We start from the raw sequence: 72,089 nt of genomic DNA on the forward strand, positions 1-72,089 counted from the left end.
ATAAATCTATGCTCTGGATATCTGGTTAGGTGGGTTGACTTAAGGCATTTGACGTTCTGAGTTCCATACATGGAGTGTGCATCCCTTGATGCAAATTTGAAGCAAATAAGGTGCTATTCCCAGTGGGTAGAGACTACTCATGAATAGGGGTGTCAACGGGTCTGCTTTACCCGGACCCAACCCGAACCAATCCCTATAGGGTTCGGGTATAATAAATAATAAGACCGGATTAAGACCTGGGTATAGTTTGTGAAATTTTATACCAGACCCGAACCTGACTTGAGTTCCGATTAAGACCCACAAATTTTCAATGTAAAAATGATAAAAATATGATTTTACCGGGTATGGTCAGGGTCTGATTCATGTAGTTCTTATCGGACCCGGGTATGATTTTTATTATAGTGGACCCGATTAGACCTGGGTTCAGACCTTATACCATACCCCAAAATCGAGTCCAAGTCTGGTTCCACTGGGTCAGAACCAAACCGGACCCATTGACAAGCTTTACATTGAAGATGCCAAACAGGGCCGCCATCAACGTGGAAGCTCTAGGCCGAAAAGAGATATTCAAAAAGAAAAAAGAAAAAAACTAACCTCAGGTATATTTCACTGCAGTGAAAAGTTGGCTCCTGAAATGTCTTTTCATAAAACGTGGGTCTCCTGAAATATCTAACAAAGATAGCTCTCTAAATCAAAAATTTTCTTATACATTAACAGGCATTTTTTTTTTACTAAAAGTTGGGGTAAGCAGACCCTACCAATTATACAATCATACTATTGGGATTCGAACTTGCAACCTCTCAACACAATTAGGTAACATGCACTATTGTGGCGGCTGACCTCTTTGAGATTTGCCTATTTTGGAGGGGCCTCAAATTTCAAAGTAGGGTTGTCGTGTCAACTATGTCATGTTGGCGGTGTGACCTCACCTGAGACTAGGGGTGGCAATCGGGTCGGGTTGGTGGGTCAGCATACCTCAACATGAACCTGACCCATTTATTAAACGGGTCGGCTGTGGCAAACACGAACCCGACCCATTTATTAAACGGGTAACCCGACACAACACGGTTAACCCGTTTAATAAACGGGTTGGGTCAGGTAAATGGGTCGATTCATTTATGACATGAACCTGTTTAAGCCAAACCCGAACCCGGCTAAGAAGCCGGTTGGCGGGTCATGTCAGATTTTTCCACCCCTACCTGAGACATCAGCGAATGCACTTAATTCCATGCGTGCTTGATGTAGGGATGGCTGTGGACTGGGGGAAAGCGGGTCCCCGCCCTGCCCCGCCCCGTTTGGACTAGAGATGAAGGGTATGAAACGGGGATGGAGGCGGGGATGAAGGTTAAAATTCATCCCCGTCTGGGGGTGGAGGCGGGGATGGGCGTGCACTTTTCCCCTCCCCTCCCCATCCCCGCCCCGACCACTTTTCCCCGCAATATCCCCGCCCCGCCCCGCCTCATCCCCATTTGAACCGGGGATGGAGGACATGAAATGGGGATGAAGGCGGGGGTGGAGGATAAAATCTTGAGGCGGGGCGGGGGTGGAGACCTTGTCCCCTGCCCCGCCTCATCCCTAGCTTGATGCCTCATTTCTACAATGTAGGGATAGCCAACTAGTTGGGCAGGATTAGAATTATCTAGCAGGAAGCTATAATGTATTCATAGCGTTTTGGACTGATCTCCACAGACTAAATTTGTTTATCCTTTGTGATAATTAAGACTCCACGAGAGCTTGAGTGCTAAGTGTATAAGCCCTCATGGCATGCTCTATGACAAATATCGCGAGATTTATAAAAAATCTTGTCAATATATCATGAGAAATTGTCTGAAAATTCAAAACAATAATTTCTTGCTAAATTTTCAAACCGTGACAAATATCACGATATTTATATTTTTAAAAGATATTTATCATGAAAACTCATGAGTCATACTATGAAACTTTGGGAGAGGGTGATTGAGTCTAGGTTGAGGAAGGTTGTCATGATATCGGAGAATCAATTTGGTTTTATGCCTGGAAGATCAACTATGGAAGCTATACATCTTCTTAGACAACTTATTGAAAGATATAGAGAGAGGAACAAAGATTTGCATATGGTTTTTATTGATTTAGAGAAGGCATACGATAGAGTACCTAGGGACGTTCTCTGGTGGACAATGATGAAGAAAGGTGTTTCTCTCAAGTACATTAGTATAATTAAAGATATGTATGAAGGAGTAGTAACCAATGTCCGCACTTGTGGAGGGGTGACAACCAATTTTCCGATAACGGTTGGGTTACATCAAGGATCTGCTTTAAGCCCTTTCCTATTTGCGATAGTGATGGATGAGCTTACGAGATCAATTCAAGAAAATGTACCGTGGTGTATGTTGTTTGCTGATGATATTGTTTTGATTGATGAGTCTAGAGCTGGGGTTAATGCTAAGTTAGAATTATGGAGACAGACATTGGAAGCTAGAGGTTTTAAGTTGAGTAAGAGTAAGACTGAATATATGGAATGTCGGTTTAGTAAGCAACGAAGTAGTGATGGGAGTGTAGTGAAGCTTGGTGAGCAAGATATACCGGTGAATGATTATTTCAAATATTTGGGATCCATCATTCAAAAGTATGGAGAAATTGATGGAGATGTAAATCATAGGATAAAGGTTGGGTGGATGAAATGGAAAAGTGCTATTGGAGTGCTGTGCGATCGTAGAATGCCATTGCGGTTGAAGGGAAAGTTTTATAGGACGACTATTAGACCCGCTTTACTATATGGTACGGAATGTTGGGCTGCCAAGAGACATCATATTCAAAAAATGAGTGTAGCTGAGATGCGGATGCTTAGATGGATGTGTGGAAATACAATAAAAGATAAGATTCGGAACGAAGAGATACGTAAGAAGGTAGGTGTTGCACCCATTGAAAATAAGATGCGAGAGAATCGTTTACGGTGGTTTGGACATATTCGGCGAAGGCCTAATGATGCTCCAGTTAGAAGGTTGGAGAAATGGAAAAATATATTAGTTAAAAGAGGTCGGGGTAGGCCTAGGAAGACTTGGATGGAGATGATAGAAAAGGATATGAATGCTTTGAACCTCACCGAGGACATGGCGTTGGATAGAAATGATTGGAGGAAAAGGATTCATGTGGAAGACCCAAAATGAATTTCTTTTTTGGTTCATATCGCTGACCCCAATTGTTTTGGGATGAAGGCGTAGTTGTTGTTGTTGTATTTATCATGAAAACCCTCCAGTTTTTTATTTTTAAATATGTTTTATTTATATTTTCTTGTAAAAAATACTTTTTATATTTTTAATTCCCAAGATTTTGCCAAAAAATGCAAGATTTATGAAAAATTTCAAAATCTCCCCAGTTTTTTGCCCGCCGAGATTTTGACGTTTTAAACTTTTGTCACTGTGATGGCAAGTAACTTAATTAAAGTGGACGGACTCTATGTATAATTAATGGGCTCATCTAGCTAAGTTTTACAAGTTTGTCTCATTCTTTTTATTGTTTCAAATATCTTGTTCTTGGAATAATCATGAAATTATAGAAAAAATGTGGCTGTGAAATTTTACTCTATGTAAAATGTTTTTTTAAGCTTTTTAGTGAGGAAGATAAAAATTGATTACAAAATGGCCTTTTTCTTACGAGGCTATTGAAGCTAGCAGAATAATTTGGTAGCATTGTCATCTGGGTCATTGGCTGGTATGTGTCCAAACCCCAGTGGTCAGTACACTAGGAGAGGATTATTTATTCAAAACAAACTTGGTACACTGCTGGTGTAGGGTCGTGGGTTATGAGTCATGAAGAGCTGCCAAAGTAGAGAAAACAGTAATTGGAGCCTCACAATGATAATGTGGCATCAGATGTCTACTTCAATATGTTATGTCCAGTTTCTCTTATTTGTTGATCTACAAATATTTGTAGCATCTAAGTGTTTGTTTTTCAAATGCAAATGATGTTATTATCATTTAATTGCTGTCATTATTTTGCAGAGAACCATCTACAGAAGGCATGTGCAATGTTTACTGTGAATGGTAGAGGGAGCTAGCTTAATGTTGAATATATATATATATATATATATATATATATATATATATATATATATATATATATATATATATATATATATATAAACTTAATTAGTAAATATGAAAGATATTAAGAATTTAAGAAAAAAAAGTGCAACCCCTTTAATAAATAATAGAATTTTTATGTACAATAAAAAAAAATTAAAGCCTCATTTGAAGACTTAGCTGAGTGTCTAAACTTATTTTGAGCTGCCCCAGTGTACTAGCTGTCATGCTAGATGAGCAGAGGCCCCATTGGTATTAATAGCGTTTCTATACAAGCATTTCTCCACCACCAAAACAACACAAAGCAACAGTTAACACTGAAAGCACAAGGAATGGTGTTGGGATCATAGTGACAAACGTTTTTTTCGGCAAAATCTCGTTTTTCAAAAACTTGAGAGAAAATGAATTTTTTTTCATAAATCTCATATTTTTTCGGCAAAATCTTGGCAATAAAAATATTAATAAAAATTATTTAAAAATAAAAATACATGGATTTTTCATGATAAATAGCCATTTAAAACGTAAATATCGTGTTTAAATCACGGTATTTATGTTTTTTTATAAATCTCATGACATTTTGAAAATCTTGCTAGAAATTGCCGTTTTAAACTTTCAAGCAATTTCTCGCAATATTATCGAGAGATTTTCATAAATCTTGCCATATTTTTCACTATGGTTGGGATCAATGTGTCAGTATCAGTATTGTCCCTGAATCGTTTGGCCAACTATTCAGGTGTATTGGCTGATACCGATACTCAAGTGAATCGTTCTGTATTGGCCAAAAAAACAATAAAAAAATATTACCCATCAATCAAAATGTTTAACGTGTTAAAATCATTAAAATAATAAAAAATGTAATGTTTTAGTATTTTTTAATATTTATTAAAATATAACAAATTCCGGGGTGAATCATATCAATTTTCTGGCGATACAATATGTATGGCCGATACACACCGATACTGATAACATTGGTTGGGATCAGGTGCAATCACATTGCACAATTGCAGTGTGCCGCTGCACCTGATCACCATTCATCTGCTGTTGAGCCCCACTCTGACAGGTTGTACAACAGGAAATGAGGGTGATCAGCTGCAGCGGCACACTGCAATTGAGCAATGTGATTGCACATGATCCTGCCTCCAACTAATGATTATCGTTCTTGGCGTTTCCAAAAAGAAAAAAATTCTGTTTAACAAAATAATTATTAATGAAAAGTAAATAGATGATAAGGCATATGCTTCATTGTGCTAAAGTTCTCTTGTTCTCTTAGGGTAACACTACTTGATTATGTGGGACTGGATATTTTTTGCTTATTAAAAACTATGTCCAAATCAAATGCAATTAATCTCTTTGAAAAAATATGCTCCATGTTCCAAAGTTATTGTGGGGTAAGACTAAATGGTTTTTTTTTATAGGAAAGCTGGGGTTAGGCAGACCCCCACCAGTTATACTATTGGGTTTTGAACTTGCAACTTCCCAGCACAAGGTGACCTGCACTAACATTTCCCATCAAACAAGTGGAGCCCCCCTTGATAAGATAAGATATTATAGGTTTAGTGATAAATCTTGAGACTTTAAAAATATAAAACATAACAAAAATAAGAAAATATCATGTTTAGACAAAAATACATAAATAATAAAAGAAATAAGTAAAAAATGTAAAAATAAAATAAAATATAAAAATAAATAAAACCATAAAACTAATCGGTAAGATTATGATAATATCACAGTATTATCAAATTGGTGATATTTTTAAAATATCATGATATTTTACCTATATCATCATTTGCTGAATTTACAGTGATAATATCATGATATTTTGAAAATGCAATTTTTGTTTGAAAATATCATGATTTTGACTGATTTTAAATTATAATTTCAACTGTAATTGTTATTTACTTCTAAAGCAGCTTCATACACTTTGTGCTGATTAGATTGCGATGTTTGCTTGTTTATCTTGAATGTGATCTCCTTTTCTTTATAGCGGTGTTCATCATGTTCTATGAAAGAAATTAGATGTTATTGAATTTCTGATTATGATTATCCTTTTATACAAAAACTTAATACATAAATACACCAGTCGACCTTTTATCTTGGTCGATCTCTTTCCCTGATTGTAGGTAACTAATCTCATAACTGATGGAGAATCTTTCTTTAATCCTAGCTAACAACAGATAAGGAAGATTTATAAGGATTTACAAATATCATTCCAAAGCCTCATCCTCCCTTCCTCTTCTAACCCCAATCCTTCCTCTTCCTCCTCTCTGCGGATGGCTTGGCAACACCTCAGGTGCTGGGAACGACACTGGAGGAGAGAGTTAACCTCTATGCATGGGGGCAACCACCGATTGTCCATGCTAAGCCAGGCCTCAAGTCCTGGGCCAATGTGGTGAAAGGGGAGCAGAAGGAAGATTCGACTCCCATTCGATCCACAAGAGGAAATGCTAGTGATGAGAACCCGAAGATTACAATACCCTAACAGAGATACACACAGTTGCAGGCACCTCTCCGATGGTCGGTGATTGCAGGGTTCCTGAGAGGTCTGGAAGACCGGTCCATCCCATACAGAGTCATGTTCGACTCCGCAGTGGCTCCCCATTTCAGGACTCTCCTTCTTCACCTTGAAGGATGAATTATTTCTGATAACGATGAGATCCGAAGAACAATTCAGGGTTCTCACCCGCAAAGGATCGTGGAGAGTTGCAGGAAAGATGCTAGTAACAAATCGACGGAAACCAGGTTCGAGATCAAGACGACACTGCCCATCTAGATTCAACTGCCAAAATTATCCCTGGAGTTGTGGTCAGAATATGTATTTGCAGGGATCGCAGGCGCTATCGGTGGAGACTTTATAAGGGTAGATATTTATACTTATACAAGGGAGTGAAGGCAGTTTGGGAGGGTGAGAATCGACGTTTCCCTGGACTTCAAATCATCGTCGGTAGTCGAAATCGAAGTTGTTCATAATCAGGAAGTGGTTTATGAAAGCAGTATACTCTACTGCTCGACCTGTGGGTCACTATTCCATACCTGAGAACGATGCCCGACTAAGTCACCGTCATTGGAGAAGACGATGGTCGAGTCTCCTCTGGGCTGGACTCAGGTAAAAGTCTCCCGGAGAAGACGCCGCAGAACCAAGGTGTCTGGTAGCAACTCTAACAATACCTTCAGAGTACTCCAAGATACAGGAGGGGAGGACGATTGGGGAGAACCTCGACAGTCAGGAGCTCACAAGAGCAAAACCCAAGATACTCTCCTCATTGAAATGCAGACTCGAAGGGCTGAAGAGAGGTGGAGCATACCCCCCCCCCCAAAAAAAAGGGCCTACCAGCCAACGAGAGGAGTCGAACGATGGAGACGGTTCAGCGAAGGAGGTGCAGACAGACATAGAGGAGAAGGGAGATGCCCGAGTCTCGACAGAGGAGGACACTGCGTGTCCTGTGAAGGCTGTAATAGCCTCTTCCCATGCTGAGAAGGCTCGTCTTTCAGAGGTTATGCAGGAGGGAAGGACGGCTGGCCAAGGCACTGCACACCAGGCACCAATACAGGTGGACAACGACCATTCGGCTGGCTCCCTACCAGCCCAGGTACGCCCCATGTCCCCTCTTATTTCCTTTCTTGTATTGGATTCAAATCCCTGCATTGTTAATTATTCTTGAAAAATTCTCAATATGCCTCCAGTTTTTCCTGATATGGTGGACACAATGAATAAGCTGAACCCAGGATGGAACCAAGGCCTAGATCCCAGGCAGAACCAAACCGACCAGAAGAGAAGGAAAAAACTCAGTTTATACCTGGGCAAAGAGAACAAGGGTTTGGTGAGGGGGTTCAAGCCCTATTACACTAGGAAAGGGTCTCAGTGTAAAGGGAAAGTTTTGAAAGACAAGAAAGAGGATGAAGATAGGGACCCTACTAACCCAAGTCTGTGAGAATATGGTAGTTAGTGGATCCCAAGTAGATGGGTTTAGTGTAAGTGGTCAACTAGGTCAGGAAACAGGAAGTGGGAGGGTCATGCAAGAGGGCCAATAACCTAACGATACCCCCAATCAACCCCACCAATGCAGTTAATGTCTTGGATTGTTAGGGGATTTGGGTGGAAATGGGCCCACAAAGTTATTGCGAGGGTTCTCAAAGATCATAAAGTGGATGTGATCTTCATGTTAGAAACCAAAATTTCAGAAGGAATTATGCCTGTGATGCAGAAGGAATTTGCAAATATGCGTATGATTGGCAACTTTGAGACCTCAGAGAATAGGCTGAATCATTTGCATGTGAGACCCACAAATAGTATCTGTTACAATCATAGTAGAAAAAGAAGATGATCTGATCATGCTGTCAGGAGTATACGGGCTAAAAGATTTGAATCAAAGGAAGCACTTGTGGGAACTATTTGGGCAGCATCCGAGAGAGGAACCTTGGGTAGTTATGGGTGATTGGAACACTACTAGGGATATTGGGGAGCATCACGGATCTCACATGGGCCATCCAGATTGCGACAGTTTCAATGATATGATCAGCATATGTGAGCTCACAGAGGCGGTTCATGTGGGGCCCACTGCACACATGGCAAAATGGTTACAAGGTATGAGATTCCGAGCTCGGTCGGACGACCGAGCCCTTATGAATGATAACTGGGTTCGCTCATTTCCAAATTCTATGGTGCTTATTTTTCCGCGTACCATATCTGACCACAATGGCCTTTTGCTCAGCAGCCATGCAATGCAAGGGATAGGATTGCCTCCTCATTTAAATTTTTTCAGTTTTGGACTCTTAAAGAGGGTTGTGGAGATGTTATAAAATCTTGTTGGAAGAAAAGAGTTTTCAGCTCGTCTCATTTTGAAATTGGAGGTAGTCAAGCAAGGCCTCAAGGAATGGAACAGGAATTACATAGGCCACATCCAATCCAGAGTCAAATCCATTGAGGATGAGCTTGAGGTATGTCAACACAACATAGAGGAAGGATATCAGAGCCTCGTGAGTAAGGAATTGCTTCTGAGAGATGAACTCCAAACCTTAGTGCAAATGGAAGAAGACATGTAGAAATAGAAGTCTAAAAGCATATGGCTCAAGGAAGGAGGCAGAAATACGAGATTTTCCCATGCTATTGCGCACAAAAGTATTATGTTCAAGAACATATCCCTCATTACTAGAGATGATGGCACTGAAATTAGAGGGAAAGAAGGAATAAAGCAAGAGGTGGCATCCTTTTTCAGAAGGCTATTTTCTGGGAGAGATCACGTAGAAGAGGGCAGGAGATGAGTCATCCTCGAGTGTCGGAGGAGGAAGCTTGGGAGATGAGTGTTGAGGTAAGAGAAATGAAGGTTTAGAATGCAGTTTTTGAGTTAGACCCAGATAGCGTTCAGCAACGTCCGCAATCCACCTAAAGACTCAAGGCTTACCAAAGTTAAGAATAGATAACAAACTCTCTATTTAAACCTCTTGAAAAACTTCTCTCTTAGATATGGGACTAAACTTTTTCAAAACACTTTTGGTAGTAAACAAAATCATCAAGATTTAATATTTTAAAACTTTCCTAACATAGAATGCGAGGGGTTTTGGATAGGATCGTAAGCAGCAACCAAATAGCATTCTTGAAAGGTATGTTGATCCAGGACAACATTCTTCTAGCACATACGATGGTAGACTCCATGACGGTGGGGTCACAGAAATGTGTTTTGTTCAAAACATACCTTGGTGAAAGCATATGACAGTGTAGAGTGGGACTTTCTGGCTAACACCCTAAAAAGGTTTGGTTTTGATAAAAAATGGTTTGAAATCATTATACAGTGTGTGAGATCCCCCAAATTTCCTATCATCATAAATGGTGAAGCAGAAGCCATGTTTCCTAGTAGCAGGGGGATCAAGGGGGCCCTATGTCACCTTACCTCTTCTTGTTGGTTATGGAAAGACTGACCAGGTATATGAACCAGAAAGAAAGGGCAGGAATGATAACCCCAGTGAAAGTCAAGAATTTCAAATGGCATCACAACTTCTATGCAGATGATGCACTTTTTTTCATCCAGGACAAAAAGAACTCCATAAGGTGCTTTATATCATCATGAACAAATAATCGCTATGGGCCACCCCCAAGGAAGCGCCAAGCAGTATCCCACGGATGGAGGGGAGTAAGATGTGGGGTTGGGTTCCTAGCAGAGGGAGTGGAGTGGAAGGTGGGGATGGGCGAGCAACCAAATTCTGGTTTGACCTGTGGATGAGCCAGGATCCACTAATACTCCAATTGCCTCCAAGTTCTCAACAAGTTATATAAGAAGTTATCGATGTTAACCACCACCCATGTATGAAACTAGTGGTGTCAAGTACGATTATCACTGCAAATCACGAGGAAAGTAGAAGAACAAAGATGACATCCTGATAATAGTGCGAAAGAAGGATTTTCGATGAAAAGTGTGTGGAATTATATCCGAAGAGAAGGGCAAAAAAATGACATATTCAGAAGGTTGTGGCACAAAAAAGCCCCTCTTAGAACCAAGGTTGTTAAATGCGATGAGGCGAGGCGTTGAGCCTGCGCTTCGCCTCTAAGGCGTACGCCTCAGGTACTGAGGCGTACGCCTCTCACAACTGGTATGGAAGTGAAGCGGTGGGAGGGGAGGCAGGGAGCGACGGAGGAGCAGGTGGCCGGCACGTGGCGGTGGATCCACCGGCACTTGGGGTTAGCACAGCCGGCGAATCGGGCGGAGGAGGAAGACTTGGGGATGAAGGAGGGGATTTTGGAGGTTGATGAGGGGCAATTTGCGCATCACAGCACGCCTCAGTACCTTGAGCGTGCACCTCGCCTCTGAGGCGTACGCTTCAGGTACTGAGGCGTACGCCCTCTCACAACACTGCCTAGAACTGCCATTGCTTTGAGATAGGCAATTGAGGAAAAGTTATTCACGAAAATACAGCTCAAAAGGTTAGGCTATCAATTGCCAAGTGAACTATGCCAGAAGGAGGAAGAATCATAGGAACATTTGTTCCTGAAGTGTCCATGGGTGGTGCATGTATAGAAAAAGGTGAAACTTTTTTGGCAGAGAATGGAGGCCTGGAATTGGTATAAAGGAAGACTTAGGAAAGTGGGCAGGCAGAAAGTTTAAAAAGAAAATGATCCAAGATAGCTGGATCATATCATTTCATGTTATCGTATGATGTATATGGAAGGAAAGGGATGCTGCAATTTTTGGGGATAAATCCAAATCTCAACATTAAATGGTGAAGGATATACTCTACGGAGTGAGAGAACAAGCGACGAGGACCTTACTCACCCAGTGGCAACTAGATGGCAGTTCATGCACCCTCCATCGGAAGGATGGGCAGAGGCTCACATAATCAACATATATGACAACAGTTGGCATGTGGGATACTATGTTGGGCAACCACAAGGGAGAAATCTTGAAAGTGTCGATCAGATAGCCTATCTTATTCATCCCTAACAGCCCGTGTGTTTAAAGACTCCCCAACAGAAAGAATAAGAGGACATCAAGGAACCAAACACGAGCCAAAAGCCAGTGATCACATCATATGGGCGAATGCGAGACAAAAGCCGGTGAACAAAACATAAGGGCACGGCCAAGTTAGAACACAATTATTGTGTGGTTTTCCAGTAAGAATAATACATGAAAAAAACTGATAAAGAAGTAAAATTGGAGTAACTAATATGACAGGCAGTGGCAGAGTAGGCTCGTCTCCAGCGTTCCCAGTAAGCACTTTTTAGCCCCTACACTTGTTTGATTACATCGAGAATGCCCTTACCTAGCACCATAAAGATAGGCAGAAGGGTGCCCCAAAAAATTCATGGGCCTCATACTTTTTAACATAATATCCTGCAAGCCAAATGCAAAGGATTGCACCTTCGTAGTAAAGCTAGAAGTCACAAATCTTATCGGTACTGCTCCTTTTGGATGCTATCTGAAATCATAGCCTAGGTGACAATGAATGCAAATCAGGGAAGAGAGAGAAAACCCACTCACCTTTGAGGGTAAGCAAACAAGTTCTAAATTCTGATTGGTGATTTCTAATTACAATTCATTACCTTTAGGCAGTCCAAACTCTAACTCAGAGAGAGAGAGAGAGAGAGAGAGAGAGAGAGAGAGAGAGACCTCTTTCACATGGGTGTAAGCAACCTTCAAACAATTTCTAAGTTCTCATTGGTGATCTCTAATTACTATTCATCGCCTTTGTTTAGCCCTAATCCTCATATTACTCAATTAGACCTGGACCTTACAATATCTGATCAAATTCTAATTTAGCCTGTCCCTATATTACAACTCCGATCCCAGACTCCAACACCGAGTACATTATGAACCCCATCCTTCTCTTGAAGTTGAAGCAAATTCTTAGCCTTAGGTCTACATTCTCTAGATGTTATGCTATCACTTTCATAAACACCAACATCAAATATGATTGAATGAATGGAAGCAAATAAGCTTTAATCATCGTGTAGCATGAAAGCAGAGCAGACCGATCAGATTAACTGAACATACTGGCAGGTAATCAAAAGATTCAGCTTCCTGACTTTGCCATTTGGCTTTCGAGAATGACAAACTATTTGCTTAATCATTTTTCTCTTCTTTTTTCTTATATGAATGCTCAAAGAAATTACCGCATAGATAAATTACCATCCGCTCCAACATTTTATGATTCCTTTTCCCTTGTTAATCGGTCTGAAAAGAAGAAAACCAACTCAATTTCATACAGAGAAAATTTAACTCAACACGTTATTGCAGATCCTATGCAGGCAGTCACCAAATCAGTTCAAGTACAAAAAGAAAGGCGTACAATTTATACATAACTGACACTAACCTCAGATAAAAGAAAATGGGATGAGAATTTCAAGTGAAATTCTAGACATAGATGCCCAACCATAACTATAAATATAGCTCTGATAAAGGCAACAAGTAAGCTTGATGACCCACAGAGACAGCAATGGCATTAACATTCATAACATTTCTTGAGATTTCCTAACAATGCGGCTTACTTTCCTCTTGAACTCGTCCCTCCGCTCTCTCCATTCTTTCTGCAATGCAAAGACATTGTCTGTGTTAAAAAGCACATTACAACCATATTTCAGTTGAGAAGTACATTAGCATAGGATCACTAGGAAAAACAGCAATATCACAGCCACTGGTGATCAAACCCCTAATGCAAGCATGTGGTAAAGCATTGATGACTGAATAACAGGGCAGGACGCAAGGAAAATCAAAACAGTGCGCAAACACCAAAATTGTCTGTCTCAATAAATGAAGACTTTGATTTAAGCATAGCCAAGTTTTTCTATTGATGTAGCTTTGTCCATTTGAAAATTAAAATTGTGACTTACAATAAAAGGATACGGTGAAAGTTTGGAAGTTCCCGATGTGTATTTTAATTCAAACCAAGCATATTGTGTACCACAATAATCAGAACTTTGCCTCAAGACGATAAAAAGGATAAAGCTAGACAACTTTTCAGACAGAGAGATGGCAGCAGGCCCAGGAATCCACAAGAGTAGATAGACTCCACCAACACCCTTACCTCACATAAGATGCCAAGAGGTGAACCAGATCTGGTAAATAGCATAAAGAAGTCTACTTCCAAGGAAAATGCATACATAGAATGAACTATCCAGTAAATTTGGATCTCATATGTTGAAGCTTTGCTTCTTTCAGCGATGAATGTTTTAAGAAAAAACCTTCAGGCAATGGAAGGGGAACCATCCATATAAGGTACTAAGCACAGTCATAAATAGGGATGGCAGTGGGGCGGGGTGGGGCGGGGGACAAAGTCTCCACCCCCTCCCCGCCTCAAGATTAGAACCTCCATCCCCGCCTCCATCCCCGGCGGGGATGGATTTTAACCTCCACCCCTTGTAATCATCCCCGTTTCATGTCCTCCATCCCCGGTTCAAACGGGGATGAGGCGGGGAAAAGTGGCAGGGACGGGGCGGGGCGGGGATCGTGGCGGGGCGGGGAAAAGGGTACATCCATCCCCGAACGGGGATGGATTTTAACCTTCGTCCCCGCCTCCATCCCCGTTTCATGCCCTTCATCCCCGGTCCAAACAGGGCGAGGTGGGGCAGGGCCCCGCTTTCCCCCGGTCCACTGCCATCCCTAGTCATAAATCTCAATCTCGGACAAATATAGGCAAGAGAAAATCTCATGATATTTTGAAAAGCATGCTTTTCTCAGGAGAATCTTGGGAAAATATTGGTTTAGGTAAATATATAAAATATATATAAATAAAATAAAAATATCAATAATACACAAAATAGACAAAAAGTGTGTTTATCGTGTTAATATCAGGCTAAAAACGTGATATTTCGAAAATATCGCATTTTTCTTGGTATAATATCGCCCCTTGAACATATCACACATTTATCATGCTATTTTCAAAAAGTTGGTGATATTTGTGACTATGCTACTAAGGTTACTGATGACTAACAGTCTTTGTGGGATAACAACAGAATAAAGGACAAATATGCTTGGAATACCAAAAAGTGGGTGCACAAACATTGCTACAGCAGGGAACCTAGAGACTGTTGTAACATCAGTATCGTAAAGCACGACAGTAACTGGACAATGGGAAAGAACAAAAAAGAATGGCATTATTTATTTATTCCTTTTGTTGCTTGAACAACATTTACTTGAATGGAAGTATTCAGGTGGGAGATTTCCAGGATCTTTTCTGAAGTACAGGGAAAAAGATGATGAAATATCCGACTGAATCCACTTGCTTTAAACAACTAAACTTACCAAGTGTCAGAAGTATTAATAATCACTTTAAGATGGTGGACAGCACATGAAAGAAATAAGAGGGGTCCGTTGTCAAAAAAAACAAAGGGATTTGGATTAGTGTAAAGTAACAAGATGGAAATTCAATATTGAGGGGCGTACCGTCTTTAAGGCAGAGCCCACAATCAGTAAAAAAAGTTACACAAGATACAGAAACAGATGAGAATTCACCTAAGAGTCAGCAAGGAAGCTGGTGTAGGAAGCATTCCATAAGAATAAGAGAGTAAAAAGTGTTTTTTTGCAGAGGGACTAAGAAATGCTGAGAACATCTCAATCATAAAGTGGAAACAAATAATGCACTATGGTTGGAATAAGAAGAGAATGAGCAGGCACTCCTACTCTTCTTGTCTCAAGCACTGTATGGAAGAAGAGACCAGATGACACAAAAGATCCTAACTGTGGAGTGTACAGTTCCTTACTTTCCTTTTCCAAGCAATGTTTGATTACAATTAGTTTGTACGCAATGAACAATATAGATGATGGAAAAGGAACTAGTTGTAACTGTTTTTCGAGAACTGTTATTCTTAGAGTGAATGCTTCAACGATACTCTAGAACAAAATTGGTTAATAGCATGAAGTGGAGTAGGTCTAAAACGGTAACAGAATGGTGCTATTAGCTGTTTTTAGAACTGCTGTTCTTAAAGGGGGTGCAATTCAATAATACACTGGAAAAAAAGTTAGTAGTAGCATGTAGTGGAATAGGTCCAAGAACAGTAACAGAATGATCCCTTTTTTACAAGTCCATGAAAGTGTGTGGGGCCTGTGCGTGTGATGATGCTCAGGAGATAACGAAACTATTCTTTCAGTTTCAAGTAACAAGTTCTGTAATTAAAGAGACACAAGAAGCAGTGCCAACATCTTTCACAGAGCTTCATCTAGAATCATACAATTCATATGTATATCCTGGATCATTATATTCTCTCCAACTTCAAAATAATAATGCTATGTGCAAACCACCTTTTTGTACTCAGATATACAATTCAGTCATCATTTATGTCAACCAATCGCCAGTGGAGGAAAAATGGATGGGAATCCAGGAAAAGAACAATTATTTCTGAGAGTAAAAGCATCAACAGAATCCAAACAAGAAATAATGGAGAGAGAACTTGTACTTACTGCAGCTTCAATGTTTGCAGGAGATTCATCATTAGGACTTGAAAGCATGGAAATTATGCTTAGAACTATGCTTTCTACCTGCACATTCAACTTATTATCATCAATGAATAATGTAATTAATTGATTCAAGAAATATGAGCATGCAACAATAATTGTCAAGAACAATAATACATGGCATGTGATGCCAGTTACAACTAGACCAAAAAATAGTAACATGAAAAAGAAAAGCCATGAAAATGGGCCAAAAGGAATGTGGTCGGTACCAATGAATCCTAAACTAACTCCTTGAAAGGTAGATAGGCCAGCATACCTCAATTAATTAATCATAAAAAGAGAGACACGGGGACAGCAAAACCGTATAAGCCTTAACATTAGCATGTTTCATCTTATAAAATAAATGACTGCCACTTATATCAATCCAATCACCTGAAGACAAATAATCTAAACCATTTTCTTCAGCTTTCAATGGTGATGAATTAGAATGTGATTGAAAATGCATTAAATTTCACTCTCCCCCCCCCAAAGAATTTACTCTTTAATGTGGGGAGGGCATCACTAATTTCATAATGCATTTGTTTCGGACCTTCTGATTACCAGAACCAATGACCATGGTTGCATGGAAGAGTTCCTTGATCATTCAAGATCCCATACATATACTTGCACCAGTAATGGTTGCAAAAATTATGCCCTATAAATGAAACTAAAGGTGCACCAAGCATAAGCACAAGCTTCACTACATTAATGAAGATGAATCACAACATTATATCCCAAGGTACCCTACATAGATTAAATGTGCTACGTCATCAAAGGCTTAAAAATAAAGTTTCCTAACAAATGATGAACCAAATCCTACATTAACAAACTCTTGTCCTTGACATTTCAAATTCTCTTTTGCTCATAATAACAGTACATTAATTTTCAAAATTGCAAAACCATGATTTCTTATTTTCCTCATTCAAGTCAAATTCCTGAACCCATATTGCAATCAACCACCAATTTTACGTTCTTTTTCGCTGGTTCAAAAACATGATCTTACTTTAAGAATTTTCACTGACATCCAGCTGACCAAAGGAATTCTGCACATGAAGTTATTTGGGAACCTTTAGACACACTAGGACATAAATGCTCAAGCCTAGCATCACAAATTAGCAGTTCCGTACAGCTGGGAGTTGACATTCATGCACATCTATCCAAGTACACCATGTCTTGCAGTACACCTATTATTTTCAAACCCTTCAATTTTACTGATTACAAGATTCATATTCGTGTCCAATGATTACTTCCATTTGAAGAGACTGTATTCTTTCCAACCAATCAGTCGTTCTTTGGGAATAAGATACTGATGAAATCCAGCACGTCCAACAGAACCCATTACTTCCTCAACATAGGATCAAAAAGTCACTGCAATAAGCCAAAGACTGTTTCAACTTCTTTGGTAGAAACAAAGAGTATACATAAGGCTATACAAGGGCTGACTTGAAATCATGGCTATAAGAAGCTTCTACCTATATTGGGAAGCTTGCTTCCAGTGAAGCCACCTCCGTAGCTGGAAAATACACATTTCCAAAACTCAGTTCCCTATCATGGGAAGCAAGCTTTCAAGGACACTAAGATTTTCAACATGAGAATTAAATTCTCACTAAAAAATATATCTACATAATTAATGAGTTGTGGTTAACACTACCTTATTAAAATATTACCTAAGTCTAAATAATCATCTTAATTTACTTCTCTTTTTGCCTCATATGTACTCATAAGCTCCATGGCCTCCCCCGCATTGCTTCCCAATTCCCACCCCCACCCCCTCCTTTTTGGCAACTTTGCTTGAAACCCTAAAAGCAGATCTTCACACATTTTAGGGCCTCCTTGCAAACCCTTCACCACTGACTATGAAAGGCAGGTCCATTTCCCAGCAAAGTTCATGTAATTATCAACCACCAACAAACATGTGTGCCATAACTGATCAACCATGACAAAAGTTGCAAAAAAGCTCCAACAGCATCAAAATGTTCTATGGAATATATTATTCTACAGCTCCACAAGGAGGAAGAGACCTACAAAATGTAAAATCCTGACATACTAAGCATCACAAAAGAAGAGAGCAACTAACAAGAATGACAATCCAGCATGGTGCAAATTTAATTGTTCTATAAGAATTTCAATTGACACAAAAAACTTTTTGGTAATAATGATATTTAGATTTTTGTAAATCGTCTTGAATTAGGGATATTTATGTGATTTTAGGAATGCATAACGAGAGAGAGAGAGAAGATATGTCCTAATTTTGTCCCAATTTTAACAAAAAGAAAGAATCTGGATTCATCCTTCTAATTATGTCCCAAATTTAACAAACAGAAAGAATCAGCCTTCTTTCTCTTGCTTTCTCATATGTTATTTTGTCTATTTATGTGTTTGTTTCCTTTTATTACATATTAAATATCCTAAAACCCAATAAAAGTTAGAGAGGATTCATCCTTCTAATTTTGTTCCAATTTTTAAAGGAAAACAAGAATTGGGCTCTCTCTTTCTCTCTTACGTTGTATTCTAAGTCACATGGGTGCGGGTGCGGGGGTGATGCACTTTCCAAAACCTAGGGTGCGGCAGGGCAAAATATATATATATAATTTTGAAGTTTTAACAGTTAACATTGTCATAATATCATTCATCATGCATACAATATATCAACCTAAATATCAATCAAATAAGGAAAGCAATTATATAAATCAACCTAAATATCGATCAAATAAGTAAAGCAGAAAAGAACTAAATTACATACCAAAAGTAATGGATCTTAATAATTTTCTTCTTCATCATCAAATGCATCATTAGAAGGAAGATTGGGCTCAAATAAATCCATGTTTGTCATGTTGAAATCATGGTCTCCCTCGAAGTCACACTCTTCTGGGTTTACATCCCAAAATTTGGATGTTCCTTGTCTGCGTTACAAACCCAATTTGAAAATGTTAAATACAATAAAAGTATATTTAAATGAAAAATTAAAAAATAAATAATCAAATAACTAAGAGAGCAAATTAGTACATGTATTCATCATTAGTTCGCGAAAGTAGTCGAAGATTTGAATGAACATAAACTAAATCCTCTGCACACTTGCTTGTGAGTTTGTTTCTCTCCACGTTGTGGATTTGAGAATATGTGCTCCAATTTCTTTCACAATAAGATAAACTAGCAGGTTGCAATAGCAATCGTAATGCAAGACGTTGGAGAAGATGTGTTTCTGATCCAAATGTTGACCACCATGTGATAAGATCTACATTATCCTTCTCTCTCGCGAATAATGTTGATCCATATAATCTCGAAGATGAAAATTTTCCAAACTATTGTGTGACTTGATTTCGAAATGCTTCAGGAAAAAGTCTTATCATACACATATTTTTATGTCTTGATAGCTCTGGGTCTAAATTTGGATGGACACAACCAATAGCACCTGCTTGTCACTTTTTTGCATAATATTTTGTATTAAGAGAATGTGTCATGCAATGCAAAGGAGTGTTGCTCTGATCCCATCTTCTGATTAAAATTGAATGAATATGGTTAAAAAATTCTAAATTATCAAATGCAGGATTTTTTTTCTTTATGCTTGAAAACAACAACTTATATTTTTTCAATCATATTATCCCACATTTCATAAACTCTGTGAAACATGGGCTCATCCTTATCAACTTCTCTCAACATTTCCCAAATAGGTTGGGTAAATTGAAGAAAGTATACTACTTTGTCCCAAGACTCATCATCAACAATGAATTTCTTAATTTCTTGAGCCTTGACATCATCATCAGCACGATAGAATGTCCAATTTTTATCAGTCACCATGCTAACAAAAGCATTCTTCACTTTTTTAATTATCTTCAGCATCACAATGATGGATGCAAAACGTGTTTCAACGACCTTCAACAATTTCAAGTCAGAATGCCTATTAAATATAGCATTAGCACAATGGTAGTTAATAACAAAATTTCTAATGTTTTTGACATTTCTTTTTAAATCTTCAATCCATGAACATAAAGCATATGCTTATGAATTTTCTTCTTCTTTGGGGTTGCATATGCTCTTTAGGGCCAGATTTAAGCTGTGTGCTACATAGAGAGTCCAAAAAATATGAGGGTAGTCACTCTCCAAACTCAACGCTGCACTTTTACAAACTGGAGTGTTGTCTATAATAATCTGTACAAGATTCTAATCACCCACTTCTTTTATGACTTCTATAAACAACCCCTTCAAATACTCTGCATTTTTATATTCTCCAGATGCGTCAACTGTTTTCAAGAATACTGAGCCACTAAGCGAAGAAGCAATGAAATTGATCAGTGAACGCCTTTGAATATCTGTTCATCCATCAGACACAATAAAAACTTCATTTTGCTCCCATGAATATTTTTTAATCTCCAACAACCTCTCCACATTTGCACTCTCTTCTGCAAGAAGTGTGGTTCGTATTTTTTCTGAGCTTGGAGGCACATAGTCACTCAAATTACAATTTGCCAAGGATGTTACTAAATCCTTCCAATAAGAATTTCTAGCCGCATTAAATGGGAGTGAACTAGAATAAAAATATATCCCAACTTTTCTATCCAATTCTTCTCTTCCATATGTATTGAATGTTGCTTGTATCATTCCTCTACCTCTGACATCGACTTTTCTTTTTTTTTTCAGCATCTTCTTGGTGGCTTGCAAATGGCACACTAACTGCACAAGAATCGGTCATTGTCTTTCTCTTCTCATATTCTTATTGTATTTTTGTGTATTGTTTTCGCATTGCCTCATCAACTTTTCTACATCCTGAAATGCCATGTCCTGGTATCTTCAACAAATGAGCCTTCACTCGTGTGTAAAACCCAACAAAATCTCTTTCACAGAGCTTGCATTGAAATCTCTTGTTTCCACCACCTCCTTCTCCAGTTTTTGCAACTTTATCTACATGTACCCATAGTGGCCCCACCTCATCAGTCCTACTACAACTATCAGCAAAACTAGCAACAGAACTCAAATGTTGGGATGAGGATGACGCAAGTCCTTTCTCTTTATCCGTCATTTTTATCTTGAAAACACAAAAAAATACATTCACAATTCAATTCAATTATACAAATATTATCTTGATATAAAAATATATATACAACAACAACAACTACTACACCTTCATCCCAAAACAATTGGGGTCGGCGATATGAACCAAAAAAGAAAATCATTCTGGGTCTTCCACATGAATCCTTCTCCTCCAATCATTTATATCCAAAGCCATGTCCTCGGTGAGGTTCAAAGCATTCATATCCTTTCCTATCATCTCCATCCAAGTCTTCTTAGGCCTACCCCGACCTCTTTTAACTAATATATTTTCCCATTTCTCCATCCTTCTAATTGGAGCATCATTAGGCCTTCGCCGAATATGTCCCAACCACCGTAAATGATTCTCTCTCATCTTATTTTTAATGGATGCAACACCTACCTTCTTACGTATCTCCTCGTTTCGAATCTTATCTTTTATTGTATTTCCACACATTCATCTAAGCATACGCATCTCAGCTATACTCATTTTTTGAATATGATGTCTCTTGGCAGCCCAACATTCCGTACCATATAGTAAAGCGGGCCTAATTGTCGTCCTATAAAACTTTCTCTTCAACCGCAATGGCATTCTACGATCGCACAATACTCCAGTTGCACTTTTTTATTTCATCCACCCAACTTTTATCCTATGATTTACATCTCCATCAATTTCTCCATACTTTTGAATGATAGATCCCAAATATTTGAAACAGTCATCCATCGGTATTTCTTGCTCACCAAGCTTCACTACACTCCCATCACTACTTCGTTGCTTACTAAACCGACATTCCATATATTTTGTCTTACTCTTACTCAACTTAAAACCTCTTGCTTCCAATGTCTGTCTCCATAATTCTAACTTAGCATTAACCCCAGCTCTAGACTCATCAATCAAAACAATATCATCAGCAAACAACATACACCACGACACATTTTCTTGAATTGATCTCGTAAGCTCATCCATCACTGTAGCAAATAGCAAAGGGCTTAGTGCAGATCCTTGATGTAACCCAACCGTTATAGGAAAATTGGTTGTCACCCCTCCACAAGTGCGGACATTGGTTACTACTCCTTCATACATATCTTTAATTATACTAATGTACTTGAGAGAAACACCTTTCTTCATCATTGTCCACCAGAGAATGTCCCTAAGTACTCTATCGTATGCCTTCTCCAAATCAATAAAAACCATATGCAAATCTTTATTCCTCTCTCTATTTCTCTCAATAAGTTGTCTAAGAAGATGTATTATAGCTTCCATAGTCGATCTTCCAGGCATAAAACCAAATTGATTCTCCGATATCATGACAACCTTCCTCAACCTAGACTCAATCACCCTCTCCCAAAGTTTCATAGTATGACTCATGAGTTTTATACCACGATATAGAGGGACCAAAGTACTCTTCCTCCACTCATTAGGCATCTTATTTGTCCGCCAAATCTTGTTAAAAAGATTTGTCAACCATTCTAAACCTTTCTCTCCCAAGCATTTCCAAGCCTCGATAGGTATACCATCTGGGCCAACAGCCCTTCTTGATTTCATTTTCTTCAAAGCCTCTGCAATTTCTTTCTTTTGAATCTTGCGCATGAAGTCACGATTCATCTCATGAAAAGGAATGGAGAAGTCTCCAAGATCCTGAGCATGACTTCCACTAAATAGCTTATCAAAATAATCTTTCCATCTCTCCTTAATCTCCTCTTCTTTGACTAAAACCCTTTGCGTTTCATTTTTGATACATCTAACCATACCCAGATCCCTCGATTTCCTATCTCTCATCTTTGCAAGCCTATAAATATCCTTCTCGCCCTCTTTGGTATCCAACTTGTCATAAACCTTCTTATATACTTTATCCCTCGCGTTTCGAACTACTTTTTTAGCTTCCTTCTTTCCTATCATATACTTTTCCAAATTCTCGTTATCACGACTCTTAGATTTCTATAACACTCTCTTTTAACCTTAATAGCTAATTTGACATCCTCGTTCCACCATGATGTATCCTTAACTAGCGGTGCACCGCCTTTAGACTCACCCAATACCTCCTTAGCCACCTTTCTCATGCCACCTGCTATCTTATTCCACATTTATTCTGAATCCTCCTTGAGACACCAATCAACTTCCTTAACTACCTGCTCTACAAACATTCCTTGTTTAGCTCCTTTCAGTGTCCACCACTTAATTCTAGGATCTATCCTATGTCTATCCCTTTTGCGGCATTTTCTAATTCTAAGATCTAAAATTAAGACTCTATGTTGTGTAGCTACACTTTCTCCCGGTATAACCTTACAATCAATGCAACAACCCCTATCTCTCTTTCTAAGTAGGAAAAAATCTATCTGACTCGTATTAACCTCACTTTTAAATGTTACTAGGTGAGACTCCCTCTTCCTAAACCAAGTGTTTCCTAAGATCATATCATAGGACAAACCAAAATCTAAAATTCTTTCTCCACTTTCGTTTCTTTCTCCTATACCATAGCCTCCATGGATGTTCTCAAATCCATCCCTACTAATGCCTACATGTCCATTAAGGTCACCGTCGATGAAAAGCTTTTCTCCATAAGATATCCCTTGTACTACTCCATCTAAATCTTCCCAAAATTGACGCTTAATGGCATCCTCTAAACCTACTTGAGGTGCATAAACATTAATAATATTAATAATATCCGTACCTAATACTAATTTAATAAATAAAATCCTATCACCCTTCCTACGGACCTCAACTACATTATCTATAAACTCACGACTAATAACAAACCCTACTCCATTCCTATTCCTATTTATTCCTGTATACCAAATCTTATATCCCCAAGGTTCTATCACTTTTGCTTTCTCACCTACCCATTTGGTCTCTTGTAGACATAAAATATTCATCTTTCTCCTACACATAACAGCTACTAACTCTACCAACTTACCAGTTAAAGACCCTATGTTCCAAGTGGCTAACCTAATTTTATGGTCTTGAACTATCTTCTTTACCCCCACCCGTCCAACAAAGTGAGGGAACCCTTGCCTATTTGACACCACACCCGGGTGCCGGTGTGACGTGTCGCTTTTGGGCGACGACCTAGCAACCATTGCCCATTTATCACTGCCTCCGGGCCTATAGAGTACAATGCGTCGCTTAGTAGGGGAACGCCCCAACGAAATTCTCATATTGGTTTATATATATATATATATATATATATATATATATATATATATATATATATATATATATATATATATATCCCCTGCCAAAAACAGGGAGGGACTCAACCCCTCCCCTGAAATAAGAGCGAGCAGGGAAGGGGGATCGACCCCTCCCTTGCTGACCCAACAAGAGAGCGAGAGGGGGGGGGGGGGCTCGAACCCCTCCCCTGCCGAAAACAAAGGGAGCAGGGGGGGGCTCGGCCCCTCCCCTGCTGACCCAACAAGAGAGCGAGAGGGGGGGCTCGGCCCCTCCCCTGCTAATCCAACAAGAGAGCGAGAGGGGGGCTCGACCCCTCCCCTGAAATCAAAGGGAGCAGGGTGGGGGACTCGCCCCCCTCCCCTGCCAAAAACCGAGGGAGCGGAGGGGGGGCTCAGCCCCTCCCCAAACGACCCAACAAGAGACCAACAAGAGAGCGAGAGGGGCTTGGCCCCTCACCTGCCGACCCAACAAGAGAGCGAGAGGGGGGGGCTCGGCCCCCTCCCCTGAAATCAAAGGGAGCAGGGTGGGGGGGGGGGGGGGGGGGGGGGGCTCGGCCCCTCCCCCGCCGAAAACAGGGAGGGGTCGAGCCCCTCGTCGAAATCAGAGGGAGCAGGGGGGGGCTAGGCCCCTCCCCTGCCGACCCAACAAGAGAGCGAGAGGGAGCAGGGTGGGCTCAACCCCTCCCCTGCCGACCCAACATGAGAGCGAGAGGGAGCAGGGGGGCTCGGCCCCTCCATTGCCGACACAAGAAGAGAGAGAGAGGGAGCTAGAGGGTTCCTGCGACAAGGGAGAGGAGGAGGTGGCATCGGGCAGAGGCGTTGGGAGGACTCAAGCTGAGCTGCGCAGGAGAGGAGATTAGGGCAAAAAATATTTTTGCCCTAATCCGCCTTTTTCATCGGGTTTTTTTTAACGTCTGAAAAATTAGACCAAAATGACCCTAGGTGTGTTGACCGCACCCAGGGTCATGTTGGCCGCACGCGCACCCGCATCGCGTCGACGCGGGTGTGGCACCTGCTTTGCTGAGTCCCTGCTTATATTGTCTATTTATGTCTTTATTTCCTTTTTTAATTTTAGATTACACTAGAAACCCCTGGGACAAAGAAAAAAGTTAGCCTCGTAGTTCAAATTGATTTTATTTCTTTTTCCTACGATCAAGACTAAAGCTTCAAACTAGGGGAAGTTAACTTATAGATCAAGTTTGACTTGCTTAGCAAGTTTAAGAAACCTAATCAACTCAAGCCGCAAACACCAAATTCGGAAATCCAAGTAGACCCTTCAAGACATACCAACACCAAATCATAACTGCTTGAACAATTGTTATGCTAAATAATGCATGAATATAACAACAATTATTGATGCAGAGCAGGACCGAACCGGGTCTATACAGCATGAACCAGGCATGGGATCAGACCTGCACAATGGGATAGACGATCGGACCCAGGTAATGGATCCAACCTAGATCATGGTGCCGCGATGCAGGGATGGTGTGCCCCTGCGTACATATTCCCGACGAGCAAAGGGAGGCAGCACAGCGCACGCCAACAGCCCCAGCAAGTGAGAGCAATGGATCTCTCGGTCCTAGGTTCTAGGATCGAGATCCAGACCTGGTGCGCAGGCCATATAAGACTCGGCTTTAGAGTTACAGAGGAAGAGTTTTTTGGGAGATTTTTTTCCCTTCTGCATTTTCTCTGTTAGGTTCAGCTACAGCAGCCTTTCATTTTTGACCTTTTCTTCCTTTCCAGTTGCCAGTTCCATTTCCTAGTTTTATTCTTTTTTTCATTATTTATTGTAGTTCTGTATATTTTTTTTAATAAACAATATCGATGTTGGGACGTCGACCTTTCGCTGCATCAAAGTGGTATCAGAACACAACCCCTCCTCCTTGGTCGAGGGTATGGCGCAAGAAGCGAGGGACGATCCTGCGAGCAGGAAGGAGTGTGAGGGATCGGGTGCCGTCAACGAAGACCCCATGATGCGGATGATCAATATGATGACGAAGATCCAGGAAAATCTGCTATGTGTAAGCAAGGATGTAGCCGACATATCAAAGCGTTTGGATGGGATCGAAGGACGGATCATCGTTCTTGAGTCACCGGTAGAGACACACGTAACAACCATGCTGAAAACGAGTATTGGGTTGGGTGGCGATACTGCAGGCCCCACGGGTGCGATGGCGCTCGAACAAATCCACCCGAACCCCCGCCAACCTGCTGTGCAACCGGATGACACTGAGGCGGGCCTGCACAGGGATGCAGGCCGCGTGACACTCTGGCAGATGGTACCGTTCCTGAACTCTGCCACGGTTGCAACTCAAGTGGTCGGAGCCCTCCAGCCGAACCAGGGTGTCATTGAAGGGCCTCCCAACACCGGCCTGGGTGCACAGGTCTGGCCTCGAGCCACAGCCAAGGGGCTGCAGGCCAGCCATGGCCTGTAGGGCCCGAGCGTGACGCTGGGCCAGGCTGCAGGCGTGACTATGTCCGCCCGAGTCGGGGCCGACCTAGCATCCCTCCTGGAGCTCGTGCGTGGTGGCTTGGTCGCCGCCCACCAGCGAGCAGGGGCGTGTGGTCCCTTGTGGATCGGGCCAAACCCGACAGGGTCCGGCTCGGAGCCTATGGTCACAGGGTCCAGACCCGGGTTTCGGGGACCATCCTTTGGGTCCCAGGGAGCGGGTCCGAGCCTCGAGCCCCATTATCTGACCTACCCAGTTGGGTCCGGTTCGCGGGCTATCCCGAACCAGATCCAACCGAACAATTTTGAACTCCAATTCAGATCCAGTGCCGACCCAAACTTACATCGGACCTGGGCGGAGCTCCAGCTTGAATTTGAGCCGGGTCAAAACCAGACCCATCCTATTATGGATCAAGGATCGAGTTCTAACCAGGCATTCTCCCACCACAACTCGATCCATGATCCTACCTATCTCATTCTGGGTCCGACAAATAGCTTAGGTTTCAACCCGATCCAGATCCAATCGGGTGAGTCATCCCAGTATTACACAAACCATACCCACTACCCATACCAGTCCCCAAACCTGACCCAACCCACTATATTGTCCCCGATCCAGAATCATGTCCCATATCCAACCCACTACTTCCAACCCACTACTTCCAACCCAGATCCATATTACCCCATTCCCACCAACCCAGAAACAGTTCACCGACCAGTCCTCCCACCTACTATATCGGTGCCTCAACGCCGACAGCAAATGGCGCCCCACCCAAGGGCGGACCAGACCAAGGTAGTTTCAGGTTGCAGCTATGCAGATTCAGCAGGGACTGACGCAACCTGAGGGCCGACCACAGGTCACTAGAGTTCGTCAGCACCAACCTCCAGGCGAGCAGTACCATGACGAAGATGATAATGCCGTGATGGATGATGATGCCTTCTAGAACGAGTACCCTACAGGAATGGAGGAACCTCGTCAGCAGATAGCGCCTGAGCACCCCTCCACCTACGGGGTGAAGTTGGACCTTCCGGAGTTCGCGGGACGATCGATGCCGAGCAGTTCTTCGATTGGGCCTATGTCGTGCAATTCTTCTTCGACTACCACTCTGTAGCTGAGAATCGTCGTGTCTCTCTAGCGTCCACTCGACTGAGGGGCCTAACACAGACATGGTGGGTTGAGCTGCAAAGGTCAATGGAACGGCAGGAGCAAGAACGCGACTGGGTCTGAATGCCTACCACCTTTACCTGCCCGAAATTGGCACATTTCGCCTATTTTCAACGTGTCTGATCTATATGCTTACTGTGGTGACAACAAGTCGTCAGAGTCGACTTCTTCCCAACCAGGGGAGAATGATGCAGAGCAGGACCGAACCGGGTCTATACAGCATGAACCAGGCGTGGGATCGGACCTGCACAATAGGATCGACGATCGGACCCAGGTAATGGATCTGACCTCAATCATGGTGCTGCGATGCAGGGATGGTGTGCCCTTGCATACATATTCCCGGCGAGCAAAGGGAGGCAGCACAGCGTACGACAACAGCCCCAGCAAGTGGGAGCATCAGATCTCTCGGTCCTGGGTTCTGGGACCGAGATCCAGACCCGGTGCGCAGGTCATATAAGACACAGCTTTAGGATTACGGAGGAAGAGTTTTTTTGGAGATTTTTTTCCCTTCTGCGTTTTCTCTGTTAGGTTCAGCTACGGCAGCCTTTCATTTTTGGCCTTTTCTTCCTTTCCAGTTGCCAGTTCCATTTCCTAGTTTTATTCTTTTTTTCATTATTCATTGTAGTTCCGTATATTTTTTTTAATAAACAACATTGACGCTGTGATCGACCTTTCGCTGCATCAATTACTCTTCAAGTTAAATAACAAAATAATAGAACCAATTTTCATAATTCACCACTAAATGTAGGATACAATAGAAACCAATGAGAAGGATCGAGTTACTTCAGAAACCAAGTTGCAATGTTAATCAGAATATTAGTGAAAATATCTAGCTGCATACCACTTGGTGTTATAATCTCATAGTACCTCTTCTTAGAACCAGACAACAACCACAATGACCAAAGACATGCAACCACTTCTAATCAAAGCAACAAAACAGCATATTACTATCTATACCGTGTGTACAGGTGACCAGCGCTCGCTTGCAAGCTCATAACCATTTGGATCATCACCAGGAGCATGAAGAATAGATATGCAAACCCGTCCATCAGGATAAACTAATCATTCAAAAGCAAATAACAATTGTAGATGGTATTAGATGGTACGAACAAATTCACCAAGAACAAAGAAAGAAACACACTAGTGAATCAGAGCAGACTAACAACCATTTGGATGCCACATTTCCGACGTAAACCTGACTGATGGAGGACTGTTCGGATAATTGAGTGGGAAGCTCATGATTGCATTGAAATAGCCTCCATCGCTGGAACCAAAACCCCACATCAAGACCGATTGATAAGCATGAACAAATAAACAAACACCCAAGAAAAAACAAACAAGAAACAACAACTCTTCCCTGCACATTGCGAAATCCGATAGCAAAGTGCGCAATATTATCGCAAACAATATAGAGAGTGAATGAAGAACTTTCAAACTCATTGAGGGAAGAAAACAATTCAACTAAACAAACACTCCAACAATCAAAATTCCACACACCAACGGCGATATTCGAACCAACCCACATAAAAGGAAAGCTAAAAAAATCACCCAAGAGATTGTTGAACAAAGGAACAAACATAAACAGAATCAATCACAAACAGAGATTCAAAAACCAATTTCGAGAGGGATCAATAGTCGCAGATCACCCATCAAAAACCCTAAGAATAGCCCAAAAAACGAAAGTGGCGACGATCGGAGAAACCGATGATCGTCGAAAGACAGAGTTTTGAGGGGAGGGGGACTCACTAGAGCGTGTCGGGAGGGCCGATGATGGTGACGCTCCACTCGAAGATGTTGGAGTCGTCGACCAAGCCGGCGGAGAAGCCATCGACGGGGTTCCTGCAGAGATCTGGGAAACAAGGCAAAAAAAAGGATCTTTTCACCGACCATCAATAAAGAGAGAACCCCAGAACCAGGAAAAAAATGTTAGCAGCGAGATCCGTTACCTTTGAGTTGCTTTTGGAGGAGAAGGCTCGCCTGGGTAGGCGGGTTAGCCATGAGAGAGAGAGAGAGAGAGCAAACAGAGCGTTAAAGGGGCGGCCTTGGGGACTGTAAAGATTTACAGAAAGACAGAGAAAGAAAGAACGCAAACAGAGCGTTAAAGGGGCGGCCTGGGCTCTGTAGAGAGAGAGAGGCCAAAACAGAGGGCAAAGAGGCGGCCTTCGTATTATACTCTCTCTCCCTCTCTCTCTTGGGCTCTTTGCTTCTCTCTCTCTCTCTATGATTCTCTGGTGATCCATGAGTTATAAGCAACTTGGAGAGAGATAATTGTGCATGTGTGGGGAAATGCCACACGTGTGAAGGGAGAGGAAATTTTGCAGGCGAGGATCCGTTGGGAAAATGGACATTGGGAAGGGCAGTCGTTTTCAAGTAGTAGTAGTGGGAGGAGGGGAGGATTTGTATGGATAGATTTTGTGTGTGGTTTTTTTACTCAATAGCTCGGTACTTTCGTTAGTATCAAATGTTTACCACAAAGGATAAAATATTTGGTAATATTTGCCCACAAACCTTCATTACTAATAAACGTTTATCTTTTTGTAGTTAATATTTGCTAGTAACAAAGGTATGAGACTATTGAGACGGAAATCGTAAGTGTATGTTCTAGCAACTCAATCTGATTATGTAGATGTGTACAGCATAGTTTTAGTAAAGATCAAACCTTGGATCATGTTTTTTAATGTGAGAACATGATTTTTTTGAGTTATAGGGCATGCTTGAAAGCGAAAAATATGTAGGAAAATTGACGCAAAATGGAAAATCCACCCTTTCAAATGAGAGAGACTTTTGTCTGAAATAGTTTTTCTAAAAAGTACACTTTTTGATATGAAACATTCCTACCAAAAGAAAATTTATTTTTACCCTCCCCACCACCCATTTCACCATATCTCATAACCACCACCACCACCCACCATCTCATCATCATCAACACCATCCATCTCACCACTACCCTCCTCCTCCTCTCATTTTTTCACATTTTCTCACTCTATTTTTCTCATGCTACACAAATAAGCAAAAAACTTTCTTTTGAAAAAACTTCTCATATCAAAACTCCCATAGGCAAAACTTTCTCTTTCTGTGAGAGTTTTTTTTCTCTTCCAAACATGATAAAGTTTTGGTATAACGTGAGTCATTGATTTTTGAAACTCTAAAACATCATACTACACATCAGACCATCTAGAACCCATCTATGGGGGCCAATTGACACGAAACCAAACAAAAATGAAAAGGAAGATGTTTTGTATCCAATAGTTAGGGTATGTTTTTAGTACAAATGTTTGTAGGTACAAATGCCTTGATTTTATGATGAAAAAAACTATTCTACATTGTAGGCCATTGATATTTAAAGTCTAATAAAAAATTGTCTACATGTAATCAAATAATCAAATGATCTAAGAGAAGATTCTCACTAAGAAAAACATGTAGATCACATATGTAAGGTTACTTTCATGAAAAATAGTCCCCCCCCCCCCCAAAAAAAAAAAAAGTAAAAAAAATAATAGGCATTCCTACCTACAAATAACTGTAGCAAATATGGACCACAAAAGTTCTGTACCTTAATTACTACTAAATATTTACCCTTTGTGGTGATCCAATTTATGATGACTAGACCTCACTAACTTTATGAACTTTCAGAGGCTGTATGGCATTAGATGAACATTTTCCTTCACTATTTTTTCTTTAATTCCTTCAAATATTGGATTAATAAACTTTTTAGCAGAGCAAAATGCAATCTAGGATGAGAAGAGTCTCTATTTCACAAAAACTTGAGCTGCCTTCCTTCCATAAACAATAAGTCGAACTTGTCCTAACAAAGTTGGTTACTTGGATATGTTAAAAGAGTTTATACCATAGTTACCAGGATATGAAATGGATATGAGAAGCTATGGGCGAAGTGAAAAACAGGCAGGCAAGTGTTAAAAAGTAGTATGAAACTTAAATCCAGAATTCATTTTGAAAGCAACTAGGGAGCGTATGAGAAGCCAAAAAGAAAACATGTAGGAAGCGAGTGGGGAAGTGAAAAATACTATATATAATATAAAAACATAAAAAAATAGGAAAAAAGTGAGTGAAAAGTGAAAGAAAAGCGAGTAGGAAGCGATTTCAGAAGTGTGTGGAAGCGTGTTTCTTGTAATATAGAATGCACACTTTCTACAAATGGGAAGTGAGCTTCCCCCACGAATTTCCTTCTTCGAAAAGCATAGCACCAAGGCCTGCTGGCCTCTTTGAGATTTGAGGCCACCACCTAGGGCCTCAAATGAAATATATATATATATATATGAAGTGAGCTTCCCCACGAATTTCCTTCTTTGAGAAGCATACCACCAAGGCCTGCTGGCCTCTTTGAGATTTGAGGCCACCATCTAGGGCCTCAAATGATATATATATATATATATATATATATATATATATATATATATATATAAACACTTATATTTAACATGCTGAGGGCCTCCAATAAAAAAATTTTATGGACCTCCAATGAAATATGCCTAGGGCCACAACTTTGCTTGAGCGGCCCCTGCGTAGCACTTCCCACTTTGGAAGCAAGCTTCCTCCCCCAAGGAAATGCCTCCAATAACTATCACTAATACCACTCATATTTTATGCATATGCATACCTTCCAAGTGAATTCATGAACTTTTTTCCAAAGAGAAAGCTGGGTTAGGCAGACCCCTATCAGTTATACAACCTTACAGTTCTAACTTGCAACATCCCAACACAAGGTGATGTGCACTACTAACTGCTCCTACCAGACAAGCAGAGATCCCGTTGGTAAGTGCATTTATGAACTTAGTCAAAATAAAACCCTTATCACCCACAGAGGTGGTATCCCATGTGGTAAGCGGGGTCCTGTGCCAAGCTGAAGGCCCAGGTTCAAATCCCTCTGCCACATGGGGCTTAAGAAATATCTGGTAGGGGTCTGAGCTTGCCTTTCAAAAAAAAAAAAATGGTGTGTTGGTGTCTATTGGGGACCTCAAGAGTTTTACCAACTTGTTGTTTACCAATGTGATGTGGGTGATAGGGGTTTTTATCTTGGCTTAGCCAAAAAAAAAAAATCATAAAAGGTCAGTCAAGAGCTTTAACTGGCTAGGTTGGTAAGTGTTAGAAGGATGTAAAACTCAACTGGGGCTTGCCTGCTCGTAGGACAAAAGTCATGTGGGTTCACATAGAGTGGACCCACATTGGCAATGTCTTTGATTTTGGTCTCTCTTAACATGATGGTAATAGGAATCCTGACGAGTGACTTTGAAGCACAAAAGATAATTGCAAATCGTTTCCTTTCTTCCATTCTTGTGAAAAGTGAGCTTTATTGTGGGTGAGAAGAGCAAGATGTGTTGAGAATATTTGAATATTTTAGATTATGTCTATTAATGGAGGGCCACCAAAGATGCTATTCCTCGGATCGGGTCAACAGTCATATTTGTGCCCTGCCTCCTTTTTAGAACGTGCACATTCTAGTGGTCTTCTATCCCTTGTATTAGGGTAGAAAATTTTCTCTCACCTTTTAAACATCAAAAATTTCAATATGTGGTAAATTCAAGAGTAACACATTTAACCAAGGTTGTAAGTAGATTATCATTACCTATATTGGTTGGGTCAATAGTAACACTCGTATTGTATTGTAAACCTATCATAAATTTTAAATAATTTTTTTTAATTCAAAAAAAATAAAATTAATAAAAATTCTAAAAAATCATATCACATCAAATAATGAATTGCACATAATATAACCATTAAATCACGCATGATGCATTTATGTCTATGTGAGCTGCATAAGACATCTTCAAAAATCAACTATCTCAAAAGAACAATGCAAAATAATAAATATCTTGCAATTAAGAACAAGCTACAAGACTTGTACTTTCATACTACATAAATAAAAATACTATGGCAATAGCTGTACTCGATTTTCAATTGATTTTCACTCATTACTTAAGTGTCCCATTGTTATGATCAACTGATGCCATCTTTGTTGGAGTGTGGAGCTTGATTTCTACCTTGATATAAATTTTTAATTTTCGCGAATCCAACTTCGCAATAAGTTGGTGAGGGGTTGTAGGGAGCAACACCCCTCGAGGTAAATTTATTTTTGAGAGTAGCTTTGTAATTTTACTTATAATAAAGATTTTTTTTACTTTAACTCATTTTTTTGAGCGAAAAAATGCTGAAATGTATTTTTTTCTTAACTCACTTCTTTGGGTGAAAACATTAAAAATGCATTTTTAATAGCTTCTAGACAAATAAAAAAATTATCTATCAAAAAATATTTAAAATTCAAAATAAAAATAATATTTTTTAGCTTTTTTAAAGTGCACCGAAAGTGTATCATATGATACGCCTTACATCATACGATACATAGGTGTATCATATGATATAATATGATATAAGAGTGTATCATGTGATACACCCGATACAAATATAATACACACTCATATCGTGATACCAATGTATATCGTATCATAAACCTCAAAAGTAACGATAACAATACGATACGATCCGATACAAACAATTTTGCATTTAACACTTCAATGTAAAGTAAGCCAAGAGTTGAATAACAAGTTTGCTTTCCATTATTTTGCATTCATATATATATATATATATTTGGTTTATTACATTTGGAAACTGGTGCTGGGTTAGGATACCTGCTGCACTCAAAAGTCCTGCTGAACTATGGTGGTGACATAAAACCCAAGACAGCCCCTCGCCCAACAAAGAGCCTTCTGCTTCATCCTTGCGATAAGAGACACACCTCCAGTATCAAACTATCCATGTCCTTCAGCTTGAAATCCTAAAGCCGACCCACCTAGCCAGGTGTGTGGAGCCCTTGTTGGCTTTATTTCTCATTCATTCCCATACATATTTTTAAAGCCTCAGAAAGAATTCTCCTCTCCTTTTGTCTGATGGCCGATCAGACACAATTACATTACACACCTAATCTGTCCTCTATCGTCTGTTGGGCCCAATGTTGTCAATATCATCTAATCAGACCCTGAATTGATTTCCAAACGATTCAGATGAATCCACAGATATTGATTTGGAGCTGAATTGATCTGTATCACCCAACTTTTAACCTGAGAATGACATGTGTTAAAAAAATATTAAAATAAAATTTAAAATATTAAAAAGTATGTTAAATTATTTTTTTAAATTTATTTGAAAAATTAGCCAATTCACCTGTTTAGTATTGATTTTCTGCCGGCAAGATACATATCAGACGATTCAGCCCGATACAGACAACATTGGTTGCCCCCCACAGCTAGGGCTTGTAGACTTAGCCGAAAGAACCAAAGAGAGCATGTTTGGGCTCAGCTTGTTTACCAGTGGATTGAGCTCATGACTCGGCTTGTGTCCATGTTTAGCCAATTACCAAGCTTGATACGAGCCGAAGATAGGATTGCTCATGTAAAAACATTCTATGTTATTTTTATATGATCCATGCAGTTCAGTGGCTACATTTTTTTTAAAACGTAAAATGTGCATTAGCATCGGTGGCAACTGCTGCCAATGCTTTAGATTACACTAAATCGGATGCGTTCTCGTTTGATTAGAAGCCCGTCCACTATTACAGGCTTCTATATATATAAAGAAAAATGCATAAAATATATATACAAAGAGATGGATCCATGGAAATATATACATTAAATATAAATTACTAAGTGTAGTATCTAATTTTTTTTTAAGTGCAATATTCAAAAATATATGAAACATCCGTGTTTTATATATATATATATATATATATATATATATATATATATATATATGTATGTATATATGTATATATGTATATATGTATATATGTATATATGTATATACGAGTTCTCTCAAATCGAGCGGATTTGAACACCTTGTTTTTGGGCTCGACTAGTTTACGCTAAACTACCACTCATGGCTCGGGTTGCCAGCTATATGAACCGATCGTGAACGAGTTTGTAACAAGCCAAACTGAGCTGAGTCACAAGCTGCTAGGTACGTTCACCTGCCCTACACATAGTTGACACACTGTACCCCACGGATGGAAGGAAGTCAGGTAGCACACTCAAATTGTGCAATACCCACACTTTTTCCTTGGCTGTTTGAAGTCTCTCATGTTTATGACAATAGAATAATGTCATTTTCTTTTCATTTTTTAGAAAGGCAAGCTGGGGTTAGACCGACCCGATAATGTTATTTTCAACCATTACTAATATTATAACTTTTGAATGTTTGGAGTTTTCTCTCAAACATCATGAAAAGACAGCATGTGGAATTCATTAACTGTACAAAAGAAAGCAGAAAACCACAAACTGCATTAATTTTCAAGCTGGATTTTAACACTTTTTGTTTTGGAAGAATCGAATAAATACAAAAAAGATGAGTCTTATCTATATTTTTGGTTATTGCTTGCTTATCCAATATAATATTTCTCTGAGTATGAGCACTAATTGGATTTTTCAGTCTTTTCTTTTCCATTATTCTTAGATTTTAAAGATAAAACAAATAATTTCTTTTGAAGTAGAGTAGTTGACATATATACTCTTTTTTTAGACAGAGAAAGCTGGGGTTAGGTCGACCCTTGCCAGTCATACAACCATATACCATTGGGATTGAACTTGCAACGTCCCAACACAAGGTGACGTGCACTAACTGCTCCTGCCAGACATACTCATTTATAAATGGATGTTCTTTACCTTTACTTTTTGGAAAATAAGATTTACCACATTTTAAAAAGAATCTTACAAATTAATGCATTAAGAAGGAAACAAAACTGAATTTTTGTATGAAAACAGTGGAAATTCTAAAAATGGATCCTAGAAAGGGCACACGTACCCATACATGACACTAGGACTGAGCAATGGGCTGCACGGCCCACGGGTGGCCCCTGGCCCAGCCCGAATGGGTTGGGGTTGGGCCTGGGCTCATTTTTTGAAAGAAGGCTTGACGTGAACCGGGCTTAAACTAGACCCAATAAAATCCCGAGAAGGGTCGGGCCAGACAGCGGGCTAATGGGCTGGCCCCTTCAAAAATTGGATCTTCTACTCTCTCTCTCTTTATGTGTGTGTTTGGCAATCTATTACAAGGATTTTGAGGGTTTTTTGAGGTATTAAAAGCCTAGAGCTCCACAGATCTTAGAATATGAGAATCCATCATCATTTTTTGAGGAACTTCACAAATGAGAAGCGTAGAGCTCTAATGGCAAGGATTTTTTGAGGGATAAAAAATGTGAAGTTTTGAGGGATAAAAAACGTAGGATTCTCCTCTTTATAACTAAGAATATCTAGAAATCCTTTATAAAGCATGATCAGAAGTATTTTCTTTTTCCTGTTTCTAGAAATACACCGTGAATTATATAGTTTCATCTGCACAAAGTGAACTTCCTAATCATCCTCATCTTCTTTTTCATGATCCTCCTCCTCCTCTTCTTTTTCTTCAATTTTTGGATTAATTGTGAAGGATTTTTCGTTGTTTCTTGTTTTCTCATTTTTTTAAGAATATTTATAGATCAATAGTGTTTTTCTTCCATCCGTCTTTTCAATTTTTGAGTATTTTTTTCATTATTTTTTATTTTCTCCTTTTTATAAGAGTATAGAAATCCATCAGAAAACAACATTAGAAGTGTTTCCCTTTTTGTTTGTAGAGATGCACCATTAGTTGTTCTGTAGTTGCATGATTGGAAGTTTTTCTTCTTGTTTTGTTGATTTTGTACTAAAAAAAAAATAGACACACATGAATGCTTCTTTGACAAAAAAAAAAGGAAAAAAGAGTGAAATAACACAAACACACCAAATAAAACGGATTTTGGATATGATCTTCCTCTTCCTACATAGTCGTCCTCTTTTTTTTTTTTAATTTGGAGTTATTTTTTAGTCATTTTGAATTTTCCCCTTTTTTTCTACACTACTTTAGTGGGATTTATGTCATTATTCAAAGATATTGCTGATCAACATGATCATGGATAAGCAATGAATGTTAGTGGGAAAAGGAGACCTAGGGTTTTATGCCAATTAGCTCATGAATGATATTGTTTTTTCCTCAGTTCAAAATAAGAGACGTGATGTAAAACTAAAAGCTAGGAAGGTTAGAGCTTAATTCCTTAAAAAAGGGTTTTCTTGGGTATAACAACCTCCAATCTACTTCGTGATGCCTTTCTTTATAATATCATGAAAGAGGAAAGCCAAAGTGATTTTTTCTTTTGTGAACAAAATTTGTGTGAGGTATCTTTAACCAATGTGATTACGGGTCTCAAATAATAGCTAACTTATAGCTGGGCCCTTAAGCTGCTTTAACTCAAGGGTTCTTGGGTTGGAATCCAAATGAGGTCAGTTCCCTCCCCAGTTGTTAAAGAGAAAGAGAAGGGAAAACATGCAGGCAATAATTAACTAGTTAGTAATGTCAGCCACATGGGTTAGGGTTGGATATCCCCAAATCTTCCTCATCCCCTGTATCATCCCCATCTTCATATCCCTCTTTGGGATTTGACTGATGCAGGTAGAGATGGCAGTGGATCGGGGAAACAGGGCCCCGCCCCGCCTTGCCCCATTTGGACTGGGGATGGAGGACATGAAACGAGGGTGGAGGCAGCGATGGAGGTTAAAATTAAAATTCGTGCATGAATTGAGGATGTACTTGTGCTTTCTCCCACCCTGCTCCGTCTTGATCCCCGCCTTGCCCCACCCTGCCTGTCTCCAATTTTTCTTTAAAAATGGCAATGTGGCAATGGACGGAGGAAAAATGGGGCCCCACCCCGCCTTTTCCTGTTTGGACAGGGAATGAACATGAAACGGGGATGGAGGTTAAAATCAAAACCCATGCAGAGATGGAGGCAGGGATGGAAGGCAAGATTTTGAGACGGGGCGGGGTGAAGACCTTATCCCCCACCCCCGTCCACTGCCATCCCTAGATGCAGGTTATTTTGATCAAATCTGACTCGACAGATGTGATCTAAATCAATCACTTAGTGAATATTAGCATTTAAATAGTTAAAATCCGGCTTATGCGCAAGACTCTTTGGTGATTCAAAAATCAATGGTCGACAAAACACATAATTTTGTGATTTAAAATTTATATTCTTTCATTGAAAAAATATGATCTAAGGGCTGATTCTTATTAAATTGACCATGTTGAATCCATCTATAAGGTCAGATTTGATCAAAACAACTTGCATCTTAGGATTTAAGAGGAGCACGAAGATGGGGGATGACATAAGAGATGGGTAGAACCTAACCATGGACATCCCTAGAACCATTTATAGGATCCCATAACCTACAGACTATCAATCGCTGTCAATGAGTTTGTGTATCCAACTCATTGGGGTGCACCCAAACCCACCCAAATAACCAGCACACATCGGGTTATGCCAATAGAGAAAATCAATTTTGAAGCCTGACCCACATAATTTAAAGGGTATTTAGAGTATATCTTTTTACATAAAAATATATAATCAAACACTTGGGTCACCTGGGTTGGGTTAAATATCTGGCAAAAATCATTGCCCAAACCTAACCCACATGTTACTTTGTCTCAAGTGTAGGCCAACCTGAATAACATTTGAACAAGCGATTCTTATGCTCTTACCCAGATATCTGGGTTCAGGGTGGGTCGGGTACTTGAGACAAACCCGACCCATTAGAGTATATCTTTTTACATTAAAATATATAAGAAAACACTTGTATTTGATTAAAATCCCAAAATATCCAAAATCTAATGAAACTCTGTTTTTGTTACCAATTTTACTTGTAAAGTTAGTTGAATATTATAGCAAAACTTATTAGTTTATATACGCCTTTTATAGTCCACATATCAACAGTAGTCACTCATTGATCCTGGTTGGTCAACCAAAGCTGACAATGTTGTACTTGGTCGATTTTCTTCACAACAGTCATTGAGCTACTAATGAAGGTACCAAACTAATGAGCTAGAAATCATAGATGCGAGTTGTATCGGCTCAATCTGACTAGATAGATTTCTTCGGCATGTTTGTTCATTGAGGATTGGACCTTGGATCATATATTTTTTTATGTAAAAGTATGATTTTTTGAGTTGCAAAATTTTCACACATTGTAGGCCGTTGTTTTTGGGAGTTCATGAAAAGCTTGCAAAATGTCACAATCACATGATTCAAAACCTATTTTCTACTAAACAAGCATGGTATATCACATCCATAAAAAATTTGAAAAAACATGAAATAAGTGATTTCTACTCAATAGTGCTGTATCTTCATTAGTAGCAAATATTTACCTGTGTATCAACGATACTAGAGAAACATCGCGTCATGTATAAAAAAAGGTCTTTATCGGCGATCGCAACCGAAGCTAAAGACCCTTTTTTCAAAAAACATGTATCTTCATTAGTACCAAATATTTACCTATGTATCAATGAACTAGAGAAACGTCGAACATGCGTCGTGTATAAAAAAGGTCTTTACCTGCAGTCACGACCGAAGCTAAAGATCATTTTTTAAAAGAACATGCGTGTGTCTCACCTTCCATATGATTCTTTTTGTAGTTTGAGAATTCTCCCATCACTTTCTCCCTATATATATATATATATATAATATATATACACACAAGAATATGGGTCAATAGCGATGATGAAAGTCACACTATTGCTCTCTTTGTTGCCGTTATAGGTTTATAACGGCGATAAAAAGTAGCCGTCTAGTTTTGGCCTCTGTTGAGTAATAACTGTAACATTTATAGGCCACCGTTAAAAGGTACACCCCAAAAACGGTGACTTACCCTATAACGGCGACTAATCTATAACGGTGACAATTAAGTCACCGTTATAGATTATATTAAGTCATTGTTATTGGCCTATAGCGGCGACTTAATTGTCGTCATTGTTGGCCTATAGCGGCAATATATATATATATATATATATATATATATATATATATATATATATATATATATATATATATATTGTTTGCTCCACACCCAAAACCTACCACTAAACAATATATTACAATAAAATGCATAAAAAAAGAAAAATGTAGCACTCTTGTGGTTACTAACATGTAAAGCATGCAAACAGAGATGCATTTCAGCCATGACTCAACCGTAAAGGGTGCAGTAGCAAAAAGATAGCATTAACCAAGGCTTAAGAGATCTTACATTCTCAATTTGTTGGTCCTGCTGAGCTCTTATGGCAGCTTTTATCTAATCCTTGTCATTATTTGCTTACAAAGCGCACAAACAGATGAGAAGGAAATAGTTAACCTCAAAGCATAGAAAGACAACAAGGAAAACAGGGGATCAGATAAATTATTGCCAAAACAAAAAAACTTGCCATGAAAACAGAAAGCAAAACATCTTACAAGTCAAGCCACGTGACTGAGAAATACCATCTACATGTCTACCATGAGAGTTCACGCCCATTTCTCAAGGAATTTAGCAAAACCTTCTTAGTGTCTGAATCAACCAATTTAAAATAGTGCAAAGGTTTCATGAGTAATCAATTGAAAAAAGAGGACATGTTTTACCACTGTAGCAACAAATACAAGATAACATCTACATACCAGGAAGAACTTTGGCTAGTGATGGTGTCTCTCTCTTGAGGGCATTCATATGTGCTCGTATGGGTTGTCGTCAAAAGCACATGTCAGAACATCATAAACACTCCATAAAATTATAACAGTTATATATAAGTGCATGCATGTCATAAACAGTTCATAAAGAGCCTAAAACTTTTAAAGTCATGCTTTAAAGCAGTTCCTGTAAACCTTTTTCTAACAGCACATTCACCAAAAACAATAAGAGAACAAAAAAAAAAATCAATAGCAGAATACATATTGCGATGACAGTATCGATACCATGAGTCAATGACTGTAGAAAACCATGATAGACATTTGAATCAAGGTCAAGAGACTCAGGAAAGCTTATATGTGTGTGTGTGTGTGTGTGCTCAATTGCCAATAGGGTTGCATAACGACTAGAGCCAGTTCGAGCTATAAACCTAATAGGTCATAAAAAAACAGAATTCTTTATTTTCTGCAACACCATGACAAAAAAAAATGCTTCAACAAGAAGAATCGTGAGACAGAAAAATATGCTAACCATGCATAAACAGGTTTCCACAATTTATAAGATGATCAAATTTGATGCACCAACACTTTGTAGATACCTATACTAGAGAGTGCTAACATGATTAGCAATCTAAACAAATGCTGGTAGTAGCAAAGAAATAAAAAATAATGTATGGATTCTATCCTCCTCAGCCCTGTATCTGATTCATGCATAGAACCCTTGAAAGAAAGAAAAGCACATCCAAATTTAAAGACAAGAAACTAGTGTTGCTTTCAACTATATATTTTAAGAACGCCCAATTATATTAAAAGCAGGACATTTCAACATTTTATAGTACCATTACACAATAACACTTTGATTTCTCTAAGCACAGATATTTTCAAATGTGTGCTGCAAAGACAACATCTAAATAAGGTCTCTTATCAAATGTTCCATTCATTCACCAATCCTAGCAGGCAAAAAGCTCGATTTGGAGATACATGGTCGATCCACTCAGATTAGTCAACTGTGAGATTAACTGTAGTGACTGACAATAAAAAGTTTAAGTTTTCATATATATTTTCCAACAGCTAAGTTTACCATCTCACCTTACCTAGGAATTATTTTGCAAGTTCAAAATGCTATAGAGGAAGAAAAACCTATCTAATTGAAACTCACTGAGGCACGGATAGTTTTTTATGACGTTAGCCGCCTAGATACATAAGGAATTCTGATCCACCACAACCAAGTGGTCAGATTTAAGGCTTCTTGTTAAAAACTACCCGCACAGACACACACACACACGAGAGAGAGAGAGAGAGAGAGAGAGAGAGAGAGAGAGAGATTAACGTGGTTCGGCCATATGAGCCTACGTCCACGGGAAGGAGAGGCAAACTGCCTTATGCTATTACCAGCTGAATGAAAAACCACATACAGGGTGTCCCCTTATATAGGGAAAAAAAGAGCAGATCTAACCAACGGTGGAGACTACAAGGGATAAAGATAAGGTCATTAGTAGGATAAAGATAAGACCAAAAGATAAAGATAAGACAAAAAACTGAAGAGGAGCTCTTCAGGAGTCTACTTGGACAGGACTCCCAAGGGCGTCACGTTGCCTCTCACTTACCGCATATAACAATCTCCCCCTCTAGTTGGAGCACAGATGTCAATCTGACCCAACTTATCGCTTAATTTGTGGTGGTGCTCATGACTTAGGGATTTAGTGAAAATATCAGCCAACTGCTCTTGACTTCCAGCATAACAAGCACAAACTTCTTTAGATTGAATCTTTTCCCTCACAAAATGATAGTCAACCTCAATATGTTTAGTTCTTTCATGAAACACTGGATTAGCACTGATGTATATAGCAGCCATATTGTCACACTTGAGTTCCATTGGTTAGAAAATTTTCAGGCCCATGTCAAGGAGAAGAGTTTTAATCCACATAAGTTCACACATGCACGCAGTTATAGCACGGTACTCGGCTTCAACACTGGATCTGGCTACAACAAATTGTTTCTTGCTTTTCCAAGTTACAAGATTACCACCAACAAAAGAACAAAAACCTGTAGTTGATCTTCTGTCATTAGGATCACAAACCCAGTCTGCGTCAGTAAATCTGACAATGTCAAAGTTTTCATTTTTCTTCATAAGAATTCTTTTTTCTGGACTTCCTTTGAGATACCGAAGAACTCTGTGGGTAACTTCAACATGAGTAGGCCATGGTTGATGCATGAACTGACTGCATAACTGATATCGGGATGAGTAATAGTCAAATAAATTAACTTTCTCATGAGCCTTTGAAAGCTTTCGATGTTAGTAACGACTTCTCCATCATGATTCTTGAGTTTGCAATTAGGTTCAAGCAGAGTTTCAACAACTTTTGCCCCAATTGTCCTAGTGTCACGGAGAAGATCTAATGTGTATTTTCATTGACACAAGAAAAACCCTTTATCAAAGTGAGCCACTTCTATGCCAAGGAAATATCTTAATTTGCCAAGATCTTTGATCTCGAATTTGGAGTGCATGACCTCTTTAGTTTTTTGCATCATAGCTCGGTTATCTCCTTCTACAATTATGTCATCAACATAGACCAATAGGATAACAGTGCCTTGAGAGGAGATATGCATGGACATAGTATAGTCGGCAGTACTACGTTTATATCTAATTTTAACAAGAACTTCACTGAATTTAGAAAACCAGACTTGAGGAGATTATTTTAGGCCGTAAATTGATTTTTGGAGCTTGCATACTTTTCCAAGATCACACTCAAAACCAGGTGGAGGGGCCATATAAACTTCTTCTTCTAAATCACCATGGAGGAAAGCATTTTTAGCATCTAGTTGATAAATACCCCATTGTTTAGTGGTAGCAACTGAGAGAAGAATACGGATAGAACCTATTTTTGCAATCGGAGCAAAGGTTTCAGAGAAATCAATACCTTCTTTCTGCGTATACCCTTTTGCTACGAGCCTAGCTTTGTGTCTTTCTACAGACCCGTCACTATTGTATTTAATTTTGTCTATCCATCGACATCCAACCATTTTCTTTCCTTGCGGTAACTTGACAAGGGACCAAGTATTAATTTTAACAGAGCTTCCATCTCGTCGTTTATTACCTTTTTCCATTTGATATCTCCAATGGCTTCTATAAAACTAGATGGTTTATGTTGGGAATAAATTTTTGATAGATAGACTTGATAAGTCTTGGACAACCTTGAGAAATCAAATTGAAGTTCTATAGAATAGGACTTGGGATTTTCAGTGGCACAATAAGAGTAGCAATCTCTGAGTCTGATTGGAGGCCGAGTGGGTCGAGAGGATCTCCTTATATTACCACTCTCTTGGATGGAATTGAAAGTGATATGGGATTTGGATCTGGTATAGAAGGGCTGAGTATTGCTTGGATTCCAGAGTCATATGGGTCATTAGGGATGAATTCAAAAAATGTCTCTAGGATAGGTAAGAAGGTTATGGGACTTGTCATATCTGGCTGGTTTTCCTCCTTATTGGGACACGGGTAGTAGGCTTCATTTTCAAAGGATTTCACGTCCCTCGAAACATGTAGCTTTCTTGTGATAGGATCAAAACACTTAAAACCCCTTTTTGAAGTGAAATAACTGACAAAAACACATTTAATGACTCTTTTTTCGAGTTTGTTCTGGAATTTGTCTTGAAGGTGGATGAAGCACTTGCACTCAAAAACTTTTAAATGATTGATAGAAATTTTGTTATTCCTCAAAATTTTCATAGGAATTTCATTATTCAAACTGGAACTTGGAACACGGTTTATAATATAACATGTGGTAGCTATAGCATCCGCCCAATATTGTTGCGGCATATTCATTTAAAACATAAGAGAAAGAATAACATTGAGTAAGTGACGCTTTTTCCTTTCAGCAACTCCATTTTGTTGTGGAGTCTCGACAAAGGTGGTTTGAGGCAATATCCCTTGATGGGTCAAGAAATCACCAAGAACTTCATTAATGTATTCTCCTCCATTGTCTGATCTTAGATGTTTTATCTTGTGCTCATATTGAGTGAGTACAAGATTATAAAAAAATTTGAACACCTTGGCCACCTCATATTTATGCTTTAAAAATACACCTAAGTCACACGAGATTTATCTTCAATAAAGGTAACATAATAGTTAAAACCAAGGACAGAGTCGACGAGGGCTGGACCCCACACGTCAGAGTGAACAACCTCAAAAAACAAGCTACTACGACTGGAAGAATTTTGAAAAGGAAGCCGAGTTGCCTTGGCAAACTTGCAAGCATCACACGATAAATTATCATTATGAAGTTCAGGAAGTAAAAGTTTCAGAATTTTGGCTGACACATGTTCAAGACGTGAGTGCCATAAACTATAAGTATTGCTGCAACATAAAAGAGTTTTACTTGATTGACTGAAAGCGTACAACCCATCACGCTCAATGCCTCTACCAATCACCTTCTTCATTTTTCTGTCCTGAAACACCACATCATTTGAGGAGAAAATAGCCAAACAATCATGAGTTTTTTTAATCTTAATCACAATTATTAGGTTAGCTGCAAGTTTAGAGACAATAAGAACCAAAGAATCATGATTGATAAGCTTAATATTTTTTTCTCCATAGACCATCATAATAGATCCATCTGGCGTATATACCGGTTTTTCAGAATTAGTCATACCGTTGAAGCGGTTTGTCATGTGGTCTAAGGCCCTGCAATCAACAATCCATTCATTATTTGAGAGGCACAAGAAAAAGGTTTGAATCTTACCTTGCTGGTCTGCAGGGACATCGCTGACTGGAGACAAGGTGGCAAGATTAGTCTTGGCCATTTGCTGGAAGAACCGAGTTAAATCATCTTTAGTGACAAAGTTAGCAAAATCCCTTTTTATACTCGTTTCTTTGTCACGATTAAGGCCGACCAACGAGATCCCAACAACGATCTTTGGTGTGACCACTTTTCTTAGAGTAGGAGCATTTGATTTTAGGCCTTGTTTTGAAATGGTCCTAGATAATATTGTTAGTTGTCTCAACGAAATTTTGATTTTTTTTAACTTACTTGAAATGCCATTTGTTTTGATTGCTCTTCCTTGTGCTCTGGTCCTGGATTCATAACTTTCCTGAGGGTCTCTTCACATTGAACCATAGCGCAAACGGTGTTGTATGATGGTAGGGGTATCGACATTAAAATCTGGCTATGCAAGTTCTCATAGTCAGGGCCAAGGCCGGCCAGAACTTTAAAAACTTTATCTTTCTCAAGGTGTTTCTTGTTTTCAAGAATGTCACATGTTGGGGGACGATATTGGAGCAATTCATCCAACATGCCCTTAAGGGTGCCAATGTATATGCTAAAGGGCTTGTCTTCGCGGTTATACTTAGCAATTTCAAGATGCAGTTCATAAACTCTTGCAAGGTTGAACTACTCACCATAGATCTCTTTCACCGCATTCGAAATTTCTTTGGTAGAGTTCATAAACAAGAAACTTCTAGCAATGGCCGGTTTCATAGAGTTTAATATCCAACTCATGACCATATCATTTTCAGATTCTCATTTTTCATAGGTGGAATATGAGAGATCAGACTCACATTTTTTTCAGTAATATATCCAACTTTGGATTTTTCACTTAGAAAGAGTTTTATAGCCTTTGCCCAACTTAGGTAATCAGTCCTTGAGAAGAGGGTGTTGGTGGTTTTGAGTAAGTGATTTTGATCATGATAACTGACCTTCATATCCGTTGTATTAGATGATGACACTCCACCATTATCGGTTGCCGATCTTCCCATTGTATTGTCAGTACTTGATCTTTCATCTTTTGTCATGAGAAACTACGACCAACGAACACTATCAAGAATCATGAACCTGCTTTGATACCATGTTAAAAACTACCCTCACACACACACGCACACGAGAGAGACAACGATTAACGTGGTTCGGCCATATGAGCCTATGTCCACGGGAAGGAGAGGTAATATTACCCGCTGAATGAAAACCCACATACAGGACGTCCCCTTGTATAGGGAAAAAAAGAGCAGATCTAACCAATGGTGGAGACTACCAGGGATAAAGATAAGGTCATAAGCAGAATAAAGATAAGACCAAAAGATAAAGATAAGACCGAAAACGGAAGAGGAGCTCTGCATGAGTTACTTGGGCAGGACTCCCAAGGGCGTCATGCTGCCTCTCAGTTACGGCATATAACACTTCTTAAGGAACATGGATTTCATTCCTGTCATTTCTTAAGCATTCGACTTGAAGATTCAGGGCTATACAACTTTTATTGAAAGAAAAGAAGAAAACCATAAAAAAAAAAAGTGGAATTGGGGTTTGCTTGCCTGAGAAAAGAGCTTCTTTGCAAACACAATAAAAGCCCCAACACCCTAGGGATTCTCTGAGAGAGAGAGAGGAGGTGTTTGTTGGTGCTGGGACCATGGCTCTGGTGGCCCTAATGGAGGCAACATGGCAGTAAAGGTAGGGAGTTGAATTGGCTCTAGTGGCGCTAATGGAGGTGTTTGATTACAGGAGTCTGGTGACACTGATGGAGACGACAACAAGGCAGCCAAGGTGGGGAGCTATGTCTGATCACTGAAGGACTTCCTGCTGGATCGATGGATTTTCTTGCTCGCTGGATCGCCAGGAGAGTCACTGGAGATGACCGAGAGATGGGGAAAAGGGGTGGCAACCGAGAGGGAGAGAGTGTGGAAAGTTATATGACCCATCGATTTTAAAAATCTGGATTTTAAGAGAGGGAAATTATAAAATCTATAACGGCTACTTTGCATGTCGCCGTTATAAACTATTAACGGCAACATTCTGTTGTTACTGATTTACCGTTAAAGAGAGAGAAATTATAAAATCTATAACCGCCACTTTGCATGTCGCCGTTATTCAGTAAGTATATAACGGCGACTTCTCAAAGTCGCCGTTATAGTATAAACTATTAACGATGACATTCTGATGTTTATTGATTTACCGTTAAAAGAGAGGGAAATTATAAAATCTATAACGGCGACTTTGCAAAGTCGCCGTTATAGATTCTGGTGTCACTGTTATTGATTTCTCATGGTCGTTAAAGACTTGCCAATAATGGTGATATTTATAGTCATCATTAAAGACTTGCATCTATAAGCGGTGATATCTAAGGTCGCTGTTATAGACTCAGTTTATAAAGGCGATACTTGTACCGCCATTATTGCCTTGCTTTTAAAGGCGACTTGTGTGGTCGTTATAGAGACAGTTGATATCTAAGGTCGTTATAAAGACAGTTGCTAACTTGCTTGTAGTATATATATATATATATATGTATATATTAAATGGAATTTTTGGTGTTTATTCATGATTTCAACTCCATGAATGTGTTTGACATGGTAGATTTACTAGGAATCGACACTTGTATCATGTGTTTTAGATGAAAAAAAATATTGAAGCCTCTAAAATTTACAAAGATTTCAAAGGTTGATTTTTTGAACTTTATAAAAACTCATGTGTCGAAATTCAAAGTCCAAGAGCTGATCCTTATAAAATCAAGTGTATATAACATCTAGAATTTATTTGTTTTATATGAATTTCAAAATGACACCGAAAGCTATTTTTTGCTATAAGGTTATTTATTTATTTTTCCTTTTGCAAATGGGTATATGCTAACTATATGCTTTGAAGAATGGAGTTAGAACCCCTATGGGGTTGGGTGGGAAAGTGAGGAGAGAAGGTTCTGTCAAACGCTAGGTGAGATTAGCAATCTCCCAAAGCGTTTACAACCACAAAACCCATCCTATGTGGGTCCCACATTGTACTGTAGGTTTGTGAGATTGCTAAGCAAGCCTCTGCAACTGCATCAAAGCAGAACAAAATTAATAACATTCACCTGGCATCAAAGTCTTTTCAAGTTCATTAAAATGCTCACGTTACCTAGTCTAACCAGACTCTTAGGTAATACCGTAATAGTGGTATGGTTCCAAAGACATTTAAGTCTAGCAAAAATAAGCAACTTATGCAAAGCAGCATTCATTGTGCTCACCACTTCCCTTTTTTTTTTCTATGACTCAACAACCACTTTCTCACTCCATCTCTTTGGTCTCCACTATAGAATTTCTCCAGCATAGCTCTATTCCTTATTTCCTTCTATACGTGGCCTAAATATCCATCCTGCCTAAGGAAAACTATAATTGTGAGAGCAACATATGCTCTGGGTTTGGGCTTTAGATTGATGGACAGGCAGTAAGGTTCGATTCTGATGAGTGTCGCCCTTCTGTGCAAGCCTATGCATATCTCATGCACGCTTAGCACAACAAAATTTCGAAAGTGATAAAGTCAAACGAGCTCATAAAGTGGGGTAATGCCAAAGTCTTTGATGTACGAGTCAAGCATACGAGGGATGGGTGCATCAATTTACTGTGATGAGTGCACGAGCAGTCGAAGGTCAATATAACCCGTTACACATCTGAATAAACATCACAGATATTAGAGTGAGCATTGACTTTTAGAGATGCACTGTACAAAGGGTATATTGCGTACACTGTGTGCCCTGCAGAGTATACTGTGTGCCTCGTGAAAAACTCTTTACTGCAATGGAGAAAACCTTTTGGCCTTCAGCCTAAGCCAGTTGCTAGTTTAACGTAGTGAAGTTTACTAGTCAAGATAAATTAATGTCGTTCAACATGCACTCATTGAGACCCTTGCAAGAGTGCAAGGTTGAGCGACAAAGCGAGCAAAAAGAGTGACCCCATGCATGTGCTGATGCCTATGAGAAATTAGCATACTCATAAGCACCCAAATGCACTCCTATGTGCTACTCACGAGATATAAGCGACCTTTCCTTGATGTACTTTTTTTCATTATAAATGAAACGAACATCAAATCATGATCATGGTGAGAAAGTATCATGTTGGCATAAGTGAGCTCCAATTTTTTCCACCACTTACCACTTTTTATGTAGCTGAATTGATGTTTTTTTTTTAATTTATGTTTATTCTCCTTTCCTTTACATGAGAATAAAATAGATGAAAACTTGCAAGCCTCTCGCCACCAGCTGAAATGAAAGAATCCAAACATATATAGGGGTAGTGTTTGCTACCTCGCCAGTAAGAAACTCTTAGTGAAAATGTAATATTTTTATTTTTTCATTTTTTAGTATAGCTGGCCCTTCAATGTGATTTAAAGTTTAATAGAAACTGACTTTTGGATCATGTTTTTCTAAGCATATGTCAGATTTTACATGGGTTAAAAAATGAATAGCTTACAATGCACTAAATTTTCAAACCTCAAAAAAAATATTTTTTTATGTCAAAAATTATGATCCAGGGGTTGATTCCTACTATTTTGATCATGTTGTACACGTCCATGGATCAAATTTGGTCATACAACCTCTCCCTCTGAGTTCCAACTAGAGGGTTTTAAATTTTATTTCCCTATAATGGTCTGCAAAAAAAGATCCTATGTGTCTCCTAGTTGTGGATGGATATGGATGACTAGGATTAGTCTACATTTCATGTGGGCTAATGTTTGGCTAATTTTTTTTTTTATGATGAAGGAAAACCCTGAGAAGCAGGTCACTTAATGGGCCCGCCTTCCTGCGAGGTAAAACTCCAAGTCGAGACCACCCAACCTTATGTGCCCCAACTGTGATCAAGCAACAGCAGCCCATGTACCAGCGGGATCGATCCCCGACCTTCAACTTGACATTAGAGCTCCACTAAGATTGACATAGGAGGGATCCCCATGATGCGTTGCATGATGAGATTCATGTTCTCAATCTACTAACTCATCAATACAGTTACCCAGGATTTCTTTTGCTCTTAAACACTTGAGCCGCCTGTCCTTATTTGTATTTCATTAGTAGGAACAGTTAAGCTAATATGCATGTTGGTGCATGTTCAAGGTTAGTTTTTTTTTCCTTGTTTTTATTTCTCAAGTTAATGTTTGCTACGCTAGTGGGTAAGGAGCCTTTTAGTAAAAAAACTGTAATATTTTTTTTATTTTTTGATGTTTTCTGCCCATCTGACCATCCAGATGTGGTCTAGATCTATGTTACAAAGACATGTGGACACGAGGACGAGTGATGCAGATTCCCCGAGCAAGTTCAAATTTTTTTTTTTGAAAAGTAAGATACGAGGACACAATTTTTTAATCAATAAAAAATAAATTTTGATATTAAAATATTAAAAAATATTTTTTATTGGAATAATACTTTAAAACATTTTAAACATACTAAAATGTTGACTTGTGTCATGGGGGACATGCCACCAAAATGGCACGTCCCTATGACAGATCTAGATTAGTAGAAATCAATACTTGGATCATGTAAGATTTTGCGGCTTATAATGTACTAAATTTTCTACCCTCATAAAATCATATTTTTATATTTAAAAAATAAGATCCAAGAGTCTATTCCTACTATTTTGACTATGTTAAAGCACATCCATTGAAGTTAGATTTGGTCAAAACAACCTCCCATTTTGAGTTCACACTAGGGGGGTCCTTACCAAGGTTGTTAAATGCGATGAGGCGAAGCGAGGCGTTGAGCCTGCGCTTCGCCTCTGAGGCGTACGCCTCAGGTACTGAGGCGTACGCCTCTCACAACTGGAATGGAAGTGAAGCGGTGGGAGGGGAGGCAGTAAGAGAAGGACAACCCGCCCAGCTGGTACGGAAGCGAGGGATATGCCGGTCGTCCGGTGGTCGGAGAAGACTGAGCAGCAGCTGCAACACAGCAACTCCGGTGGTCGGTGGTCACAACTGGTCGGAGGTTGATGAAGGGCGCATCACAGCAACGCCTCAGTACCTTGAGCGTGCGCCTCGCCTTTGAGGCGTACGCCTCTCACAATACTGGTCCTTACCCCCAAATACTTTTCCTTATTTCTCAATGTCAAAGTTGATTTTTTCTCGCCAAATGTTATCAAATTTAGTATCGGTACACTTTCTCTAAAAAGTGTGTATACCCTGAAGGCTCCACTCGTCTGATAGAGGCGACTTGTGAACGTAACCAAGCTGAAGGGATATCACTAGTTCGAAACCCATTGGTACACATCCCTTATCGTGAGGCCAAAGCTGGGTGTATTCCTTTGTAGGCAAAGAGGACCTGAGGTTCTTACACCAATGAGCTCACGAGTGAAGTGGTTCTCCTAGTTATTCAAAAAAAAAAAAAATTGTGTTCAACCATGTGTGTCTGTGGTCAGTGGGCTGTTTGAAAATTTAGAAATATGGAAGTAACTTATGAAGGCTTGCCTCAGCTTGTAAAGGCGCTCTAACAAGTAGTAAATATATTTTGCATATATTTTATACTATACCATATTTTCAGATGGTTGAAGTATTCGGTACGTAAGCTATAAGGTTAGTTCAAATCCCATTTCTTGCAACTTTGAAACAAAGTATTTATTTTGTAAATTAGGCAATTCGAGCTTGATTCAGTAGGTTTAAAGTTCAACTTCTATTGTATTTAAATTGGAAAATGTTTTTTCTTTTCTTTTCTTTTCTTTTTCTTTTGCTGCAAATAAGCCAACGCACTCTCTGCTAGTGTAACTCGGGCTTCCCAAAATCTCAGTTTTTAACTTGAGCTTTCTCATGAGCTCGAGCTTAATTAGTTTGGCTCACCACAAGGACAAACCAAGTTTGTTTTTATAAGTACGAAAAACCCTCATTAAGAACCGGGTCACTTAATGGGCCAGCCTTCCTGCCAAGTAAAACTCTGGGTTGGACTATATGCACATGTCCCAAGTAGGGATGTCAACGGGTTGGGTTTGATTTGGACCCTTGTGGAAACAGACTTGGACAGCATTTTTGGGTATGGTATTGGGTCCGGACCTGGGTCTAATCAGGTCTACTATAAGAAAAACCATACCCATAACCGATAAGAATTAGATGAACCAAATCCAGACCATACCCAGTACAACAACAACAACAACAACTACGCCTTCATCCCAAAACAATTGGGGTCAGCGATATGAACCAAAAAAGAAATTCATTTTGGGTCTTCCACATGAATCCTTTTCCTCCAATCATTTCTATCCAACGCCATGTCCTCGGTGAGGTTCAAAGCATTCATATCCTTTCCTATCATCTCCATCCAAGTCTTCCTAGGCCTTCCGCGACCTCTTTTAACTAATATATTTTCCCATTTCTCCAACCTTCTAACTGGAGCATCATTAGGCCTTCGCCGAATATGTCCAAACCACCGTAAACGATTCTCTCGCATCTTATTTTCAATGGGTGCAACACATACCTTCTTACGTATCTCTTTGTTCCGAATCTTATCTTTTATTGTATTTCCACACATCCATCTAAGCATCCGCATCTCAGCTACACTCATTTTTTGAATATGATGTCTCTTGGCAGCCCAACATTCTGTACCATATAGTAAAGCGGGTCTAATAGTCGTCCTATAAAACTTTCCCTTCAACCGCAATGACATTCTACGATCGCACAGCACTCCAGTAGCACTTTTCCATTTCATCCACCCAACCTTTATCCTATGATTTACATCTCCATCAATTTCTCCATACTTTTGAATGATGGATCCCAAATATTTGAAATAATCATTCACCGGTATATCTTGCTCACCAAGCTTCACTACACTCCCATCACTACTTCGTTGCTTACTAAACCGACATTCCATATATTCAGTCTTACTCTTACTCAACTTAAAACCTCTAGCTTCCAATGTCTGTCTCCATAATTCTAACTTAGCATTAACCCCAGCTCTAGACTCATCAATCAAAACAATATCATCAGCAAACAACATACACCACGGTACATTTTCTTGAATTGATCTCGTAAGCTCATCCATCACTATCGCAAATAGGAAAGGGCTTAAAGCAGATCCTTGATGTAACCCAACCGTTATCGGAAAATTGGTTGTCACCCCTCCACAAGTGCGGACATTGGTTACTACTCCTTCATACATATCTTTAATTATACTAATGTACTTGAGAGAAACACCTTTCTTCATCATTGTCCACCAGATAACGTCCCTAGGTACTCTATCGTATGCCTTCTCTAAATCAATAAAAACCATATGCAAATCTTTGTTCCTCTCTCTATATCTTTCAATAAGTTGTCTAAGAAGATGTATAGCTTCCATAGTTGATCTTCCAGGCATAAAACCAAATTGATTCTCCGATATCATGACAACCTTCCTCAACCTAGACTCAATCACCCTCTCCCAAAGTTTCATAGTATGACTCATGAGTTTTATACCACGATAGTTTGTGCAATCTTGTATATCACCCTTATTCTTATATAAAGGCACCAAAGTACTCTTCCTCCACTCATTAGGCATCTTATTTGTTCGCCAAATCAAGTTAAAAAGATTTGTCAACCATTCTAAACCTTTCTCTCCCAAGCATTTCCAAACCTCGATAGGTATACCATCTGGGCCAACTGCCCTTCTTGATTTCATTTTCTTCAAAGCCTCTGCAATTTCTTTCTTTTGAATCTTGCGCATGAAGTCACGATTTATCTCATGAAAAGGAATGGAGAAGTCTCCAAGATCTTGAGCATGACTATCATTAAATAGCTTATCAAAATAATCTTTCCATCTCTCCTTAATCTCCTCATCTTTGACTAAAACCCTTTGCGTTTCATCTTTGATACATCTAACCATACCCAAATCCTTCGATTTCCTATCTCTCATCTTTGCAAGCCTATAAATATCCTTCTCGCCTTCTTTGGTATCCAACTTGTCATAAACCTCCTTATATACCTTAGCCCTCGCGTTTCGAACAACTTTTTTAGCTTCCTTCTTTGCTATCATATACTTCTCCAAATTCTCATTATCACGACTCTTACTTAGATTTCTATAACACTCTCTTTTAACCTTAATAGCTAATTTGACATTCTCGTTCCACCATGATGTATCCTTACCTAGTGGTGCACCGCCTTTAGACTCACCCAATACCTCCTTAGCTACTTTTCTCATACCACCCGCTATCTTATTCCACATTGATTCTGAATCCTCCTCGAGACACCAATCAACTTCCTTAACTACCTGCTCTACAAACATTCCTTGTTTAGCTCCTTTCAGTGCCCACCACTTAATTCTAGGATCTATCCTATGTCTATCCCTTTTGCGGCATTGTCTAATTCTAAGATCTAAAATTAAGACTCTATGTTGTGTAGCTACACTTTCTCCTGGTATAACCTTACAATCGATGCAACAACCCCTATCTCTCTTTCTAAGTAGGAAAAAATCTATCTGACTCGTATTAACCCCACTTTTAAATGTTACTAGGTGAGACTCTCTCTTCCTAAACCAAGTGTTTGCTAAGATCATATCATAGGACAAACAAAAATCTAAAATCCTTTCTCCACTTTCATTTCTTTCTCCTATACCATAGCCTCCATGGATATTCTCAAATCCATCCCTACTAATGCCTACATGTCCATTAAGGTCACCGCCGATGAAACAATATTTTTTCATTTTTACAATGAAAAATTGTGAGTCTTAATCGAAACTCGGGTCGGGTCCGGGTCAGGTATAAAATTTCACAAACCATACCCGGGTCCATGCATTAATCGAACCTTCGGATCTGGAGCTGGGTCTTAATCGGGTCTTCTTATTTATCACCGTACCCGGACCCTATAGGGTTTTGTTCAGGTCAGGTCCGGGTAAACCAGGCCCGTTGACACCCCTAGTCCCAAGCCCCTGCTTACACTAATATGTCAATTTTTATGAGGTTTCATTGAGGATACAAAATGAGAATGAAAATGGAGTACCAATGTGACATAGTATCCGAGTTTCTTTTTCTTTTTCTTTTTCTTTTTTGATTTATTATTCGAAGAAACCTCATCTAGAATCGAAGACCTGGTCGCATTGACCCAGCCTGCCATGGTTATGGTCATCGTCCTAAAAGCATAAAACTCCAAGGCTAGAACCTTTGCCCCCAAGGCCTACGCTGGGTGTGGGCTTGTTTAGGGGCGACACCCACAAGAATCGATCTTCAAGCTGTATCTGTTCTGTCATGTTATTCCTTCCTGAATTATGTTTTACTAGTCTTAATCGATACACACATTTTGATTAGAAAAACTAACACAGACATTTAGATACATTTTACAAATCAGGAGATTAAGGATTGTAGTTAAAAAAGGGGCCATTTATAGGGGTGTCAATGGGTCATGTTTGACCCGGATCTGACCCGTACCAAACCCTATAGGGTTAGGGTTTGGTAATAAACGAGGAGGCCCCATTAGAACCTGGGTTCTACCCAAAGGGTGCGATTAGCATATGGAGCCAAGTATGGTTTGTAAAATTTCATTCCGGACCCTGGTCCAACCCAAGTTCGGATTATGACCTGTGATTTTTCATTGTAAAAAAGTTAAAAAATATTATTTTATCGGGTCTGGACCAGGTTTTTTTTTTATCTTTATGGTTGGGACCTGGGTATGGTTTTTTCTTATGTCGGGCTTGATTGGATCCGGTTCTGGATCTGGTACTAACATCTTAAAGTCAGGTCCAGATTTGAACCTACCTGGTCCAAACAAGATCCGACCTGTTGACAACCCTAGTCATATATTGGAATGTCTCATCCTTGAGTTGGTGGTAGTTGAATCCGAATCCAAAACCATTCTCAATCAAGCAGGTAATGATTGACCCTGACCCAACCTTTATCCCACTGACTGCCACTCTTAATATTCTGTGGGACCCACGAACCTGGTGCACGAATAGGTGGGGCACCATCCCTTGTTTTCTTTATGGACATATGATATCACGTGATCCTATATCATATCCATTTGGGTATTCAGCTCAACAAGGATCCTATCCTCTAACATACTTATGTTGCCAGAGAATCTAAGTTAGTCCTAACCGTCCAACTGATACATCTGGATGGCCAGGATTGAATGTAGGATGAATCCCGTCATATGCCACATGATGGGACCCGTTGTCTATGAATATACCCAAGGTTATACGTATCAAAGCTACAAATCTTGTTCTTGATAAAACCTCGTCAAAGAAAATCGTGTAATAACTTCAGAAATTTTGCTTTTTGGACAAACTTTTAGAAGAAAAAATGGCATGTATATATATATAAATATATACAGTGGCGGAGCCAGGGGTGGGCGGTCGCCCACCCTAAAAATTCGTATTGGATTCGGGTCGGGTCCGGGTCTGGACCCGACCGGATCCGAGAACCCAATCGAGTTAAGGGAGTAGGGTCGCGGGGAAGGGACAATGCCTTTCCCTGCACCGCCCTCCCCCTTCCTCCTCACCTCCTGTAGGCTGTAACAACCATCGTCGGCCGTGCTCCTCACCTGAGTCACCTCCCGTAATGGACATTGCCGGTCCCGGTCGTGCTCCTCTCCTCGCGTAACGCCAGCCGTGCTTCTCACCTCCCGTAATGCTGGCCGTGCTCCTCACCTCCTGTAACAGCCATCGCCGGCCGTGCGCCTGCTCCCTCCCCTCTCGGTTTCCCCCTCTGTGATTTCCGGCGAGCCGATGGCTCGATCCCTCGCGCCAACCCTGTCGCGATGAGCACCGACTCCTCCTGCAGCCGCAGGTAAACCCCAACTGATTTATGTGTTTCCAATCTGATTGCATTTAGTTCTATTATCATTAATGATGAATCTGTTTTGGGTTTAATTTCTATTGTTCCCAAACTGTTAATCTAGATCAAAATGTTTGTTTAAGCTGGGCGTCAAGTCTGTTGAGTCATTTTTACTAAAATCATCGCCAAACTGTTCTAGTTGAATCCGGTTTTGGCATCCATTCTTGTCTCGTTTATGACTGAATGTGTTTTCATGTTATTTTATCCATGAAATCTGTTTTTTTTATGCATTATATTACCTTGCAAATTCATGTTATTGTTGAACAGGGGTTTGAGCTCGTCAAGACTGATTTGTGAAATAGTTTGGACGACAAATTCTGATTACACTTATATATTCAGATTGTTATGCCTCTTGAATGTGGAAATGGAAATTGGATTTGTTAAACTAAATATGTGTTTTATATATTGATTATCATAAATCTGTTTTGAGAATTCTATATAAATCGTTGTTTATCATACCAAAGTTCTGTTTAAGAGGCGCTCACTAAGTGTTCATTGAAATGCCTCAAAGATCAATAAGCCTGAACGTGTTAAAATAAACTGAATTTTTTGCTCTATGTTTGGTATATTATTAAAATATATTTGCACATGTTGTAATCTCGTTTTGGGTTATGTGGGTGTTCGTAACCCATGTCCCTTGGGCTCGTAGGCATCTGCATCAGCGAGTTTGGTGGAGGTTTAGTTGTATCCCAAAAGCACATCGTACCCTACTACACCAGATTTTATACCAGTGGGAGGGAGGGAGTGATTGTCGCTTTTCAGAGAGTGCTTCATAATGTGCCTCCAAGCTTTCAGTCTACATCCATCCTTTTACAGGTCGCCTTCTCGAAACTATTTTTTCAACAAAACATGCACATGAATTTTCCAAAATCATGAGAACTATTTATTTTGTGTTTGCATCCTTAACTACCATCAATTGGCAGTCCAAACAAGGCCATAGTGCTTTTGAAATTCCAAGTTTTTCTAGAATAATGGTTCCTAGTGCATTTTTTTTTAAAGAAAATATTCAGATTTGTATTCAGAGGAATCCAAAAATTTATAATATAAATGATGAGATGCCACTCCATAATCTTGTTACACATTGATATCAAATCTTAGGTAGACAAATGAAGTGCATTTTCCTCATATGTTTTGCAAAGGATGCACTGGCTAGGTAGCCAAAAAAACCCTTCTTTTAATCACACAATTTGTGAGTAGTCTATCATGAACAAATCAACCAGCTCAGTAAGCACAATTTCTAGAGTAAACATAATTAGACTTGAAAATCAATTGAATATATATATATATATATATATATATATATAAAATATAGAAATGTGAAATACTGATCAATTTTCAAGTTTAAAATCTTTAGCAGAGCTAGCAGATATGATGGTAGCAACTCAAAAGCACATTGTATTTTCTCATGTGTATCTATTGATTAAGTTGGCATTAACTTTGCCAGTTGCAACAACAAGTGTTGAAAGAGAATTTTCAGCTATGAACAATAACAAAAGTCGTCTACGTAATAGAATGGGAGATGAATGGATCAATGATGCTTTGGTTACTTACATAGAGAAGTAGACATTTGATACCATCAATGATGATGCAATTATGAATTGTTTTCAAAATATGAAAAATAGAAGATGCCCGTTGTAAAATTTCCATGAATTTAGTTGTTTGTATTTCTTAAGTGAACAATCTTTATTTTAGTTTAAAAGTACAATTTAAGGTTTTATCTTATTATGTTCATAAATTTAGTTGTTTGTGTTTGTAATGATTATTATTTTAATTCAAAGGCTTATTTAAGTTTTATCTCTCCACGAATGACTCTTCTTCCATCAAATTTTTTTTTCTCCGCCATTGGTCCGAATAAATGGATCGTCCTTCAAGACCATAACATTGTCCCCAAGACCCGAAGTCTGCCCACCCAATGAAAAACTTATGTGTGTGTGTATATATATATATATATATATATATATATATATATATATATATATATATAAAGTAATGCTACAGTGCTCTCTGGGAGCACCTACTCCCACATATTATAAATCATAGTTGGTGGTTGCATCTTTTCAAACAAATATTATAGATGTACTTAACACAATTTATTTGATAGAAATCATGTTTTGTACGGTGTTTTTTTACATCAAAGTAGTGTTTTAAGTCATAAAATTTTGGTACATTGTGAACCATTGATATTTGAAGATCTTAAAAAATTACATGTATGTCATATTTACATGATCCAAAACTTGTTTTAACTAAATAATGATTGTAGTTTATATTTATAAGGTCTTATCAATGAAAAAATGTGCACAAATTTTAAAATTTGAGGCAGGAGCACCCCATCATTAATATATATATATATATATATATATATATATATATATATATATATTAATGATTGTGTGCTTAATCAAACACCCAAAAAATCTGACGTGAAATCAGACGAATTTGTGTTGTTGATTGTGTGCTGAATCAGCGGCACAAATTTTTTGTGGAGAGTTTTTAGCAGCAATCTCCAAAAATTCTGATGCAAAATCAGACGACTTTGTGCAACTAATTGCACTCGATCAGCTGCACAATTTTTTTGTGGAGACAGATTTTAGCAGTGGTCAAAAACCATCACTAAAGCATTTTTTGCACTACATGCATGCTTCTTGCGCAGGTCCAATTTGTATATGACAGAAGGGCATCCATTAACGTTACGCTCTTTCGTGTATGTATGTATGTATGTATGTATGTATGTATGTATATATATATATATATATATATATATATATAAAGAGAGAGGGTATCGTCATGTCTTTTTTTTCATGGTTTAGAGCTTTAGCGACCATTGTGACCACCATTAAAGTGTCCTTTTAAAAAAATGACACTTTCTGTCGCTGATCTTGCACGAACAGAGGAAACATGTCTGATATATCATCGGACACTTAGCCTTTGATGATACACCTATATATATATATATATATATATATATATATATATATATATATATATATATAACTAAAAAAAATGAACAATAAAAAAATGAAAAAAATATTTTTAATAACATTATGATAAGAATATGATATTTTAAAAATGAAAAATAATTGTATTGTCCTTATAAAATGGTGTGAACTCTAAAATGCCTCATAATTTGTCGAAGTCCACCCCATGCCCAAAATTTTGAATTTTGACTTTTTTAAGACATTTTTATCCTTTGCACAAACAAACCTATCGATGTTCGAGTGATAGATCTGTAATCATCTGAAGGTTGCATCATCTTAATAAAAAAATTGTATATGAACATTACCCGATAAAATTCACATAAAGGAATTTGTGAACCCATCTAAATTAAATCCTAACAAAGGAGGTTCACATATCAAATGTGCACATCTTCTGAGGTTCGTAAGCCCTCTATACAAACCTTTTATAATTGAAAAGTTCTAGCTCGAAAGGTTCACTCTATATATTTGCGATAATCTAGACATTCACACAGACATCATGCAAACCTTTTTTAACTAAAATTGCATTTAGAATTAAGACATATGTGTGCAAATATATATTCAACCTTCACAAATCTGTGTTGTGAATGTTCTTAAACTTTGCACATTTTTTTATTCGAGCTGTGTAGGTTTGCATCACACATTTGCAGATGTCACGACCTTCGCGTAGATATCATGGGGACCTTCTTTTAGTACAACTTACATAAAGTATGGACGTATGTTCACAAATATGTGTTCGAATTTTGGCAAACATGTGTTATAAATGTCCTTACCTTTGCATGTTTTATTATTGTAGGTTTGCATCGCACATTTGAGAGAGGGTGAAAGAGAAACCTCAATTATGAGAGTATGTCAAAGTTGAGGTGGAAGAGAGCATAGAGAAGAGATAAGATGTTGAGGTAGAGAGTGAACTCGTTGGTGGTGAGAGGACAAAGGAGAAACCTTAACAAAGAGTAAGGTTGTAGTTGATGAGAGGGTAGAGAAGGATCCTCAGTAGAGGAAAAAGGTTGAGGTAGAGGATGACAGTGAAAAGAGGGTGGATCAGAGAAAGGAGAGGAAAAATATCATCTCATGGAGGAGGTAGTGCTTACTTTCACGAAGAGATTATAGCTGCTCACAAAGTTCAATGCTTATAGACAAGTACTTTCTAAACCTGTTGATGTGTATGTAATAGTGAACATATTTGTAAGATATTTGCAATCAATTTTAATGTTATATTCAATGATAAAATTGTGATATGTGAACGTGTGAAGCATGTTTCTTAAATAACTAGTTTGAATATTACAATTCATGATCATGTATTCAATAATTAATGTGTATGTAATAATAGGTCAGTATTTTTTTGATGTGTGTAGTTCTAAATGCAACAATCATTAAGTTCTAGATGCTAAATTAAAAAGGATGACCATTATTTATAGATTTTTTGATAGGTTGTATAGATTTAATAGATATTTATATTTAATTATCTAGATCATTGTCATCGACATCATTGATATTTTAAAGATATCATGATATTAACGGCTATTTCAAGGTAGCCGATAATATCGAGAATATTTAACGATATTTAAAAAATATTGATAGAAGCAAAATATCATGATAATTTTTTAGAAAAATCATTTTTTATTTGAAGCTTGCATTTCTTATTTTTTTGTTTTTTTATATTTTAAAATTTTGAAAGAAAAATAATGTAAAACTTATTATTTTCTTAGTTTTTTTTTTGCTATTTATATTTTTTTAATTTTTTAAACTCACAAAATTTTTCTGAGATATTTTAAAAAATTATTAATTTTTGAAAATCTCTTCGAGAAATACCCTCGCCCAGAAATTACCTTTCATGATACATGTGACTAAGATCTATATATGGAGTCCCTACAAGTGTTTAATTCTATTAGGCTAAAAATGCTAGTGTCAAGCTTTGATTAGTTGGCTCAATTTCTTAAGGGTGTTGTTTTGGGTTTTAATAAACTAAACGAATAAGATAGATTTTGAAAGAATGTGTTACTGTGAGACATTTCAGAGAACGTGCCATTTTACAAAGACAATATGGTCATTTTTCATATATTATGTACTTTATAAGACATAAATCACATAATACATTATACATTATGTAAATAAATTAGTTGCTAAGCACGACATAGACACAATTTTTAAGAATTCATTTCTCTACTTTATCCTTTCTTTAAGAAAAAAGAAATTATCCTTGTTCAAGCAAATTTGGAGGATCCTTGTCCCTCTCTTTTTTTCCCCAATGAGCCAGCTAAAGCTTGTGTCCCGCTCATAAGGAGTCCACTTAGGCTCAGTTTAAGCTCATTCTAGGTTAAGCTGGGGCTGATGGTTGAGTTTGTACTGTGCGAAAACAAGTCAAGCTTGAAAATTGACAGTTCAGCTAGTTCTGCTTGTCTACACATCCCAACTGCAAGTTCAGATAATTCTAGGTTAAGCTGGGGCGATGTTCTGAAAATAGTGATATTTTCAAAACGTTAGACAATCTTGAAAAAAAAAATGATATCCTCAAAATATTGCTACTTCAAAACTATGGTGATTTTATCATGCATTACCATATTTTAAAACCTTTTTTCAATGTTTTTTTTTTATATTTTTACATATTTTTATATTATATGTTTATATTTTTCAGGTTTTTATCCAAAAAATTTAATTTATTGCAAAATTTTGTATTGTTGAGGAATCCCGATATTTGTGACTTTGGAAAATATGCATCTATGTCACAATTGTCACCAATATTTTACTAATATTTTGAAAATGTCATGATTTTAGTGTGGTATTTTCAAATGATGACATAATATTGAAATATATTTTGAAAATAGCCAATTGGGGGGCTCCGCTTGGCTGGCAGGAGCAAGTTCAAATCACAAAGGGTCTGCCTATCCCTAGGGGTGGCAATAGGGTCGGGTTGGCGGGTCAGCATACCTCAATACGAACCTGACCCATTTATTAAACGGGTAACCCGACACGACACGGTTAACTCGTTTAATAAACGGGTCGGGTCTGGTAAATGGGTTAGCGGGCGGGTCGAGTTCGTGTTAGCGGGTGGGTTGGGTAAACGGGTTGGCGGGTCGGGTTCGGGTAAACGGGTTGACCCACCCGCCTAACCCGTTTATTAAACGGGTCAACCGGGTTGGCATAACCCTAACACGAACCCGACCCGTTTAATAAACGGGTTAGGCGGGTTGACCCGTTTACGACACAAACCCATTTAAGCCAAACCCGAACCCGCCTAAGAAGCAAGTTGGCGGGTCGTGTCAGATTTTGCCACCCCTACCTATCACCAACTTTCTTATCAACAATAATAATAATATTGAAAAATACAATATATACAAAATGCATTTTTACCAAGATATTTACACAATCAAAATAATTTGTGTAATATGTTTTATATTTTATGTATATTGTATATATTTTATGTATACTGCTGAGAGTTTTTTTTTAATAAAACCATATTTTTTCCAAATATCATGAGAACAAGATTTGTCACATAGACTTATATACCATGATTTTAAAACTCGTTGACTCGTCGTTCGACTCATCCTTGAGTGACCTGTGACTCGACCGGGCCAACTCAGTGACTCTGCCGGGCCAACTCAGTGACTCGGCCGGGTCATGTTAACTTTATATTTATATAAAATATATAAATATATATACTATGTATATTTTATAATATTTTATCAATATATTATATATAATATGCATTATATGATAATATATTTAATGTATAATTTTATTAATATATGTATAATATATGTAATATATATATATATATATATATATATATATATATATATATATATATATATATATGCATGACTCGCCCATGACTCGGCTGAGTCAACTTGGTGACTCGGCTGGGTCAATTTGGTGACTCGATCGAGTTTTGTACAAAATGAGTTTGTACTCATTTTTTACTGTGGCTGGGCGATTCAGGCCAAGTCAACCGAGTCACTGGGTTTACCCGGAGAGTTTTTAAACTATGGTATATATCAACCAACAAAAGAATATGTTCTATTACCACCACGGGATCACCCCCTAGCTAACAAGGTAGTTGTGAAGGCATCGGATCAAACCCCGCTGGTGTATGAGTGTGTCTATAGCTTTTTAAGGTGGGCCACGTCAGCCAGTGTGATCGTGGGCCCACCTTGAGTTTGCCTCGATGGGGTTGCTCGTCATAGAAAAAAAAAAAGAGAGTAAGTCTTGCAGGCCAAGACTAGAACTTTTGGTGTTTTAATTGTTTAGCTCAAGAGAAGTTTTTTTTTTTCAGGAGTATGCCATAGTTTTACGCCATCGGGACGACGATCATAGGTATGGCAGGGGTGGGTTTTTGCCTTTTTATGAAAAAAAAGGTGGTTTAATGGATTTGAATTTTTTCTGATTTTTACCAGATTCTCATATTAAAAGGACTTAGTGAATTCAACTATATAACAAATAATAGCTCTGTGCTAAATTTACAAGGAAATTGCGATAAACTTAATTTGTGCCATTTTTTTAAATGAACAATGAATTTTTATGTTTGGTTTCGTGTCTTTTGGAATTCTGTTTTTCCAAACTCCTTTTTATTTCAAAAACACCTGATGTTTATTAAAATTTCTCAAAAAGAACTATTTTTTTATAGGAAAAAATAATTAACTCTTTTAACTATTGCAATAATAGAAAATTCCCAATCGTAAAACACACACGCACAAAAAAAGGACCTATGTCTTAGGATCCTATGTTGATCCTAACGGCCCAACTCATGCATCTAGATGGATAGTCCACATTGGGGATAAGTATGTTGACCAATCCTAGCTAGGGGTATGGTTCGGACCCAGGTGGGTTCAAACTCAGATTCGACTAAAGTGCAGGCACCGGGTCCTATAAGAATTACACGAACCGGACCTAGTCCATACCTTGTAAAATAGTACCTTTTTATCTTTTTGACGTTGAAAAATCATGGGTCTTAACCGAAACTCAGTGTTGAGCTTGAAATTTGACAAACCACACCCAGCTCCATATGCTAATCGGACTCTTTAGGTACGATCCATTGACACCCCTAATCCTAGCTGTTGGTTGGACAGGTAGGATCAACAAAGGATGGATTCCATCACATGTCATATGACAGATCCATGTTCAACCCACACAGTCCATGAACACAACAATTAAACGATCACTCCCAAAATGTACGTTCTAGAACAAAAAATCTGACTTATTAAGGCCATATGGTTCATCGGTAACTCTCTCTTTTTATGATGCAGTGCATCTGGACCAATCCGGGTGTACACCAGGAGCGGGACATGATTAGTAAGGCATCTCCACAACCCACTAAGCCAAAATGATCCATTTGGATCCAAAAGGGGATCATCATTTATATTTTGAATTTTTTGAGATTTTCTATCACACACATCTCAAAAAATATTCTTATAATGTATTTGATTTTTTAAAGTTGTATTTTTATTTTATTTTTTGTAAGAGTAAGATTTTACGAATCTGAATAGTTCTAGTGCCGGGTGTAAGGGGTAAAAAAGTAGTTTATATTTTGTTTCAGCCATGAATCCATTCAATTTTGTCTTGAATATTAGAGGTTCAATCCAACTAGGTTGGAGCCTTCCTATTGGCCAACTCTTATAGAGTGAATTGGCCAAAGTCACTTTGGTAGCCACTTAAAGGTCTAATCAAATTCAACAACCTCACCGCTCATCCTCATTGGGCCTCTTGGAGGTGCCGCTAAAAGAGACTATCCCGACACTCTTGGTGGTTCTTTATTATTAGCCAGGTAAGAAGAGAGTAAGACAAAAATTTTAAAAGATGACTCTTTATTGATCTCTTAGGAGGTAACCTCCTAAAGGACCAATGGAAGACAATCAATTTCTTTCCTCTTTAAAAGAGCTAAAAAAATGCAAAGGGTGGGGGGGTGTCTTTGATTTTTTTATTATTTAAGTTTTGAGAAGAAACTTGGAGAAAAAAAGGTCGATGTTGGTGTTTTGAGCTTAACTTGGAGGAGCTGAGTAGGATACCCTCCACCTTTATGGCATCATGTTGGACGTGAAGGGCATCCACCATCGTTATTCATTACTGCACCTTGGACCCTTATTGCGTTTTGAGAAGGTGCATCTTTGAAAAATTCTAAAAAGGTTTTGAGAAGAAACTTAGAGAAAGAAAGGTCGATATTGGTGTTTTGAGCTGAACTTGGAGTGTTTAAGCTTGGAAGAGCCGAGTAGGACGCCCTCCATCCTTGTGGCATCATGGTGGATGTGAAGGGCATCCACCATCGTTATTAGTTGCTGCACCTTGAATCCTTGTTGCGTTTTGAGAAGTTGTTGAACTGAGTAAAGCTTGTTGTCATTGAAAACTTGAAGTTTGGAAACTTGTTTGCTTCAAGCTCTACCGTGAGAACCATTGGGCGTGCGCACTATTGCTGCTATTCAGAGTGCATCGTCACTGTTGTTCATGACCCATAGTGTTGTGTGTGTTCCTTGGTGGCAGTTTTAGACTGTACTTCTTATCTTGTGACCATTGGAATTGAAGGAGCGTGTTTGTTGCTTCATTTGGCCAATTTTCGTCTCCAACGGTTTGGCTAGAACCTGATTGCTTTGTTAAACTTGTATTGTGGATAATATTATTGCTTCTTGAATCTTTCATCATTGTTAGAGTTTGGATTGTGTTTACGCAATATTTAAAATCTGTATGCCTTTTGAAAGAATTCAGATTTATGAAGGTATTTCGTGAAAACTTATGTGGTTGATTGCCTTTCGTGTTTGAGTTGAGCATGGTCTAACCAGAGTTGGGTTTCAGAGGAATGTTTGTTAAAAATTAGAGAATTCACCATTAGAAGTGTATTTTTCATACTGGTCAAACTTATCACCCAAAAATTAAAATCGAAAATATAATCTTGTGTGTTTGTGTTTGTGTTTGTGTTTATGTTTGTGTTTGAGTTTGTGTTTGTGTTTGTGCATTCTGGTTCGTCTGACCCAATCTTGGTAATCAGATTGTATCTCCTTAGATATAGGTCTGTTTTATGCATGCTTAGATTCGTTGAAAAGCTGACACTCCTTAATATTTTTGGTGTTTGGTCAGTCTGCTAGTAGATTATGTCTTCACAGTCGCTGAAAATGGACCCGAGCAAAGAGTATAGTCATTTGGGTGACTGTATTTCTGGTGCATCAGTCAAACATGTTATTCATATCATATCTTGGCACCTTGATATCGATAAAGTACAATTTTTTATTCGTTGAAAAGATATTTCATTTGTTTGTGTTTTCTCGGTTAATTATTTTTTCAAATTCAGTGATCTACTGAGGCAAATTCCAATAGTATAAGTCACTATCATATTTCTGAAATTTCACTTTGACCTCTTTCACAATAAAATTAGTGACAGTGTCTTAGTCGCGAACCTACTCATTGTCGGTCTGCACCACTTTCTCTCTCTCTCTCTGTGTGTCTTTATGTATATATGTATTTTGTATTGGATCCTGATATATTTCGAGTGTGATCATTGGGTCTCACACATGAAACCCATAACTCATATGTTGAAACCAGGCATTGAATCTAAAATATGGATTTATGTATTAGATCTAGAGTATATCATTGGATCTCACAAAAGAATCCAATGACCCAGAGTAGTGGCCAAAAATCCTATAACCAACTTACGTAATGGGCCCTTAAAATGTGAGCTACCCAAAAATGGTGGAACCACAACTCATGGGATTCCTAAAAATAGTTAGGATAACTATCACTGGGTTGGGAACCGACTACCCATGGGAGACTGATATTTACCCAACCCCCGCTTCTGCAGGAAATCATCGATATGTGTATCAAGAAAATCCCCCCCTAAGCAGGTTGTTAATCACCATCCCCATTTTCATCTCCTTCGTATCTCAGGTGATCCTCCCTCTTTGCCCATAACAAGGTCCTAAAACCCAACATTGGTATCACAGGTATGGTTTTGGTGTACGCAGAGACTCGTCACCAATCGCCCCTTGAAGTTCGATGCAGACTCAACCCTCACAGAAAACCCAAGAACTACCGCCCATAGTGTTGCCTGATGGAATCGGCTGCAGAGCATAGAAGACCCCTCCAACAGGCGGCTGCCAGAGACAGGCAGTCACAGAGGGTCGACCATACTTAGTAGCTCTTGCTGTCAGAGTGAGGCAGTGAAAGAAAAAAAGAAAAACGAAAAAAAATGGCAGTGTAAGAAACCTTGGAAGTGCTAGGTCATGACCACGATGACACCATCTACAAGTCGTGCCACCATCAGACCAGTGGGATCAAAATCTTGAAGGTCGTCCATGATGATTGTGATGCCTCTGTTTGACGACAGGCAAACAGCGAGATGGAGGTCCTCCATGGACAGGATCGTGCCCAGATGCATCAAGCCCTCCAATCTCATCAATTGCAGGGGTGAGGTGAAGATTGCCAACTTCGACGTGAGCAAGATCATGGCGAGAATGCCTAGTCCGTGCACCTATATGAGCCCAGAGTGGTTCGACCAGAATAGCTACCCTGGCGAGCAACGGTGCTCCTCCTAGATAGCACACTCGAGGCGTCAGAGGCCTCTCGATACTCGATGGAGCCCGCGTCTTACAAGACAGTAGAGGAAATGGAGGCAGAGGACAGCTATGTTGCTAGAGGACAACCAAGTTACAGAGGAGGAAGGCGATAGAGAAACCAAAAGGCGAAGAGCAGAGAAAGATGGCTTGGATCATGTGGCTTTCTTGGCCACTAGTGATTTCTTCCTGCTGGAGATCTCAAGCTCCGACGTCAATGGCGTCATCGTGAGTGTAATGCCCTGTCTGACTATAGGTTTTTTTTTTTTGTGAAACACAACAGAAGTCTTTTTTAAACTAATTTGAAAACATCCCTAAACTCGGGTGCATCATAGAGTTAGAGTAAAACCATAACAGTTCAAATATCACAAAATGATTTCATTAATTTTATAAATGAAATTTAGAGTTTATACACAAAAACACAAAAGAAACAAAAGGTCACAGTCCAGTTCAACAGAGTAGTCCTCGTATCCCTCCACATCCATCTACCTATTCTCGTAAAGCTGAAAAGGGAAAATAAATGGAGCATGAGACACATATTATCTCATCACAATTCTGAGACCCTTACTAGGTCTCAACAAGCAAAGCATTCATGCACACGCTCGTGCGTATATCGATATATAATACACACATACATTTATGTGTGCCTAAGCATACAATCTTACACAAACATCTATGCATAGATAAAGTATATAACTTACACATATCTTTATGCGTAAGTACACATATAAGTCAATTATGTACCTGTATTCGTGTATACAGCTATGCTCACATGTTATTCGAGCGTACATTGGCGATCTCATACCAATCCATGGAAACAGTTAAACATTTATCATATTTAAGCATGCAATCATGCTCACACATATTTCATGCATACAATTATGTAGATATCAAATTCAACAAGCGAATCTATGCATACAATTATGCAGTCATTACATGACTTAATTCATACATGAGTATTTTTTGTTTCTTTCCATTAACTTTCTTTTGCAATTCATGCAATGCTTGCAAACATCAAACTTAAATTTCATCCTTTTACCTCGGACACCACGCCCGACCAACTATGAGTACTTAGGTCTCTCTAGGGTGTCCATTCACACAATTTTTATTTTTTATATTTTAATCCTCAAGAGAACAAGAGACTAACATCAGAGTCTGGGATACATCGTCACATCATCACAATGAGACAAGCCCACCTCCTAAGTTTTGCCACCACTTTGGAGCTAGCCCTTTGGATCACCTTCATCGGCGGCATCATCATGTTCAAAAACTTGTTGAGGCACTAGTTTGAGAACTTTTAGAGCAAGATATTCTCATTATATTTCTCCTTGATCTCCGCTTGTGGCACGAGTTCAATAATGTTGTTCCTGTTGGATCTTGGTATTGGAGACCCTTACACTGAACAGACAACCCCTATGGCCTGTTAATATGTTGTACTGGAATCGATGATGCTTTTCATGAGAGGCGCAATCTAACGCTGTGGTGGTGGTGGCAGCAGCCTTGGGCAGGTGGAGGAGTCTAGCAAAGCCTCCACCATCAGGCGGTGGCAGTGGTGCTCGGATGAGGGGCAGTAGAGCTACTTGATGCGGGTGGAGTAGTTGGAGATGGTGCAACCCTTCCCACCACCAGACAATTGTTGGAACCTACAATGGCATACTTAAAGGAAACAACGGAAGAAAGAGATGATAAAAAAAATTGAAAGGGAGAAGAATAAGAAGGCAGTGTTAGGGTTTTGGAAAAATTGAGAAACTCAATTTTTTAGTTTTATACATTTCTTAAAGTGTTTTTACCATTTTGCCCCTAACCTTTTAGTCAATTCTTTTTGTATCCTTTTTATTTGTTTGATTATAGATCTGCCCCTGTTCCTTTTCTGATTTTCTATTTATGCCCCTGTTCCTTTTCTGATTTTCTATTTATGCCCCTCTGTTTTACAAAACATGGGCCTCTGTTTTTGGGAAATTCTAGAATCATGCTTGCTCTTTGAAAAATACCAAAGACAGAGTTACAATTTGAGGATTTTTCTCCGAACTGGTTCTTAAACTTTTTTGAAATTATAGAAAACCACCTAATTTTTTTGTTTAACTCAGAAAGTTCTAAAAATTTGGCTTTAGTGTTCTAGTCAGTTGTTTTTTCCCAGAACTACCTTCTAACCTTTTTTATTTTACATAAAAGTGTTTCAAGCTTGTTGAAAACCTCCAAGTGCTTTATTTAGATGGGTTTGGATCTTGGATTATTTTCATGAATTCGGTATTTGGTTGAGGTAATATCTATGGTATTTAAATAGATTAAATTTGTTGTGATAAAAAAACTTATGGTTGGTTTGGTTTTTTTTTATGCAGTTAATAATCTGGATTGGATCTTTACCTTGGTATGGGAGAGGTTGGTTTTTTAACATGCGTCTATTTTTAGATCTTGAAATATTGTATGTAATTACATAATATTTTTTATATGCTTTATGAGTTATTCATGTTTTGGATCATAATAATATATGGATCTAATAGGCTAGCATTTATGAAGTTTTTATGATCGATCAAGTTTAATTGCACTAAGATCCATTAAATGTGATGTTTAGATCAATATTAGATCTTATCAGTATTAGATCAGATGTTTAGATCTAGTAAGGTGACATAAACTTGGTTTGATATGGTAAAATATTTTGGATCTATTTGAATCTGTATAGATATGAATATATTCAGTTGAAACATCATTAAAAATGCTTGCACTATATATTATTATATTTGAATGGATCATTTTATGAGTTTTAAGGTTATTTGGATATTGAGCAAATAGCTCAATATGGA

At 38.7% G+C, this 72,089-nt stretch overlaps 1 protein-coding gene and 1 long non-coding RNA gene across 3 annotated transcripts; both read right to left on the reverse strand.

The window, feature by feature from the left end:
• Window positions 1-12,690: 12,690 nt before the first annotated feature.
• On the reverse strand, window positions 12,691-29,983 carry LOC149839781 (ubiquitin-conjugating enzyme E2 7). Of its 2 annotated transcripts, XR_016431354.1 has the most exons (7): window positions 29,730-29,983; window positions 29,530-29,632; window positions 28,950-29,047; window positions 28,741-28,841; window positions 15,944-16,021; window positions 12,861-13,074; window positions 12,691-12,721 (listed from the first exon to the last, which is right to left on the reverse strand). XR_016431354.1 is itself a non-coding variant. In XM_090002822.1 (6 exons), the coding sequence occupies exons 1-6, from the start codon at window positions 29,779-29,781 to the stop codon at window positions 12,997-12,999; spliced, it is 510 nt and encodes a 169-aa protein (XP_089858948.1). In that variant the 5' UTR covers window positions 29,782-29,983; the 3' UTR covers window positions 12,762-12,996. The 2 variants fall into 2 exon arrangements, 1 of the variants encoding a protein (XP_089858948.1); XM_090002822.1 differs by lacking the exon at window positions 12,691-12,721 and having other exon boundaries at window positions 12,762-13,074.
• A 4,355-nt stretch (window positions 29,984-34,338) lies between these two features.
• Window positions 34,339-42,667, reverse strand: LOC149839782 (uncharacterized). Its single transcript, XR_016431355.1, has 4 exons — window positions 41,279-42,667; window positions 41,078-41,171; window positions 40,875-40,939; window positions 34,339-34,856 (listed from the first exon to the last, which is right to left on the reverse strand). It is a non-coding gene; the product is annotated as an uncharacterized LOC149839782 (long non-coding RNA).
• Between the last annotated feature and the right edge of the window lie 29,422 nt (window positions 42,668-72,089).

The sequence above is a fragment of the Nuphar pumila genome, chromosome 4 (assembly GCF_984573655.1).
Source record: "Nuphar pumila chromosome 4, dmNupPumi1.hap1.1, whole genome shotgun sequence".
NCBI classification, from domain to species: Eukaryota; Viridiplantae; Streptophyta; class Magnoliopsida; order Nymphaeales; family Nymphaeaceae; genus Nuphar; species Nuphar pumila.

Coding starts and splice junctions, on each gene's coding strand:
- LOC149839781 (XM_090002822.1), bottom strand. CDS start 29,781: ATGGCTAACCCGCCTACCCAGGCGAGCCTTCTCCTCCAAAAGCAACTC. Junction 29,633..29,729: donor CCTCCAAAAGCAACTCAAAG/GTAACGGATCTC, acceptor CTTGTTTCCCAG/ATCTCTGCAGGAACCCCGTC. Junction 29,048..29,529: donor GGCCCTCCCGACACGCTCTA/GTGAGTCCCCCT, acceptor TTTTGGTTCCAG/CGATGGAGGCTATTTCAATG.